This window comes from Tripterygium wilfordii, chromosome 5, assembly GCF_013401445.1.
Source record: "Tripterygium wilfordii isolate XIE 37 chromosome 5, ASM1340144v1, whole genome shotgun sequence".
Classification (NCBI taxonomy): domain Eukaryota; kingdom Viridiplantae; phylum Streptophyta; class Magnoliopsida; order Celastrales; family Celastraceae; genus Tripterygium; species Tripterygium wilfordii.
Genome location: NC_052236.1, coordinates 9,711,912 through 9,768,445, shown reverse-complemented (window position 1 = coordinate 9,768,445; position 56,534 = coordinate 9,711,912). Strand labels below are relative to the sequence as shown.

At 37.2% G+C, this 56,534-nt stretch overlaps 7 protein-coding genes and 1 long non-coding RNA gene across 11 annotated transcripts; 3 read left to right on the top strand and 5 right to left on the bottom strand.

Annotated features, from left to right (window-relative positions):
* The first annotated feature begins 6,252 nt into the window (after window positions 1–6,252).
* On the top strand, window positions 6,253–9,520 carry LOC119998921 (probable 2-oxoglutarate-dependent dioxygenase At5g05600). The gene is made up of 3 exons (XM_038846395.1): window positions 6,253–7,055; window positions 7,898–8,231; window positions 8,947–9,520. The coding sequence occupies exons 1-3, from the start codon at window positions 6,541–6,543 to the stop codon at window positions 9,193–9,195; spliced, it is 1,098 nt and encodes a 365-aa protein (XP_038702323.1). The 5' UTR covers window positions 6,253–6,540; the 3' UTR covers window positions 9,196–9,520.
* Window positions 9,521–11,113: 1,593 nt separating this feature from the next.
* Window positions 11,114–13,171, bottom strand: LOC119998923 (myb family transcription factor PHL7-like). Its single transcript, XM_038846397.1, has 6 exons — window positions 12,582–13,171; window positions 12,373–12,449; window positions 12,040–12,079; window positions 11,899–11,956; window positions 11,749–11,818; window positions 11,114–11,603 (listed from the first exon to the last, which is right to left on the bottom strand). Exons 1-6 carry the CDS (start codon window positions 12,694–12,696, stop codon window positions 11,367–11,369), a joined length of 597 nt encoding a protein of 198 aa, XP_038702325.1. The 5' UTR covers window positions 12,697–13,171; the 3' UTR covers window positions 11,114–11,366.
* A 164-nt stretch (window positions 13,172–13,335) lies between these two features.
* LOC119998922 (PHD finger protein ALFIN-LIKE 1-like) lies at window positions 13,336–16,400 on the bottom strand. Its single transcript, XM_038846396.1, has 5 exons — window positions 16,158–16,400; window positions 16,022–16,054; window positions 15,311–15,533; window positions 14,509–14,629; window positions 13,336–13,919 (listed from the first exon to the last, which is right to left on the bottom strand). The coding sequence occupies exons 1-5, from the start codon at window positions 16,240–16,242 to the stop codon at window positions 13,674–13,676; spliced, it is 708 nt and encodes a 235-aa protein (XP_038702324.1). The 5' UTR covers window positions 16,243–16,400; the 3' UTR covers window positions 13,336–13,673.
* A 547-nt stretch (window positions 16,401–16,947) lies between these two features.
* LOC119998849 (rhodanese-like domain-containing protein 10) lies at window positions 16,948–18,207 on the top strand. The gene is made up of 2 exons (XM_038846310.1): window positions 16,948–17,454; window positions 17,899–18,207. The coding sequence occupies exons 1-2, from the start codon at window positions 16,997–16,999 to the stop codon at window positions 18,098–18,100; spliced, it is 660 nt and encodes a 219-aa protein (XP_038702238.1). The 5' UTR covers window positions 16,948–16,996; the 3' UTR covers window positions 18,101–18,207.
* Window positions 18,208–18,444: 237 nt separating this feature from the next.
* On the bottom strand, window positions 18,445–21,080 carry LOC119998848 (pyridoxal 5'-phosphate synthase subunit PDX1.3). Of its 2 annotated transcripts, none has more exons than XM_038846309.1 (2): window positions 20,036–21,080; window positions 18,445–18,848 (listed from the first exon to the last, which is right to left on the bottom strand). In XM_038846309.1, the coding sequence occupies exon 1, from the start codon at window positions 20,990–20,992 to the stop codon at window positions 20,063–20,065; it is 930 nt and encodes a 309-aa protein (XP_038702237.1). In that variant the 5' UTR covers window positions 20,993–21,080; the 3' UTR covers window positions 18,445–18,848; window positions 20,036–20,062. The 2 variants fall into 2 exon arrangements, with proteins under 2 accessions (XP_038702237.1, XP_038702236.1); XM_038846308.1 differs by having other exon boundaries at window positions 20,041–21,077.
* A 1,258-nt stretch (window positions 21,081–22,338) lies between these two features.
* On the bottom strand, window positions 22,339–38,457 carry LOC119998236 (E3 ubiquitin-protein ligase APD2). 3 transcript variants are annotated; one of them, XM_038845505.1, is made up of 12 exons: window positions 38,297–38,358; window positions 37,923–38,206; window positions 37,348–37,454; window positions 37,138–37,263; window positions 36,930–37,023; window positions 25,603–25,677; window positions 25,444–25,526; window positions 25,198–25,344; window positions 24,836–24,908; window positions 24,390–24,747; window positions 22,883–22,969; window positions 22,339–22,713 (listed from the first exon to the last, which is right to left on the bottom strand). In XM_038845505.1, exons 1-11 carry the CDS (start codon window positions 38,353–38,355, stop codon window positions 22,894–22,896), a joined length of 1,482 nt encoding a protein of 493 aa, XP_038701433.1. In that variant the 5' UTR covers window positions 38,356–38,358; the 3' UTR covers window positions 22,339–22,713; window positions 22,883–22,893. The 3 variants fall into 3 exon arrangements, with proteins under 3 accessions (XP_038701433.1, XP_038701434.1, XP_038701432.1); XM_038845506.1 differs by having other exon boundaries at window positions 22,339–22,969; window positions 38,328–38,457; XM_038845504.1 differs by having other exon boundaries at window positions 22,339–22,969.
* A 7,018-nt stretch (window positions 38,458–45,475) lies between these two features.
* LOC119998440 lies at window positions 45,476–47,664 on the bottom strand. The gene is made up of 3 exons (XR_005468246.1): window positions 47,602–47,664; window positions 45,963–46,038; window positions 45,476–45,675 (listed from the first exon to the last, which is right to left on the bottom strand). It is a non-coding gene; the product is annotated as an uncharacterized LOC119998440 (long non-coding RNA).
* Window positions 47,665–51,922: 4,258 nt separating this feature from the next.
* On the top strand, window positions 51,923–55,955 carry LOC119998439 (vacuolar cation/proton exchanger 3-like). The gene is made up of 11 exons (XM_038845772.1): window positions 51,923–52,334; window positions 52,676–52,743; window positions 52,871–52,899; window positions 53,671–53,867; window positions 53,964–54,305; window positions 54,431–54,547; window positions 54,843–54,896; window positions 54,997–55,113; window positions 55,249–55,339; window positions 55,434–55,500; window positions 55,597–55,955. Exons 1-10 carry the CDS (start codon window positions 52,059–52,061, stop codon window positions 55,493–55,495), a joined length of 1,353 nt encoding a protein of 450 aa, XP_038701700.1. The 5' UTR covers window positions 51,923–52,058; the 3' UTR covers window positions 55,496–55,500; window positions 55,597–55,955.
* The last annotated feature ends 579 nt before the right edge of the window (window positions 55,956–56,534 follow it).

The window sequence follows — 56,534 nt, the reverse complement described above, 5'->3', positions numbered from 1 at the left end:
CCCTTCTCTAATAAAGCTTCGACTTGCCGTCGTAGTTCTTCGTGCTCTTTTGGGCTCATACGATAATGTGGACGATTCGGCAATGTGGAGCCCGGTATTAAATCAATTTGATGCTGGACATCCCTCAAAGGGGGCAGTTCATTGGGAAGGTCTTCGGGGAAGACATCTTTAAATTCAGCCACTAATTCACGTGCACTCTCTGGTATGCCACTTCCATGCATTGTCTCTTTACCCAATAACACAAACAACACTCCCGAAGTTTTAAATTCATCAACAAAGTCACACCTGGTTAATAAAGTAGCATTTAAATCCACCGTAGATGAAGGTTTCAATGTCTTCTTGGGGAACAAGACTATCGTGATATTCTTGAAGATGAAACTGTATGTATTTTGTTTACCATCATGCTTTACACTTCGGTCAAACTGCCAGGGCCGTCCCAGAAGAAGGTGACATGCATCCATATCCACTACGTCACACCAAATCTCATCTACATATCGCGTACCCATAGAAAAAAGGCACTAAACAACGCCGTGAAACTCCGACAGCAGCCCCTTTTTTTAACCAAGATAGTTTATATGGCGTAGGGTGCTTCTCTGTAACCAACCCTATTTTCTTCACAACCTCCTCCGCAACAACATTCTCGAAACTACCGGAATCAATAATGAGTTGGCAAACTTTTCCTCCAATCGTACACGTTGAATTAAAGATGTTATTTCTCAACCAATCACTCTCTGTTTCTTCACATGGTGCCAGGAATATTCGTCTCATCATTAACAGGGGACCATCATCTCCATGGATGTGTTCTTCATCACATTCTTCCTCCTCATCAAAAACAGGCGCTTGATCAAGGTTTACCCCCGCACCTATTGGTGCTTCTTCTGTCTCCACAAACAATCCCTTGCCATATTTTTCACCCTTTCGACAGTCCACCATACGATGCCCGGACTCCCCACACTTGAAACAACGTACTCCAGAACTTGATCCACGGTTTGGTTGGGTATTTGCACTTCCCCGTTGCTGTACAGGCTGCACTCCTGAACTCGGGGATGATGCTGTTGATGGTCCGCCCATACGTCGACCCATGTTTCCACCCTCTAAGCTCCATGAGCGTCTATTCATTGATCTTTCAAGGTGTAATGCCTTCTGATGTGCCTCTGAAATCGTCATAATGTCTATGAAATTTAAGGATTCTTGAAATGGCTGCCGCATACCTCCTATATATCGTGACACCAACATGTCCTCAGACTCATTCAAATCCAGCCATGTAACCAACCTATAAAATTCAGTAGTGTAGTCATCGATAGTCCGTGGACCTTGTTTGAGATTCTGTAATTGTTGATAGAGTGTTCTCACATAATTGTATGGCAAGAAAGCACTCCTCATGTGTTTAACCAATTTTGTCCAACTCGCAAGTTTGGGTTTCCCTAGACGTAATCTGCTTTGTTTTAACTGCTGCCACCATGCTGCAGCTCGTCCTCGGAATCGGGCTGCAACTAAAGGAACCCGATGTTGATCCGGCACATCTTTAAATTCTAGAATTTCTTCCACGACAGCAAGCCAGTCTAACAACTCTTCAGGCTGTAGACATCCCTGAAACTCTGGAATATCTAACTTGAATCCTGCTTCCCACCGGTTACCATCACGTTGTTCACGCCGCCTATTTCTGTCTTCTCTCCCAACGAATGGGTTCACCATACTCTCAGCATCACTATCATCCTCATCGGTAGTGGCAACATGCAAATCCTGAGTTCTTCTTCGCCTACGGTCAACAGACAGATTAGCGATTTGTTCGGTAATCGTATCCAGTCGCTCATCCAGCAGGTCCCATCGTTCTTCTATTCTTCTTACCCGATTATCTAGTTGTTCTTCTTGTGCTGTTTCATCGCGTGCATAAATCTCTTCCAACGCTGCTCTCCTTCCACGGCCTCGTCCCCGAACCATGGCTCTGATACCAACTGATGCAGCGTGAGATTATGGAACGCAGAAAATCGAACACACAACAAGGAATCAACTCTTCTATAATCCTAACTTATGCAACAAAGTCAGAATTATAGGTAAATCAGCTCACGCGCTTAGGCGGCCGTTATTTCATATATCAAACTCAATAATAATCTTCAATGACTCAAGTAAACTATAAGTAAGTCTGCGCCAGAACCCTAAGGGCACCCACAAAAGACATAAATGCCAAGTCTTTCAAAAGGAAAGAAAGTAATTTAAGTAATAGAATAATTAAGTAGTAGAAAAGCAAAACACTTCTTGTCAAACACCACGTCCAGGGTCCCTTGCCACGCCGCTTCGTATGCTCAAACTCCTCCGTATAAGACAACGCCATATCATCAATATCATCCATACTATAAAGCCCATGACACACTACATCTCTGCCACCACCTGCATCACATTGTTACTAATTATCGACCCTTTATTTAGTCGTGTTTTTATGGCACTTTCTTAAATGTCGTTTCTGATAAATGTCGACACTTTATTATGGATTTTTAAAATGCTAGTAAATAAGCTTATATTGTTGTAGTGGTGGTGGTGCGGGCATGCTGTAATATTTTTAAATTTTTTTTTATTTTCCACGCAATTGTCAGAATTCGTCAATCCACATGACTTAATCATTGACTTATCTATGTCATGTAACAAGTTGCTCGAGTTATTAAATTAGAATAAATTTGAACTTTTAGTTATCAAATTGAAACGTTTGAATATTTGATAACCGAGTTAAAGCGTGTCAACACCTTCGATTACCAAGACTTACTTCTAACCCTGATATTCAACGTGTATTCATCCGTTTATCCACTTTTAATCATTCTCTACGTATAGCGACGGATCAATAAAAGTAGCCAACACCGGAGTGCACATAGAAGACCGTATTGATACTAGATTCTGTGTCCGCAACTGCACGAGCCTCTTGTCTTGTTAGGCGCTGCAGCTTATGTTCATATCATTTTCAATCACATTATCATGAATCACTACACCGCACCAACATGCATGGGGAATAATTGTCGTGTTATCCATCCTTATCTTCAAGAATTAGAATCGAAGTGCTCGCACCATTATTCTTAGAAAACATATGTCCAAATTGCAGAATTTGATTGGCTAACTGCACATATCAGCATCAGCATGTAGTTAAGCCTTGAAGATTTGGCAGCTCTGCATATTAGAATTTTTAACCCAAAACACATCAACAATATTGTCCGCTTCCCGTGGATACGTAATGTCCGCATGTAAGACTTTGCCATCTCAAGATGTCACCCACCTAATAATGCTCGCTCAGAAACACGCTTAACTGCAGAGTTACTATGAGATGTTTTCTTTTAAAAAAAACGCGTTGTTGATGATTAGGAACTGAAATAATCTATATATGTTAACACTGCAATAAAATATACATACAGACACGTTTTCCTACCAAACTCTTTGTTATTTAGTGCAATTAGCACTAGATGAAAAATGCTTTCTCTGAGTAAGCATCGACGATGATGATTGCGATGGTGATTGGCTAATGCCCACCATGATCGTCAATTTCTTTCCAATTTTAGGTAATTTTTATCTCTCAAAAACAAGTGTAAGTATGGTGCTAGGTTTAGTTGATGTGAGATGATATATATTACTTTCTTTAATGGCGACATTGTAGTTCGACGGCTGTCTTGTTTCTTGTGGAATCATTATGGTTTAGGAATTGTGATGAATCGACATCTGGTCAGTGTCCAATGTGTTCCAGCTTTACTCTTTTCTTAAAAAAAAACTTTTAATTAGCTAGCTGGTCAATACTCAAATTAAAAGCTAGCACTTAAGAAGATATAGCACTGCAAAGTGTAGGTGGAAGTTACTTGTAAAACTTGTGCACATGATGCACCCCACCATTTCACTTTTGATCGGAAAAGTATTACACACGAGGCCAATTCATTTTCTCAAACGAAAGATGTGAAGGATATATCTCAGTGTCATTGTCCCAGAATCTCAGTTATCACAAATGTTGAGATTGAAGCATACGATTTATGTAAAATTGTGAGTCCTACATGATTCATATGAAATTATGTGCATCCATCTCAAAAGGGTGTTCGCGCGCTTTGTTAAAGGAGAACAAGTATCGCAAATGATGTCGTGGCGCTTTATCGTAAACATCGCATAAGTCCTCAATTTACGACGCTTTTGGGAATCGCTGCAAAACAGTTAGTAAGCGCCGCAACGTACTACACACGAACTCTATGGCGAGAATTTTTTAATTTTTATTTACGACGCTTTCTAAGAAAGCGCCACGAATATAACGCATTCACGGCATTCTATGGTAGAGTCATTATCGCTAACAAAATTTACGACGGTTAGATAATGAAGTACCGTTACATTATGCAAGCCGACCCTTGTTTAAAAGTGTCAAAAATAATTGTCGTGGTTGGTAGCAGTTTTTTTAGTGTAAATTTCTTCTGAAATACCACAAATAAATAAATAAAAATCCAAGAAGAAATTAAAGTATACATCCTCGCTCTTAATTTGGGCAAGATTAAAGTAGAAAATTTGAATCTTTTATTATAAAATTAAATCTTCACCACTAAGCTAGCCAAAACCTCTCTTGATTAAAATCAAATGTTTTTTTTTTTTAAAAACTCAAAACTCTTTATAGTTACAGAATTACACTGTTTGATATGCTAAGACCATTAGGTGGAATCATGCATGATTTGATTTGAATGACAGAAATGGTAACCAGGCCACGCAGAAATATCCCAAACCCATATAGGACCAACCAATCCATCTACTTCTTTTGTTTTGGTTAATTTTCTTAAAAAAAGGTTTTATTTGATTGTTCCATTAGCTTAAATGGAAAGCGTGTAGCTTAGGTGATTTGTTAATGGACATAAAATAGTAAGGCAATTCCAACATTCCTCCAACATCCTTTTGATCTGTTCTGGCAATCATGCACATTCTTTGGTGACAAGAGGGGTCCAGTCTAGTGGTATTACTACTAGAAATGAAGATTTGTCTTCTCTATGGATATATTATTGTCCGATTTACTTCTCAAATTTAAACGAATTCAAGTTTGATCAATTAAGTACGTCCAAAATCCAATCCGGGTTAGGGTCCAGACATGTAAATATTTCGTAAATACGTGTTATTGTCTTACCATGAATCAATTTTTTGCCACCCTTACAAATCATTAGATTCAAATTGTAGTCTACAATCTTAAACGAATTACGGAGTCCCCGAAATCGAAGGGGTTTACCCATCATCAAATAAGTGCTTCAATCTTCATTCTTTAATCTTAGATTACATTTTCTTAGATATAAACCACCAAGCATGTGATGCATGATATAGCTTCTATGGTTCATAGCTATTTTGGATTGTGGATGAGCACCCGTCAAGGTCTGATTTTTAGCTATTTTGGATTGTGGATCCAAAGTCTCCTTGAAGTCATCAAGAACCTCAAGTTCTTAGATCACAGGTCAGTAGTTTAAATTGTTTTTGTGATGTACATATATAGCTTCTATGGAGCTGAGTAGTGTACAGATAACCATGTGGATTTAGTTTAGGATTGAAATAAAAGGCATTCTGAGGTAGAATTTTTGTTCACAAATAAAATATGTAAGCTATTTTATTGAAGATCTCGTTGGCGTAATGTTTAATTTCAATATATTTTGTTTGGTTTTGAGTCATTTTTTTAGATCTATAAAAATAATAGTTGGATAAATATATGATATGATATTTATAAAGCCAAAGAATGAACAAAAATAAAAAAAAATTCAATAATAGTGGTTAGAAATGCCTATTTTACAGTTTAGGAATATTTTCACCCGCACTTTTGAAAATTGCATGTAAAGAAATCACAACAACTGCGGTCAAAAAACTGCGAGTAAAGGTCTTCCGATGCTCGCTTAGCTCTTGGTTTTGCAACCGCATATAAAGCGTACACGGGTCGAGTAACCTTCTAATTAGAGAATACCAAAATCGTTTCCATTTAAGGTACCATATACCAAAACTGTTTATAAAACCATTTAAATTTCTAAAACCGGAATCATTCCATAATTGTTTATCATCATGTACTCGTTTACCATTTAACTTTTAATATTTTAAAATTCTTTCATAAATGATCGTATAACCCTTTTCAAACCCACAAATCGAACCCATAAAATATATTACTACTAGTGTAAAATAAATACATTTATTAAGTGGTTTGGATATCCTACACCCGGCATAAAAAACTAAAATTGATCAGAAACCATGATGAGTTTGAAACTCAAAACCAAAACCTTTTCTAAACTCTATAGGATCGATTTTCGAGTTTTAAATGGATCGGGTATCCTATAGATAGTGTTCAGATTATTTTTTTATCATCTCTAGTAAAGTCTATTACCGCGGTTTTTTTATACTTATACTAGTGCGGTTATAACAGCTAACGGGTGTAAGTACACTTTGTTGTAATTGTACGATAAAAGGTGCCCCAAATTTACTCAATTCCTTCATGGCGCCGAAATAAACTCCTGTCAATCCTTATATATACCGAAGCACAGGACCAGAACAAACACATTCAAACACACACATTCGATCATGACTTGTCTACAGAGTGGTTGGCCTGAACCAGTGGTTCGAGTCCAGTCCTTGGCGGAGGGTGGCATCACTGCAATTCCTGAACGCTACATCAAGCCTGCCAACGACAGACCAATACTCATCAACCACAACGACAACAACCTCAACCTCAACAACAACAACATTCCTGTCATTGATCTCCAACACGTGTACTCCAACAATAAGGTACTGAGAGACGAGACACTGATACGCGTATCCGACGCGTGCCGCAACTGGGGATTCTTTCAGGTGGTGAATCATGGAGTGAGTCATGAGTTGATGAGTCGCATGCGAGAGGTTTGGCGTGGGTTTTTCAATTTGCCGCTCGAGATGAAGCAAGAGCTTGCTAACAACCCTAGCACGTACGAAGGGTATGGGAGTCGATTGGGTGTGGAGAAGGGCGCCATTCTTGACTGGAGCGACTATTTCTTTCTTAATTACTTGCCTCTTCATCTTAGAAACCCGAACAAGTGGCCTACGCTGCCGACTTCTTGTAGGTACGCATGATCTAATCAATTAGGCACGTTTTGTTAAAGAAATAAGTAGCTCATTGTCTGATAGTTTGACCACGAAAAAACCCTATTGACAATACATCCTGACATTAAGTATAAAGAAATGCAGTTATGATAGGGACTCCCGTAACTGATATCCCAGTTAGGACATACCCTTACTCATTAGCTAGGGCTTTGTGCACTAGGGTGGTCTTGTGCACCACATTTTTTATTTTTTTTTTACACCTAACACTCATTAGTCCAGCAACGTAACCCAAAAATCAGTCAAAAAAAACCTAACCAGTTCTTTCCTGCCTTTTCTTTCTCTCAAGCCTCAACACTCACGCACACGACACGAGTATCATCTCACTTTGTAGGAAGTTTTCTTTTTTCAATAGGACACCACTTTATGATACCGCTTTGGACACCAAAATAGCTAGGAACGACCTTGATCCCAGTTATCCAGTTATATGCACAAGATTTCATGTACATCATGTGAGAGATATGAAGCCCCACGAATTCACTTGAATCATATGCATACAACTCAGTAGTATAACTAGAATACCCAATTGATAGGATGTTTGTCGTTTTCAAAAACAATGTCACAAATGGTCAATATATATGAGTACCAAAGGCTTTTGAAGTTTCTAGGAAAGTCTCCTTATGATGCCAAATTTGATTTGAGGCTTTAATCAACTTATCACTCACAATGTTTATTGTGAGTTAATTAACATAGGCCTTCTAGACAGATGTACGTAGACCCTATCCCTGCATAATTTCTAAACCATTTTTGTGTCGAATCTATCTTTTAAAATTGATGAGAGAGTAACTGAAACGTTTGTACGCAGGGATTTGGTAGCTGAATACGGCAATGAGGTGGTTAAACTATGTGGGAGACTAATGAAGATACTATCCTTAAACCTTGGACTGGGAGAGGATCAACTTCAAAATGCTTTTGGAGGTGAAAATATTGGGGCAACTATGAGGGCTAATTTCTACCCAAAGTGTCCACAACCAGACCTTACACTTGGTCTCTCTTCTCACTCTGACCCTGGTGGCATCACACTTCTCTTGCCGGACGAAAACGTCGCCGGTCTCCAAGTCCGTCGAGCCGATGGTTCTTGGGTTACTGTTAAGCCTGTTCCTAATGCCTTCATTGTCAACATTGGAGACCAAATTCAGGTATAACTTCCGTCATAATCTCCATATTTTGATCGATCTATTAATTATCATTTTCTTGCTTAATTACGTGAAGCATGCCACTTGTTCCGGACCCACCTGACCTAGGGTAACGCGGATTTTGATGACTGAAAGAGTTATCAATTTTCAGCTCAATCACTCAATGTTCACACATTCTAATTGGGAACCCAAAGTTGAAAACTATTCCAATATACACAAACGGACATATTTCTCACTATTCGGACGAGTTCTTTATATTGATTTTTTATGCCACATCAGTGCCCGAATTTTAAAAATCATGTTCGAGTGTACATATTAAAACAATTTTCAACTTTGGGTTCCTAAGTTAAAACATCTGACGAGGTTGCAGTATTAGTGGATGATGAGGTTGCATTAGTGGTGGTTGTTGTATAAGTGGAGGTAATTTGTTTTGGAGGGGCAGGGTGAGAACCATCGACAAATTTGTATACTATATATATAGATACAGATGTGTGATTGACCTACGTGTGAACTATTACTCTATTAGCACTAATGGCTAAGATTACATACTAATACAAAGCACTAATCTTGGGTTAGTTGAGAAGATTGTGGAGATGATGATGGAATGTCAACCATATCATTAAGTGGCCGTGGAGGAGATTGTGGCAAGATTGGTGTCTTCATGATTGCATGATTAACATTTCTATGACGCATTACCTTTCTTTTGTGTTTGTTTTAGGTGCTAAGCAACGCAATCTTCAAGAGTGTGGAACATCGGGTTATTGTTAATTCAAGTAAAGAGCGTGTCTCTCTGGCTTTCTTCTACAATCCCAAGAGCGATATCCTAATCGAACCTATCAAGGATCTTGTAACAGAAGACCGGCCGGCGCTATATCAGCCGATGACTTATGATCAATACAGACTTTACATTAGGATTAAAGGTCCTTCTGGCAAGAAACAAGTTGAATCACTCATGTCCTCTACATAGTTTTCCATGGTATAAGCTAGCTAGCTAGCTAGCTTGGCTATCTAAATAAGACCATTTGGGATTCTTCATCTTCTAATGATGATTCTTCATGTTCTGTTTTAGCAGGAAAAAAAGTTAAAAGAATTTTCTTCTTCAGCCATTGCCCTTCGAAGAAATTGCCTATGTCAATTCAGGAAATTAATTATAAGACAAAGTGATTCTTGTGGGGGAACCCAAACATGCTTTTTTTTTCCTCCATGACCATGTGAGGTTGTAATGGTTTGCTTGGGTTGCTTCAAGAATCAAATTGAATGATATATTCACGTGTTGATGCTTTTTTCACCAATTCAACTACTGTATATGTGTTGATTGTCTTTATGATTTTATGATTAATACTGTCAACTTTCACTCACTTAGCGTAACAACGAGTCATTGTCTAAACAATGGGTTATTGGTTGAGACAATCAATGAGATCGTGGTAACTCTTAACGCAAATGGGAGGTCGTGAATTCAAGTCACATGAATGTTTTCATTGTCGTAATTTGTGAGATAGACATTTGCTCAGCTCAACGTGTGTGAAAGTCAGCATGCTTTATCTTTCTGCATTGGGTCTCGGCTCATGTCTCAACTGGTTCATGGGAGTTACAACCCTGTGGGATCTTCCATGTAGCCAGGAGTTTACCACGCAGTTGGATAAGTTTGACATTATAAAAATAAAAAAAAGAGTTATTGCCAGAGCCATCGGAACGACTTGAAACCATGTCAGAGTTAATCAGATGGTATTGGTTGATGCCCCAAAATGTCTGTAATTGTCGTTGGAAACCAAGATTTGGAGCTTGGTGCTTGATGCGGACAAAGACTATTGTACGGACAAACGCAACGAGCCTCCTTTTCGTGGGCCTCATCTGGGATGGCCCATTCTGTTTGCTTTGGCAGCCCGTCTCCTGTAATGAGCCTTTTTTCTAACCTTCATTGGGCTTTTCTTTCCAAGGCTCCTACTGGCTACTGGATAGCCTCCTTATCTGGGCCCGAGACAGTCTCATCATTCCAATTTTGATCATCTATCTGGCCCAGACTCTCACTTACCATCTCTGAGCAGTTCGGTTCACGTTAGGATTCTTTGTTTATTATCTTTGTTATTTTGAAACGTTCCATATTTCAGTGACCAAAATGAAATTTTCTTATCCTGTTTGGGTTGTAGTTTCAAAAAAATGAAAGATCCGTGTGCCGAGTGTGTGTGTGATGTGTGTTGACACCGTGTCTACCACAGCCTCCTTTGCAGTTGATAAGTTCCTTCTACCATTTGACTTTTTGCTTGTGATGAAATACTCATGGGTGTCAAGTGTGTAGTGTTGTCTTATCCTGTTTGGGTTGTAGTTTCAAAAAAAAAAAAAAGTTCAATTAACCTCACAACTTTCATTTAGATATTAAATTGATTTTAGGGAGATAAAAAAAGGTTTTATATGTACAAATTATTGTGCAAAATCACCAACCCAAGTTAAGCACCAAATCGATTGAGAAACAAACAACCAAGCTAACTAATGCAAAGAATAACAAACAGTAACATAAAAGAAACGAGATTTACGTGGTTTGGTGTAAGCCTACAGAACTTCAGCTCCTCTGATTGACACAGAACCAAGGCTGTCTGGACAGCTCCTGAGGCCTGTCCAGACAGAATATATTAGATAACAGTGCCTGCTACATAGTTGAGCCAAAAAAATCACACATTGTTATGACTAATAAACATCTCACATCACTTGGATAACTCAAAGCGATGTGGATTTATAAGAAAACCCAAGTTCCTACCATTTAATGATGCTTTTTCTTGAGCTTAAGTACCATTAAGTGAGACGACCAATAAGAACAAAGTCGTGCAAGTCTAATGTATCTATGAAAACCGATAAATCCAAAAGGGACAATATCATTGATGTGAGTAGGCTAGAATTTTAAACACAAATGGACATCAAAATAATCCAAAAGAAATCTCTTACAATATGGAATTGTTTTTATTATGCATAATCACACCCACATTCTTTGTTGCAAAATTTAGAAAAAGCTAGGCACAAAAGGAGAAGGGAAGGATGCAATGTTCCATGGAAAGCTGATATGATCATGAGCAGCATATGAAACTTTTGCCTCCTTTTGATTATGGTCAAGCCTTGAGCTTTGAGGGAAAACATGGTTTCCGATCCTCATCCTTGTAAAGAGCCTGAAATTCTTCTTTCATGTCGTATTTCATTTTTAACAATCTCTGAATCACATTCGAATTCCTTTCCATTGGAATCTGAATACTCGCAGAGGGCAGGAAGTGATGCTGGAGAGAGAGGCTTGATGGATTTTGCAATAGATGCCCGGTTCCGATGCTCCTCTGCAACTCTGTCGAAAAAACGCTCTTGGGCTTCAAGTTTAAGCTTCAAGCTTCTTTGAACCTTCAGTGTTGGAAGCATAAAAATACGTCAATAATGGCAGATACTGATCCAAGCGAAAAGGCCAAAAAAATAGGTAAGAATAATTGAAGTTTAATAAACATATACTCCGCTTTTGAATGCAGAATCATATGACAAAGTTGGCTACCTCAGTATGGTCATTCAATCGCCTCTGTACTTCCATTTGCAATAGTAAAGCTTCTTTTTGTTCAGTGAAACTGCAGAGTTTCACAACGTTTATATTCTTATAATGGCTGTGAAGAGTACTAAAGTCATTGTAGGAGATGCTATAACTTACCACGTTGCGCCGAAATTTGGAAATAATTCTGAAATATGTCTCCTCTCAAACTTGCTTCCTGGTCACAGAGAAATATTTAATTTTCATGCTTGTAATTGTAGGCAGAGAGGAAATACTGAAATGAATGTCCTCTAAACTTACTAGGGCCTGATTCTGGGATCAATTTCATGATCCTATATTTCTGAAATAGAAAAAAAAAATCATAAACTATAAACAAGTATGTTTCTATTTTAGAACAAATATTAAAACACTACACAAACCAGATGGATAACATGACGCTAAACATCCGAAAAAGTAAAAATGTAATCAGATGATGTAATATAATTGTCCAGTTGTTCAAACAACTTCCATGATCCAAACCGACTTTCAATGCTTTTTGTTGATTTAAACTTTGAAGTTCTGTGTGTTGGTAACTGCCTATAGAAGAATCCAATTATCAAATGATAGAGATGGAGATAAATAAGAGGTACCTACCTGTAAGTGGCTTTTAACATGGTAGATGGTTAGTCCAGGAATGGCCATAGCCTTCCATATGCCCTTTGGTGTTGCCACTGCCAAGAGAATGCACGCAAAAAAGAACAGAAGCCGTAAAAAGGTTCATCATTCTAATATGATAAAACCAGAACAAGGAAATTTTAATCAGTCGTAATTTTCATACATAAATATTCAGAATTTAGGCTTACTCTCAGGGCCGCCAAGTCTGTTAACTGCCTCTTCAAACCGATCATGGAGCTCTTCCGTCCAACGTAACCGTTCCTTGCGAGAGCCATCGGAGCAACTTGAAGTCATAGTGAACATGCTGTCTCAGAACCCTGGGCAATGGCATGACAATGGCCGCTTTGTGGGGAAGGATTATAAGGATAAGGGACTAAGCCAAATACAGCTATGCAGTGAAAAGGCAGTATGGCGATATGCACCAAGAAACATTGATAGAGAGGTACCGGATGCCTCAAAGTGTCTACACTCTACAATAATGGTTGTAAACCAAGACTTAGTAAAGTCCAATTAAATTCCAAGTCAAAACAAATTCTCTGATCCTACTCGGCTGGTGAATTTCAAGCTTAGCACTTGATGTGTCCAAAGAACGTATCATTAGGCAAACCAGGTCAACCCTTCTGAACTGAGCCATGAAGGGTTATGGTAACAACTTTGAAACAGAGGATAGAAACCGTTGAGGCAATGTGAGACTGCCTCTGATCCCAACTTAACCAGAATGAACATATCATGTTCAAGGGGATTCTTGATCAGCGGGGTTTGGACATAAATAACACTAGCCAGCTGACAAGTAGAGTTGGCTGGGCTTTACAATCAAACATAGGATGAAAAATAGGATTGCAGTACATCTTGCATAAATGGTACTTTATAGGTCTATTTTTGTAATAAATGCACAATAAAGATTAAGAGAAGGAGCTAAAGAAATCAATACATATTCAGAACAATTCAAAAGGGAGTCAAGATCATTAAGAAAACTAGTGGAAAAAACATCATCCTTCAGTTAAATTACTATGGAAGTTATAAGATAACTGTAATTGTACAGATATACTTCTTCTATGTGATAAAAGTAAGATACTCTAACTCTCTAAGACAAGTTGACATACACTCATACAGGCAACGATGTTGCAGGGAATCAGGCGAATTTCAACCTCTCAGATGCAATCCCTTATAAGTGAACGACATAACAGATGAGTTATATAAAACTGTGATGTTGCAATTTCACGTTTGCAGCAACAGAAGAAATGCTCTCCGTTCTCTTCAGTTATGTCTGATAGCCAGCACTACCTGCCCTTCTTCACGCAAGACGGGCATTTGTATTGCTTAATACTCTCAGCCTTAGCAGGTGTTATCTTCACACACTTTCCATGGTACCATCTTTCACAGATGTCACAGCCAATCCAAAACTCGTCTGCATTGTAGTTTCCACCACAGCTCCCGCAGAAGGTTTCACTTTGCTCATCTTCATCATCCTCGTAAATCTCATCTGTTAGCCTAGGGTTGGTTTTCACTTGGCCTTCACTTGACCTCTGCATAGAATAAATCAATAAAAAATCCAGTCAATGGCTCAGGAAATAGGTATGCTTAAGAGAGTAATATACAGCTGATCAAAAGATAGATTGTGAAATCTTCCTTCACTGAGAAAATCCAATGTTCCAAGACTACAGTTAATATTCTAAGCCCCAATAATTGTACAATGCAACCTCATTAGAATTGTAACACTAGCCAAAATTTTCATGCAAGATGCAACTCACTTAACTATTATCCGTTGACAGACTTTTCTTTCTCTTCCTGATTTTAGTAGATGACGAAAACTTCTAGATTGAGGTTTTTCTTTAGGAAAAAGGAGATTGAGTTCAAACCCTAAAGGGGTAGTTGCATATAGAACTAGTTCAATATAAAGTATAAACTTGGTTGTGTCATTTTACCGTATGAGATCTTAAAACCGACCAATCGAATCCAGACCATTAATATATGCTTGACTGCAATTATCATCTTGTATGAAACTGTGAAACAGAATCCAGACAACTAATTATCTTACTGTCTTAAACCTATCCAGTGTCAAAGCTTATATAGTTCCCAAATATTACGCTGAGAAAAGAGTTTGTTTGATCAAACCTTCAAGCTACCCTTAGATTTGCTTCCACTGCCCATGCTTGGTTTATCCTTTATAGGCTTCCTTTCCGTTACAACTTCAAAGACAGTAGGTTGATCATTGATCAAACTAAATAGTCGTTTCCTGTAAAGCCAAATAACAAGAAGAATTTACAAAGCATGCTATAACTGACACAACACTCTGTATTAAACATTTTAAAGAAATTTAGAAAGCTGAAATAAATGATATGAATATGAGCGAGTAGCGAAAATTCTTCTGTAAAAAAAAATAGTTGGCCTATTAAACTGTTGTCAGAGAAGGTGAAGATCTAAAAGAAGGAAACTTCTATTTTCCTATAGTGAACTGACATATAACATGACCTGAATTTCAAGAAAAGATCGTCCTTTTTATGGGAGGCCCATAAAACTGAAATTCTATTGTATGTGGCATTCAGACGTGATACATGAATTTGATTCATTAAAGAATCTGGAACACCAAAATTCAGGCCATAAAAACAATTTATTGATTTAACTAAATGCCATCATTTCAAAATATTTAAAGGACAGAATTTGTTGGCAATTGAAAGCCTCATTTCCTTTTTCAGGACTCAGTTAAAAAAAGATCAATGAAATCACATGAAGCACTTCAATTTTCAAAGAAATTCTCAGCTATGCTAAAAAAAGATCAATGAAATCACATGAGGCAGTTCAATTTCCAAAGAATTCTCAGCTATGTATCCCCAAAAATGGATGGAGGACATTTGCCTTCCATTGCCACCCATGATTCCCCACATGCATTCAGAAAATCAAAAGAGCTCGAATATACCTTTCATTGCGGTTAAGACGAGCACCAAAGTAGAAAGCAACAGAAAGCAACCAAGAATCGCTATGTACAGCAACCAATGAAAGCCAGTCTTTGCGTTGCATGCCATCTCTAGCAAAATTAATCCCAAGTGCGGGTTCAGGAAGCTCTGGAGGAACTTCTTCTGCCGGCAGAGTTACCTCCCAGGTTTCATTTGGATGTCCATACAGACAAAGATTCTCCTTGTCTATACACAAATGGAAATGATACTAGAATCAACCAATCAACGCAAAACCCAAAGCAGTATGTCTATGTGGTACTTGAGAAAACAGGGGAATAGCAGATGAATGAAAAAAACTAAGATCTCCACTTCACAAAAACCAGCTTAATTCACCCACTTAAGTTTTCTCGAAGTCACTTAATTAAAGTCTTAGTGAGATCACTGCAAATTGGATTTGATAAGCTAATCATTTTCTATAAATTTCATCTCGAACTCTAGATTCAACTTTGAACTAGAGAAACAATACCACTGAAATTTACAAATATACATACATATAGTGCGCCAATTCTAATTATGAGACAACAATATTACGCTAAATGCACATATTCAAATTACTTTCCACCCCTCACCGGAATCTGAACCTCGGAAGCCAAGAAATTTCCCATGCAAACCTAACCCTATAAATAAACAAATAAAAAGAAATTTCGATCTACAATTACATGATCACGGATTACCTGGATCGCAGAGTCTGTAAAATTCATCGACATCTGACAGAATTACGACAACAACAACAACGTCTAGGTTATATATCAAAATAACACAGTAATTGAGACTGAGAGACAAATTAGAGTCATAGAAAGAGGCGTTTACCGTGTGTTAAAGCACGAACAACACCAGCTCTTCTGCCATTATAATCTTTGAAGATCTCCTCGACGGTTCGAGGACTTGAGCCCATGTCAACAGCAGCAACTTAGTGGATATCCGTAAAGGGATTTAGAATTACCAGATATACGACTATATTTCCTGGTGAATTACGAACTGTGGAGGAAAAACGGTGAGACCATGATGATGGATCGAGGAGAAACAGTACACAAGTAAACGTGATAACCGAAACAGACGACGGAGCATAGATCAATATATGGAAGGGTTCGGGGATCCTGACCCGGATCCATACATGTTTATTCGATATCCACACCCGTACTCTTACGGGTAGGTGTTTTCCGTACCCTAATTTTGGCAAAATTTTTCCCAATCAATAGTGATAGGAATAGGAACTAGGAAGCCTAAGTTTACCTAGCCAAATATATCCTAGTCTATGTGACAACTTGACTCGAGTAAAATTCGAAATAGTCCGCACAGCATCAAAGCGGGAGGTATTGGGTCACGTGAGGAGTATCTTAAAGAGGGACGGAAAATTATGGGCGTCTATGGTTGGTTTTTGTCGATTTTATAATTTAAATTTAACCGATCGTTTGGTGGATTATTGATGATTTGATTAGTTTTTTTTTATTTTTCGATTGATTCTCACTGATATATGTTGGAGAATAACCGACTAAACGATTGGTTTGACAATCAGTTCGGTTTCTCACTTTTTTTTGGATAGCCCTATGAAAAAACAGGCAAACAGCAGTGGACCCGTGGCTCCTGTGTGGCGTATAGACGAGACGGAGAAGTTAAAAGATAAGAGCCAAGTGAAGAAGAGATCAGAAATGGCGATTCAACTGAACCAGCTCTACATACCCACTTTGAAGTATGGAAAACAACCACCTAAGCTTCATATCTCCACCGCACGCGGTTCAAATACATTCATAGTCAATGCAGCGTCCACCAGTGCTCGGCAGCTAATCCAATCGGGCGTCGTCAGGCCCATACTGCCAAAGGACGCAGCCAAGGCAGTGAACTCCGAAGGATTCTCAGTCTTGGACATCAGACCAGTGTGGGAGAGAGAGAAGGCAAGCGTGACTGGGTCACTGCACGTCCCACTTTTCATTGAGGACCCTGATACCAGTCCGATAACACTATTGAAGAAGTGGGTTCATTTCGGCTACATTGGGCTATGGACAGGCCAAAAGTTTACAATGTTGAATCCCAATTTTCTAGCAGATGTTGAGGCAGCTTCTCCTGGTAGGGAGAACAAGTTGATTGTAGCTTGTGGAGAAGGGCTGAGGTGAGAATCTCATCTTCTTATGAGTGGTTTTGTTTTCCTCATGAAATCGAAAATGATAAAGATGATAACCATTGGTACCTCAATTATTCCAGTTACTGAGTTGGATGCACAAGATTTCACGTACATCATGTGGAGCCTAGAAATTCACTTAAATCTTGTGCGTTCAAGTCAACAGTTGAGAAAACCAAGATACTAGCCTTGGGAGGATCCCTATCATAGCAATGAAAAGGATAAAGATCTCAGCCGTTGGTATCCTAATTATCCCAACTGTTAAATTGAACGCACATGATCCAAGTAAATTCTTGGACTCCACATGATGAACATAAAATTATGTGCGTACAACTCAATAACTGAGAAAATTGAAATACTAACTACTTGGAGGATCTCTATTGTAACCCTTATAAAATGGTAGCACAAACCTTAATGTTTCTTTGATTCAATAAGGTCAATGATGGCCGTTTCCAAGTTACATGAAGAAGGATACAAGAATTTGGGATGGTTGGCAGGAGGATTCAGTCGCGCTGCAGAAGACGACTTCCCGGTTGAAGGGACAGAGAAATTGCAGTATGCAACGGTAGGGGGTGCGTCATACTACTTTCTTCAATTGCTCATACTATTACAAGCTGTGGGCAGTAAGAGCCCCTGATTAACTACTAAGTTTATGTCTCTTTTTGATATGCCCCTTGAGCCAGAGCATTCGCAAAAAGTGCTAAACTTTTTCACTTGCAATTCAATCCGACCATGCCCCATAAATGCCATCACTGCCAAGTCTAGATATTCACATACAAAAGGGTATAAAAGTACTGGAGTATAAGCTATCAGTCGCATACAAAAGGCTAAGTAGCATGGCTGCAACTGCAGACAGCTTAAATATGAAGTCTTGCAGAAACCCATTGCAAAAACAAACCGAAAAATAATGCCAAGACAAAGGCGAAGGGACTGAGGCAAGTAATCACATTGAAGGGAAGGGGGCACCAACAAGGACCAAGGTAAAGAGAGAGAAGTTCACATTTCACTGAATTTTTCACCAACACAACAATTGGCATCAGAAAAGCCAAAACCATGTAATCCCATGGGCCTAAACGCCATACGGTTTTCCTATTACATCCGCAATCTGATGTAACTGTTGCTAGAATTCGTCACAAGATCAAATTACAACTGGGACAACTAAACAACCATGCAAATGCAATGATGATTATCACCCAAAAAGATAAAAGATGAAGTCAAGAAGCCAACAGGAGGCAACAACTTATTTAGAAAAGGGTCTAACACCAAAAGTATAATTGACAGCCCCTTCCCCGCAGAACAGGGCAATCCGGTTTTACATCTTAAAGTCCGCCCAAACATTTGAAAATGATGCACAACGCAACAGCTGAAGTGATGTCCTGCACCACCTGCAGAGCATTCAAGAAATATCAAGCCACAAACTTAAATCTATTGTGCGATGAATGGACTCAAAAGCTTAAAACACAAGCAATCTAATATCATATAGTAAATGGAACTCCCTGACATAAGCTATTCTCCAATCCCTAAAATGCCTTAAAGTATACCCATGGCTTAAACTGTATTTAAATCCTCTAGTCATTAGAGATTAGATGCTAATTTTACTCCCTTGCTTCATCCAAATAAATTAGATGCTATTTTAAGCACCAAATTAAGCCCATAAGTTCAGAAAATCTCCCAAGTAAATGCGTATAATCACAATAAATCCACGTAATCACCTTGCTTAGATCTTCTAGCTGAGCATTAGGTAGAAAGCTAACTGAAGTTTCATATATTTAGAAGCCTTGGATGATTAAGTAGGTTCTCCATTGAAAATTCTTGTACTTTTCTTATAAATCAGAGTTATAGACCTAAGCAAATGAATTCTGTCTTGATTAAGAATCAATGACCATGTGATGTGATTAATGCTGAGAGATTCATGCAACTTCAGTCGACAATGACATTAATCCACCAACTTGGTCCATGAGATTCTATTTAATTACATCCCTTAGGTTGTAGTAGGTAATGACTAATAAAACAAAATATAAGGACTAGAGAACCACATTAGCACAAACGACAAGTAGACAAAAATCCATTCTTTGCACTTAGTATTAGGTTGTGAATAAAAATAAATAGTAGTTAAAGAAGAGAATCCAACTAATTCAACACTAATTATATTTTTTTCCCTAAAGCCAGAAAACATTCAACTAGTTGAAAGCTCCTATTTTTTTTTTCTTTACTAATAGAATGGAACACACAGCCATGAAATTGCACTCATAAACCAGTAATCAACTTTTGGCCATTGAAATAACTTTGAACACTATTAACAAACAAGCAAATGCACTTTAACAAATCAGTAATCATCCTCAACTTAACCATGAAGTGTCAAAAAAAGTCCAGGTAACCCAATAACCAACAACATAACCAGTAACATTTCTTCAATGGCATTCACAAAAGCACCTAACAAGCTATCACAACACTACAAAACCTTCGAGGCCACCATAGTTTGTAACATATATCTACCAAACTAACACTTTGAAAAAAAATTTAAAAACAGAGCAGAATGAATTCATGATTGCCAATGGTGAGAACTTCGAACCTCACCTACAAGCGAGAACATTTTCGACTACTCTGACCGGTTAGCAAACCTCTCCACTTTCTCATCCTTCAAATTGAGACCAACCATGGCCTCCCCAAGCCCACAACTGACTTCGGCCAACACCTCAGGGTCACTATAATGAGTGACTGCCTGTACTATTGCCCGAGCCCTTTTTGCCGGGTCACCACTCTTAAACACCCCAGAGCCCACAAAAACCCCGTCACAGCCCATCTGCATCATGAGCGCTGCGTCAGCTGGCGTCGCTACTCCTCCTGCTGCGAACTGCACCACCGGGAGCCTCCCCAACTGCTTCGTCTGCATCACCAGATCATATGGAGCCGCAATCTTCTTCGAGAAAGTAAACACCTCGTCGTCATCCATGTTCCTCAAAACCCGAATATCTCCCATCACGGACCTCACATGCCTAACCGCTTCGATTATGTTACCAGTTCCGGCCTCTCCTTTGGTTCTGATCATTGCAGCTCCCTCGCGAATCCTCCGCAACGCCTCACCCAAATTGCGGCAACCGCAAACGAAAGGGATTCGGAAGTTATGCTTGTTGATGTGGTTATCTTCATCGGCGAGAGTGAGGACTTCGCTCTCGTCGACGTAGTCGACACCTATAGCTTCAAGGATTTGGGCCTCGACAAAGTGGCCGATACGGGCCTTGGCCATGACAGGGATTGTGACGGCCTGTTTGATTTCCTTGATAAGCTGTGGGTCACTCATGCGGGCCACACCGCCTTGAGCCCGGATGTCAGCAGGGACACGCTCAAGCGCCATGACGGCGCAAGCACCGGCCTCCTCCGCGATACGGGCCTGCTCTGCGTTAACGACGTCCATTATAACGCCGCCACGGAGCATTTGAGCCAGGCCAACTTTCACGGTGAAGGGAGATTTCTTGGACTCTGTCATTGACCCATTTCCGTACACCGCCACCACGCCGGTTCCAGCCATGGAGAGTTAGTTGCGTACAAGTATCTTCGCTAAGAGAGAGGCGGCGGGGTTTGGAGGTAAAAGATGGAGAAGTGCACACTGCGATACGGGTGGTGGATGTTGTTTAAGTAGAGAGAGAGAGAGCGAGCGAGGAGAGTTTAATTTGAGTGGTTCTTGATTTACAGTTACGAGAGCGTGGTGTCCGTCCGATGGAGATGATTATGTTGAGATTAGACTAATCAGATAAGATCATTCCAATCAGACGGAGGGCTGTGATTATTAAGATGGTTATGAACTTATGGTTCATTGAGTGACCACTGACCACGAGAACGAGATTCAGTTACGTGGAGAGTCAGCATTCAACCGCGACCGTAACTACTGTTTGGGTTAGGGGTGGAAAAAAAAATCGATTTCAAATCGAACAAGAACATGTATACAAAATATTTACATGTTCGAACTTTAATTTGAATTGAATTTCGAACGTAATCAATGACCCAGATTCAAATTGATTTAAATCGGAAAATAATATAATTCAGGTTAGAATCTTAACATATAAATCGGATAAAGTTTATATGTTTGAACCCGGATACATTTTAAACCAATCAAAAAGGCGCTGGCTGCCTTGGACTAGGGCTCAATTACTATCAAAGATTCAAAATGCAATTCGTTATCTTCCTAGAAAAAGCATGTTAATGGTTTGGTATACCGGAATCCATGGTCGTGGGCCCATGAGGGTATGTTTCACATTTCATATGGTCTAAATTTGGATTGTCAAATCCATATGTACACAGAAAAATCAGATATGCACATCGATCCACGTGTACAAATATTTAGCACATGATGACAAGGTTAATCGGACTAAAGCTCATAACATGATATGACCACAAGAATATTGTTCTTTTAAATTCATACGATTTGATTAAAAAGAATTTATCACTAGTCTATCATGCAAGGTTTTATTTTTTTTAAATCGCTGTTGAGTGAAATTGTTTAATTTCATGTCAAGATTTCGATGGTGCAACAAGTGGTAATAATTTAAGAGGGGTGGCAGTGAGGTGCACCGTTCGTTTCCAATCTATGCAACTCAATTTTCTTTCGGCCTCACATGAGTCAGTGGACGAAGAAATCGTCCTCAACTTGTTTTCTTCTTTCTCATATCCTTTATAAAAAAAATTCGAACCGTCAGTCGTATTGCCGGGTCCCTTCAGAAAAGAACAAATCAATCTTTGCCTCAATCCTCCCTTTCCACTATAATGTTTTAATTAATATAACATCCAAACTCTAGCCGACCCTAAACTTTTGATAGAAATGAATAGAGAAAACAAATATGTATGATGGATTCCCGATGATATTCTCATAGACTCATGTAGTTCACCCCAAACTTTTAGGATAAATACTCGATTGATTATGATAACATCTAAACAAAAGTGAATAACATTCAACTTAGAGCAGGGCATTGCTTAACACTACTTGCTTATACTTTCACTTCCAGAGAAAATCAGTGAAAAAAAAAAAACAAGAACATGTAGGAAAAAAGAATGCTAACTCTATCTCCGAGCCATCATCCAAGAAGTCCAAAAAGTTATTTGGGTGTGGGGTACATCAGCAGTACTTAGCGGCCCCGGAAGCTGATTCTAGGAGGGTTAACAAAGACAAATTGACAACATCTCTTCAGGTAGTTTCCCTTTAATGGGACCTATAAGCATGTAGTCTGTAAAATACATAGAATCGTGGAATGCCTCCTGGAAAAGGAAAAAAAAACAAGGGCAGCTAATTCCACTTTAGAAGATTCTTGATTCAAATATAGCCAATCTGTTCCTCCCATCAATGCTAACCAGGTATGAAGAAAACAGCATAGAGACTTCAAAATCGCAACTCACTGAACCAGGTCTGAATAATTGTAACAAATACCTGGGAGTTGATTAAACTGTGAAAATCTTCCTCACTTTCTTAATGTTCCTGCGACAAATGGGACAAGTTCCAGCAGCTTCTGCTATCCTGCAAATATAAATATACAACAATGTCAACTGGATTGAATTTGAATTTGTATTTGCTTCATGTAGCCACAAGAAAGTATATACTAACTTCGGAGCAAATGTACATGTAAGATGTCGAGAATAACTTTTTAGCACTTCATGCCTGAAATAAATTTCTTACCAAAGGGGTATGACGAAAGGATATTAGAGAAATATGGTTGATAAAATATATACCCTTCAAGTTCTCTGTCTTTCCCAAAAACTAGATGATTCTCAACTTATGCTAGTAGCAAGTAAGGCATCAACGCATTTTACAAAAGTAGAAGTGCTAATTTTATGCCATTAACTATAAATTTACCATAACATCATTTTAAGGTTTCCCCAACCACAAAACAGCCAACAGAAAGTTCAGGATCTGTCGCCATATCTTGGCACGGACTATTCATAATAATGTTCTTAAAACAACACGGTAGTCGTGACCTCAACCTCTGATCTTCCCATGGATACTATTTCAAGATAGGACTTGCCCGAAGATAATAAAACTCTTAAGAGTAACAATGATCGGAGATTTCTTTAATTATTGAACACATCAGGCAGGTCGGACGTAGTAAACCATTTCATCTAAGTCCAAGTGAAAGTCTGGAAGATGAGAAATTAAAATTTCAAACAAAAACTATATTATCAACAATGCAGAGTGGATTGAAAAAACTATAATCGTATCAATTTTTCAGAACATATTCATCACATCGTTATCTATGCACAGCACCAAGTGGCTCAAATGGAGGTTCACTGAATAAATCTCGAAGTGGCATTACAGAATGCAAGCCCCAGACCCAGAGCCTCTATGCTCTCACAAAAGCACCCCAAAAACATGAAGAGAGAAAAGAAAGAAAAAGATCCTACTTCCTAGCGACCATTTACAGACGTTTTACTTACCAAAAATATGTTGGCCAAAAAAACTGATCTATCCAACTTCCATAACTCCTTAAAGAAAAATAAAACATTAGCAGTGCATTTGGTTTGGGAAAAGTTTTCAAATTTTCATTTTCAGTTTTCCCTCAATAAAACATATATTCAACATTTCTAAGAAAAGATGAGGCTCTCCTTCATGAGAGGAAACTATAAGAGTGAACCAAACAGGTTTCCACATCCCATTTCGGTTCTCTGCAAAAATGAAAAAGCAAAAAAAAAAAAATATATATATATATATATATATATATACCAAACACCCCTATTCTGCCTCACTCCACATATCATGTGAACCTGTTAATTATTCTACAAACCCATTACATGATCTGTAATAGACTAATAGCGTTAAAGGAATAAATTGGCGCAGAATCACTATAATTTCCACTATAAAAATGCATAGACACGTTACAGGGCTAAAGGTAAAGCAATTCTCAACCAACAATGGCGTAAAGCAGATAGTCGACTGAGCTTACCTTGCTCCACATGCAAAGCAAGCCACACAGTGCCCACATGGAAGGAAGAAGCAATCTCTTGGAGCATCAAAGCAAATTGCACAAAGACGCCGAGTATTATTTCCATTTTCACCATCTCTTGATGATTCGCCTTCAAGAGTACCTTGTGCAAGAAAGTCTCCAAGATCCTCTTCATCATTTGAACCCGAATCATAGAATGATCCCCAACTTGAGAGATCATCATCTTTATGAGAAAGCAAAGGGGCTCTTTCAGATCCAGTTAAATGATATCTATCTCCATCTCCATCTCCATCTCCACGGGTACATTCAAACTTGTTCAAGCAGTTGAAGGCCACCAACATGAGCACAGTTAGTCCACCTACAACCAGAAGATGAGTGAAGGTACAACTTATAGGCTGAGGTCACCAATTCCAACAAGGTGAGCAAGAAACTGGAACAATGCTCACCTGTGCCAATAATATATGAGAACCACCTTGGACCATAAGAGACCTTGACATTCCACTCATCACTAGTTGAACCCTGAAGAAACCAAAAATCCACAGACAAGCTTGAATCCTTATTTTTAGGGTTTGTTTCAAAGAAAGCTTCTTTCTTAATGAAGAGGATTTTTTTTTTATCTTTTTTTAAAAATATTTTTTTTGGTCTTGGATGCAAAACCACATGTTGACATTTCAGTTTGCCCAGGGAAAAAAATCATTATCCCACTGAAAGTCCAACAAATCTCTATTTTAGTTGCACGAGGATGCTAATAAGAAATTAAGAACCATGCAGACAGATGACAACTGACAGGATAAAGTAAACAAGTTACCTTTCCCCCACCAGGGGAGTTTAAGACAATAGCATTTCCTTGGGAAAATAAAACACTTAAGCTACATACTCCGTGTCGGAACATACACTTAGAATAAGCTTCACTCGTGTTGTACAAGAGAGCCAGAACACTGAGGTTCATCTGCACCTGTTTAATGTAAACATACACCCATGTCATAAAATTAATTTCTAGTTTAGAAATGGGGCCAAGAAAAAAAAAATAGGTTGTATTATCTATGTTTGTTACCTCCACCACCTCTGAGTTCAGGTTACCTAATGCTACATAGTAACTTGAAGATCTCCAAATGTTCTGCTTGATGATACCACTTCCTGTAAAAAAAGAAGTCACCAACATTAGAACTAAACTAAATGACACACCATACAAACTTTTGAGTTTTCTCCTTACCATGAATGACATTCCATGATAAAGTGCTGTTGGGATATGTTGGGTCCTCAAGCCACTGAGCAAGGCCTTCGTTCCCTGTGATGCACAAACTTTATTTAGGACATCATAGCAGTGAAATCTATAGTCAATCAGTTGGTACTTGGTAAGAATGATAAGTGCCAAAAATATACACTTTTAATAATGAATTATTAAGGCATTTGTCACATAATTAGGGCTTAAAGTGATTATTACACCACTAAAATGCAAATATCATTTTCACTCACTTTGTATTTATTTTTATATTTTCAGGCCCAATTCATACCAATCAATGTTCAACATTTGCTAGCTCATTTCATGAAGAGCCCATATGCTTTTGTCCACTACCATCTTGATCAAATTCTTGATTATCATTTGAAAGCCACCACATGATTTGTCAAAATCATTTGACATCATTCCATGCATCACCATCATTATAGTACAAATTGGACATTCAATGATGGAGACTCCACTTAAATGCAATGATGGAGATTCCACTTAAATGCAATGATGGTGACTCCACTTATTTTGTCATGGTTGGTCATTCAATGGATGGATAGCTCCTAAATTCCTATAAATAGAGAGCTAGGGGAAGAAAAGAGAACAACATTAAAGGAGGAGAGAAGGAGGCAAGAGAAGAAGAAGAATTAGAGAGTGAGTTCTTGAGTTTTATTTTCTCTTTTACAACAATTCTCTCACATATTCTTTCTAGAATTTTGTGAGATTAATTGTTGGTTGTGTAAACCTAGTATGAGGAACTAATCTTCTTACTAGGGTGATGATGGATCCACTCTATTGTGTCTAAATAAATTTGGTTTGATTAATTATTAGTTTATTTATGTTATGTCAAGTGTTAATTAGCTATTCTTTATTGATAATCAAATCTTGATGCTTAGCTACCATCTAGGTTTGATTACCATGATGCAAATTGAGGCAAATGCCCATGTCCAATTTGAGACAAGCTTCTTGCAATTAATACCGAAGTTACCTAGACATAAATGCCATATGCTAGGATCTTTGTGATCACTACATAAGTTACCATAAATCCTAATGCATTCTTGATTGTCTTAGCCAATCCAAATGCCCATGGTTGGTTGCAATTAAGAATAGGCGTGGTAAGTCAGATGCCCATGACTATTACATAAATTAGGGGACTTGATTTTTGACATGCATGAATGAAATGATAATTGTCGGCTAAATAATTTAAATACAATAGAGTTGGTGAAATTGGATCCCTAGTTTTGTTTATTTGTGTTAATCCTTATTTATTTTGTTTCCATTGATAATTACAAAGAGTTGGAATTGCAGATATTTTATATTCAGTCCATGTGGGTACGACACTCGTATTTGCCACTTCTATACTACAATTGATTCGTGCACTTGCGAGTATAATTTGGGTTTGGAATCGCTATACTTTTAGCGGGTCATAAACCCTACATCAAGTTTTTGGCGCCGTTGCCGGGGACTGATTTAATATATTGTTATCTAACTCTTGTATATATGTATATATGTATATTAGTATAATACACCTCCTTAATGGAAGGTTTTTCAGTTTTATATTTGTGGATGGCTTAACCGCCCCATCTAACTATATATTATTGGCTGGTTCTACTGCTACCGCCCATATCTGTTTATAATAACTGTCACTAACACTTACTAACTTATTAACATTTAAATTTCTGCCACTAACAGTAACATTTATTTATTTATTTATACAGTATTATTTATATTTGTGGTTGGCTTTACACTGCCCCACCTGTATATATATATAGATATGCTTATATGGTCGGTTGAGCCGCCTAAGATAACCTTTTAGTTCTGTTAGTATTTATGGTTGGCCTCTATGCCCCATTTTATTTATTTATTTATTTTTATTTTTTTATATATTAATTTTTTTATTTTGTGTATATCCACTCTTTTAATTTTGTTAAAAAAAAAATAAAAAAATAAAATAAAATAAAATAAAAAAGGGGTTATTATCATTGACATTTTCTTTTATGCAAGGACGTCGATCTCAAAATCCAAATCTTCTTAAATTCAATCCAGAGATTGAACGAACTCTTGCACAACTGAGAAGAGAAGTAAGAGGAAATATGGCAGAAGGGAATCCTGAGAATGCTCTTGCTAGAATTGCAAATCCACCAGTCGATGCACCTGCTCGGAGGCCAATGAAGAATTCATTCATACCTCAGAATATGGAGCAGCCATCCAGCATAGCATTTCAACCCAATGTCCAAGGCAATGCCACATTCTCTCCAGTTCTACTCAATGCAGTCCCACATTTCCGAGGCACAACATTTGATGACCCTTACCTACATATCAGAGAATTCTTTGAACTCTGTAAGACACAATCTGTTCAGGGCTTGACGTCAGAAGAAGTACGACTCATGTTGTTTCCATTTTCTCTCAAAGACAATGCGAAACTGTGGTTCAACTCTTTGACCCCAGGATCGATCACTACATGGGAACAAATGGCAACAAAATTCTTGAAGAAATTTTTTCCAGCCCAGAAGACGAAGCAATTAAGAAGGGAAATTCAAACATGGCAGCAAAAAGATGGGGACTTATTTTATGAAGCTTGGGATAACTTTAAACAGCTACTGCTAAAATGTCCACATCACAACTTGTCACAAGATGATCAAGTTCAAGCTTTTTATGAAGGACTCGACGCAACAAACACAAGCATCGTAGACTCAGCTTGTGGAGGCATATTAATGGAGAAAAGCAGCGAAGAGGCTTTTGACTTATTTGAAACTTTAAGTGAAAATTCTCAACAATTTTCATCTAGAGTAAAGCAAGGGGTAAAACTTCCAAAAGGTGTATATGAAGTCCACACCAGAGTAGAAAACCAACCTCAGTTGCAAGCCATGGAGAAGAAGATTGACATGTTAATGGAAGCAATTTCATCTTCCCAACAAGCAACCCAAGTTGAGATGTGTGCTATTTGTTCTCAATCTAACCACACCACGGAAACATGTCCTATGTCTTCGAACTCTGAACAAGAACATACCAATTATGTGGGACAAGGTGGCTTCCATCCCAACAACAATCCATTTTCAAATACATACAATCCAGGATGGAGAAATCACCCAAATTTCAGTTGGGGAGGACAAGGCCAGCATAAGCAATACAATCAGAAGATGACACAACAAGTCCCTATTGAACCAAAGAAGCTTTCTTTGGAGGAGCAAATGGCTCTTCTAGCTCTCAACACCAACAATTTTATTCAGAAAACGACGGAGCAAAACAACAGGTACGACCAACAATTCAGCAACATACATGGATCTATTCAGAAACTTGAAGTTCAAGTTGGTCAAATTGCTGAGCGACTAAGTGAAAGGGAGCTGGGCAGATTGCCGAGTCAACCAGAAGTAAATCCAAAAGGCAAGGAACAAATCAATGCTATTACCACCAGACGCGGAACAACTGTGGGATTTTTAGAGAATGATGGTGAAAAGGCCAAAAAGCCTAATGATGAAATTCAGCCCAAGCCAACTGACTTATCAAAGCATCAGATGAATGAGTCTCATGTGCCTTTCCCTAGCCGGTTGGTGAATGAGAAGAAGACTGACCAGATGCGGCGAATGATGGATATATTCAGAAAAGTTGAGATCAACATTCCGCTTCTTGACGCTATTCAACAAATTCCTCCCTATGCAAAATTTCTCAAAGATGTCTGCACCAGAAAGAAGAAACTGGCACCATATGAGAAGATTATGTTGTCTGAACAATGCAGTGCCGTTCTAAACAAGAAGCTACCACCAAAGCTAAAGGATCCAGGGAGTTTCACTATCCCTTGTACTGTTGGGCAAGTCTCTTTCGAGAAAGCTTTTCTAGACTTGGGTGCTAGCATCAATCTGATGCCATATTCAGTTTTTGTGCAACTCGGTCTCGAAAAGGAATTACAACCAACTTCAATTACTTTGCAATTGGCAGATCGATCAATAAAATTTCCACGCGGTATCATAGAAGATGTTCTTGTCAAAGTTGATACATTTCTGCTTCCAGCAGATTTTATTATCCTTGATATGGAGGAAGACAGAAACATACCAATTATTCTGGGGAGGCCTTTCTTGGCCACTGCAGGAACTATTGTGGATGTACAAAAGGGTTGTTTGTCCATGACTGTACAAGGACAAACGGTGGAATTTAATCTATTTGAAGCTACTAGACACCCTTCTGATACAAGGGAGTGTTTTAGCATTGAAGCTTTTGATGGCTCAATTTATGATTCATTTTTGGAGCATCAATCTATTGACCATTTGGCAACTTGTCTTGCGTTTCCTGAACTGCAATTTGAAGACGATGGTGAAGTTGCAGAATTTTGTGCATATTTGCAGGCACAACAACCAGTGAATCATAGGTGGATTCGTACATTTGAAGCTCTCGGTCCTTTACTTCCGAAAGTGGTTCGTTCTATTGAATCTCCACCAAAGCTAGAGTTGAAGCAACTTCCAGATCATTTGAAATATGCTTATCTTGGTGCTAAAGAGGCATTACCTGTCATTGTCGCTGCTAACCTTACTGATTCAGAGGAAGAAAGTCTCTTGAGGGTGCTACGACAATACAAAAGTGTCATTGGATGGTCCATTGCTGACATCAAAGGCATAAGTCCCACTATGTGTATGCACCGAATTTTACTGGAAGAAGATTCAAAATCCTCGCGTGAAGCACAAAGACGCCTCAATCCATCAATGAAGGAGGTAGTTCGATCTGAAATATTGAAGTTGTTGGATGTAGGAGTCATCTATCCTATTTCTGATAGCCAATGGGTCAGTCCTGTTCAAGTGGTTCCCAAGAAATCTGGAATCACGGTAATTACTAATGAGAACAATGAGCTCATTCCAACAAGAAAGCAGACAGGGTGGCGTGTTTGTATTGATTATCGAAAGCTGAATTCTGCCACAAGAAAGGATCACTTTCCTTTACCATTTCTTGATCAGGTGCTAGAAAGACTGGCGGGCCATTCCCATTATTGTTTTCTTGATGGCTACTCTGGCTATAATCAAATTGTGATCGCACCAGAGGATCAAGAGAAAACAACTTTCACATGTCCTTTTGGGACATTTGCATATAGAAGAATGCCATTTGGGCTTTGCAATGCACCAGCTACTTTTCAACGGTGCATGACAAGTATATTCTCTGACATGGTGGGCCACATCATTGAAGTCTTTATGGATGATTTCTCTGTGTTCGGATCATCTTTTGATACCTGCCTGTGCAATCTTGCCTTGGTTCTGGAGAGATGCCAGAAGACTAATCTGGTGCTTAATTGGGAGAAATGTCATTTTATGGTTCAAGAAGGCATTGTTCTTGGTCATCTTATTTCCGAGAAGGGGATTGCCGTTGACAAAGCAAAAATTGAAGTTATTTCTAGATTGCCACCTCCCATTTCTGTAAAAGGTGTGCGATCTTTTCTCGGACATGCGGGGTTCTATCGCCGGTTCATCAAAGATTTTTCGAAGATTTCTAGGCCATTGTGCAATTTGCTTTCCAAGGATGCCACTTTTCATTTTAATGATGAGTGTTTGCAAGCATTCAGCAAATTGAAGCAATTACTTACATCTGCACCTATCATGATAGCACCAGATTGGAGTTTACCATTTGAGCTCATGTGTGATGCCAGTGACTATGCAATTGGAGCCGTCTAAGGGCAAAGAGTTGACAAGCTACCACATGTCATTTACTATGCAAGTCGTACTCTCAATGACGCCCAACTTAATTACTCAACAACGGAAAAAGAACTGTTGGCTGTAGTTTTTGCATTGGAGAAATTTCGATCATACCTGATTGGATCAAAGGTGATTGTCTATAGTGATCATGCGGCTCTCAAATATTTGTTGTCTAAGAAAGATTCAAAACCGAGATTGATTCGCTGGGTGTTATTACTCCAAGAATTTGATTTAGAGATAAGAGATAAAAAAGGAGCAGAAAATGTTGTAGCAGATCATCTTTCTCGTATTGTTCAAGCAAACGATGGTGAGAAGACGAAGCTTCCATTGAATGAAACGTTTCCTGATAAACAGCTTTTCTCTGTACAAATTGAGATGCCTTGGTATGCTGATATTGCCAATTACCTTGCAAAAGGTGTTATTCCCAAAAATTGGACTCACCAACAACGGAAGAAATTTTTCTCCACAGCCAAGCATTATTTCTGGGATGAGCCTTACTTATACAAACATTGTGCTGATCAAATCATTCGAAGATGTGTGCCACAGGAAGAACAACAGAGTATTTTACAATTCTGCCATACATTCGCTTGTGGTGGTCATTTTGGTACTCAGAGAACTTCTGCAAAGATTTTACAATCAGGGTTCTATTGGCCAACTCTTCACAAGGATGCCCACATTTTCTGCTCTACCTGTGAAAATTGTCAGAAACTTGGCAACATTTCTCGCAGGAATGAAATGCCACTCAACAATATTTTGGTGGTTGAAATCTTTGATGTTTGGGGAATAGATTTCATGGGACCATTTCCCAAGTCTCATGGGAATGAATATATACTGGTGGCAGTAGACTACGTGTCCAAATGGGTTGAAGCTATTGCAAGCCCAACCAATAGAAGTGAGGTGGTAATTCGGTTACTTCAGGGTGTAATATTTTCAAGATATGGCACTCCACGTGCTATAATCAGTGATGAAGGGAAGCATTTTCTGAACAAGAGTGTGTCTACACTACTTGCCAGGTACAATATCACACATAAGATTGCCACTGCTTATCATCCTCAAACTAGTGGACAAGCTGAGATTTCTAACCGAGAAATTAAACGCATTTTGGAGAAGACTGTGAATATCAAAAGAACTGACTGGAGTATAAAATTGAATGATGCTCTTTGGGCATATCGCACTGCATATAAAACTCCAATTGGCATGTCTCCATATCGTTTGATTTTTGGCAAGGCTTGTCATCTTCCCGTGGAGCTCGAGCATAAAGCATTCTGGGCAATAAAAAGGTTGAATTTTGATTATGATGCAGCTGGTGAGAAGAGGAAACTGCAGCTCAATGAACTTGATGAGCTACGTGACGAGGCATACGAAAATGCGAGGATTTACAAGGAAAAGACAAAAAGATACCATGATCAACACATTGCAATGAAAGAATTTTCTCCTGGTCAAAAGGTACTTTTGTTTAACTCTCGTCTCAAACTTTTTCCAGGGAAGTTACGTTCAAGATGGTATGGTCCATTTCAAGTTGTTCGAGTATATTCCCATGGAGCTGTTGACATTAAAAATTTGGAGACGGGAAACGAGTTCAAGGTTAATGGCCAGCGCCTCAAACCTTATTTGGAAGCTAATCTTGACAGAACTGTCTCCAGCATTACTCTCCAAGATACAGGTAATTGAGTGTTGGGAACACTCTGTCTTGCCCAGACAATAAATACAGCGCTTATGGGAGGCAACCCATACTTCTTTTTCATCTATTTATTTTTATGTAATATTATCTAAAAAAAAAAAAAAGTCTTCCTCTAGCGTGGAAATGAGCAGCAATAGCCCGGCTAGAGATGGGGCTATAAACATTAGAGGATGGACAACACAGGCTGGAGCACATGTTGGCTGCACTCATGGATATGATACGAAAGTAAAAACATGGCAATGCAACGGCCAGAAATATTTTTTGTCAGGTTGTATTTCTCTGAACCATAGCTTTCCATATATATTTTTCATATTTTATATATATATATATATATATATTTTTTTTTCTTCTTTTCCCATTGAGGACAATGCAAGATTTTAAGTGGGGGAGGAACTGGTTTGATAAAAAAAAATGAAAAAAAAAAAAAAAAAAATTGTAGCTAGAGGAGGCAAGTGCTGTGCTACCTTAGGTGCAAGCTTGAAACACTTGTAGTTGATCTCTTGGAGGGATGCCAACTCAACCAGCTAAGTAATTAGTAGTTTGTCCAGGAAACAACCACCGATAAGGTATTTGGGAGTCCTAAGCATGGACTGGACGAAATGTCCATAATTGTAGAGCCCCAAAGTGGAGATACAAAGGACTGTTGACCTTGGCGTGGGTTCCATTGAGCCGACCAGAAACTCTTAGAGAATGACAACCTATTGTAAGGCCTTGTTAGCCTTTTGCCCTTGCTACGGGGTACATCTCTTTAGTTAGGTTGATAGTAACCTAGCATCCAGTCTCAAGGATCCTGGTGTTGAGACAAATTCCGTTTGTTTGCGGTGCTTTGGGAATATTGAGTCTTAGAACCGTTTGTTTGTTAAATATCTATTCTATTTAATGATTGCTAAAAAAAATAATAAAATAAAAATTTTTGATTTGGAAGTCATATTTGTATCATATTTCTGAATTGGTCTGATTATTTCTGAAGTGTGGATAACAATTTGAGTTGAAAACCCATAATCACTTGTCGATTTTTCTGACTTTAGTTTTGTCTCACCTATTTTATTTAATAATTGGATCAATTGCACAGAATTACATATTTGTGGGGTATGATATTTAAGATTAATTATGAACATTGTGATTTTCTTGAGTTGATTTGGAATTCTTTGAATATTAATATCTTGGGATACATGTATATATTCATATTAAAAAAAAAAAGAAAAAAAAAGAAAAAAAAAAGAAAAAAAACAATTATAAATAAATGGGAGTGTTTATAAGTTTCTCTGCTGAGTAACCGGGCCTCTTGCCTCAGTAAGCAGTGAGTGTTCGCGTAAAAAGGTAGAAAAATCAAGACATCAACCCATGTGATAAGCGAAGTTTTGAAGCCTTTTTGACTCGAGTTATTAAACCCGTTGGGGTGTCTTTACACCTAATGCCCTGAGCCAACTGGATTGGGAGTCATTGGTTGAACGCTTGTTACAAGGGTCATTTAGAAAGCTTAATGAGACTGAGCATTGCACAAGTCACATAAAAATATTATATATAAAAATAAAAAAAAATCAATAAATAAAATCCCTTGATATTAATTATTCATTGAGTCTGATGATTCTTGTGATATTGCAGTGTTTGTGTTAATATTATATTAAAGCCACATATTTACGTTTAATTCGCTACGCACTACACATCACGCTAAGATAGAATGGGTGATATGAGATTTAGTCAGAATTATTTGTTTAAGTGATAGTGGTTGGTGGATTCTTAAATATATTCATACTAAAGCGATAATTAGATTCTTCATATATGTGATATGAATTTTCCGAACGCTTAAATTGCTAGGGGCTAGCAATAAGCTGGTTGGGGGTTGTGATAAGTGCCAAAAATATACACTTTTAATAATGAATTATTAAGGCATTTGTCACATAATTAGGGCTTAAAGTGATTATTACACCACTAAAATGCAAATATCATTTTCACTCACTTTGTATTTATTTTTATATTTTCAGGCCCAATTCATACCAATCAATGTTCAACATTTGCTAGCTCATTTCATGAAGAGCCCATATGCTTTTGTCCACTACCATCTTGATCAAATTCTTGATTATCATTTGAAAGCCACCACATGATTTGTCAAAATCATTTGACATCATTCCATGCATCACCATCATTATAGTACAAATTGGACATTCAATGATGGAGACTCCACTTAAATGCAATGATGGAGACTCCACTTAAATGCAATGATGGAGATTCCACTTAAATGCAATGATGGTGACTCCACTTATTTTGTCATGGTTGGTCATTCAATGGATGGATAGCTCCTAAATTCCTATAAATAGAGAGCTAGGGGAAGAAAAGAGAACAACATTAAAGGAGGAGAGAAGGAGGCAAGAGAAGAAGAAGAATTAGAGAGTGAGTTCTTGAGTTTTATTTTCTCTTTTACAACAATTCTCTCACATATTCTTTCTAGAATTTTGTGAGATTAATTGTTGGTTGTGTAAACCTAGTATGAGGAACTAATCTTCTTACTAGGGTGATGATGGATCCACTCTATTGTGTCTAAATAAATTTGGTTTGATTAATTATTAGTTTATTTATGTTATGTCAAGTGTTAATTAGCTATTCTTTATTGATAATCAAATCTTGATGTTTAGCTACCATCTAGGTTTGATTACCATGATGCAAATTGAGGCAAATGCCCATGTCCAATTTGAGACAAGCTTCTTGCAATTAATACCGAAGTTACCTAGACATAAATGCCATATGCTAGGATCTTTGTGATCACTACATAAGTTACCATAAATCCTAATGCATTCTTGATTGTCTTAGCCAATCCAAATGCCCATGGTTGGTTGCAATTAAGAATAGGCGTGGTAAGTCAGATGCCCATGACTATTACATAAATTAGGGGACTTGATTTTTGACATGCATGAATGAAATGATAATTGTCGGCTAAATAATTTAAATACAATAGAGTTGGTGAAATTGGATCCCTAGTTTTGTTTATTTGTGTTAATCCTTATTTATTTTGTTTCCATTGATAATTACAAAGAGTTGGAATTGCAGATATTTTATATTCAGTCCCTGTGGGTACGACACTCGTATTTGCCACTTCTATACTACAATTGATTCGTGCACTTGCGAGTATAATTTGGGTTTGGAATCGCTATACTTTTAGCGGGTCATAAACCCTACATCAAAGAACCCAAGAGAAATCACCAGTAAATTCCCTATTACGAGCACATAAATATTCCATAAAAGCATAAGAAGAAAAGGGAGATAGAGAAACGTCAGAGGGTCTCAGTGCATAAATATTATACCAAAATTGCTATCAACCAGAGCAGATACTTGGGGGACAGAGTCTTTCTTAAATCTCCCCCACTCTTCTCAACTAAAGAAAATTAGGATATATTGCAGGTTTTTGTTGAGCTGATCAAGTTTCATTATGAACTTCTGCTAAAACTACATCCTTAAGACAAATGCCTTCTTGCCCTGGGTAAAGTACACCTTCATTAGGCATAAGAATGTGCAGAACCTAATTTCCACTGCATCAGAAGTCTATTACACATAGGTGTATACTCAAAGTTGAGCAACTATTTACTTTATAACATACCACAAGTGAAGGGTATGCAATAGGATGACAAAAAAGAAGGCGGCTTTATCAAGAAGGTTGCTATTCACCATCAACGATAAAAATCAGCACAAGTCATGTTGGTGTACAGTATGTTTCTGAATTTCACAGAAGGATGCTACTTGACTGACTAAATGACAATTCTTAGGATGCTGCCTTTACTCACAGTAATCATGTTTAATACGCATTGATAATTTGACAGTTCCAACTCCATGATACTTGGAGATAAAGAATTTCGAAAAGTTTGTAGCACTCTCATACAAACCCAAATATATAAAACTTCTTATCGAGAAAAACGACAAAGGCATATTTCACTAGTGAAAATTGATATAGAAGCCTGTAGCCGTACCTTGGGCAATAATGAGGTAAATAAAGGAGCTATCAGATTTGACAGAGTATGAAATATTTATTTGAGACCCTTCATTCAGAAAATATATTAACTCCTGAAAAGAGAAAATCATGAACTCAAGTTCATCAATTACATGAAACCCAAGCTCAAGAACAAACTCAGAAGGCAATGATCACAGGTTAAGAATATGTCGATGAATCAAACTTGCCTTATGAGAATCTGCGGGAACAGAGGCATTTGTAGTTTCCGACCACATGGATACAACATCAAGAGGTGGAGATCTATACAGTCCATACAATATTAACCCAGGCTTTGTCTCACCCAACTCTTCGACCTAATAAAAGCAGACGTAAGGATAACAAACCAAGTCAAAAACAACTGTGAATGATAAAGCTACAAAAAGTGGAAAACAAATTACCTTTATTGACTGCACAAATATGGGGCTAGGTCTGATAAGAATTGAAGAATTTGGACCAAACCGCAAGCTCATAGAACCATAAACCCCCAAAATCACAGTCATTGACACTGTCGCACACCATTCAAATGACATTTCAAGGTCATGAAGCACATTCAGTAAAAGTTTGGTACTATCTTCTATCAACCTAAAATAACAGTCGAATCCTTCCTGTTCAAATAAACTTTTCAATCTAATAAGGTACTTTTAACTACTTAAACTAACAATAGCTTTACAATTTTGACCGAGTACAAAAAGGGGTAACCAACTACACGTTATTCAGTTATTGTATATTGTAACTGAAATTAAACATTTCAACGCAATTGCTTGGTCGTAACGACACAATTCATCAAGCTCCCAACATTATAAGATTCTTAATCAGAATCTACAGGAATACTAGAAAATGTATCCAAATCGCAAGTGCTAACAAATTTATATCCAAGAGAATTATTTGCATTTACGGATTATTGAAGCCAAAATATAGAATACATTGACTACACAGCTACAAAAAAATACAATGAGAGAATTAATTCACTAACCGAAGAACCAGAAGGTAAGAACCACAGCAATGCAAGACCAAGTATCGTCCATAATCACATTCGACCTGTCATCAAATGTCCAAAAACTCCCTCTATGGATACCGCCGATATGTTGTTGCTGCTCCATCTCTGGTTCTCGAAATTGATTTTGTTGATCACTATCGTGATTCTGGCCATCCTCTTCTTCCCGAACCTGCGAAGAGGGAGGAGCATTCGAAGAAGACGTTGCAGCAACTGAAGACGACGGAGGAGATGTCGAACTCTGATAAGCTGCCTCCGCCATTCTAGAACGAGAGCGAGTTTGAAGAGGAAAAAAAGAGTGAAAAGATCAGTGTGACGAAAACAAATCACAAAAACGTAACCCTAATCCTGACCTCCTTAAGTGGAAAGAAACTGGTAACGCACCTTCAATTCTGCAAGGAGATAACTCCATGGAGAGGAACCGAGAAGGGTGAGTAGCAAGGGGAACTCACCAATCAGTCTCAGAGACTGGCAGTTGAGACTTGAGAGGAGCGACAGTTTTTCTGGGTTAATTATACTGGGGTTGGGTGGAAAATTCCATGCCGGTACTTGGACACCTAAGTCCATTCAAAAAATATATAACACATAAGTATAAATGAAAATGTCAATTATATCATTTCTCTCATTATATATCAGTTCATGTTAAGGTTTCAAACATGAAAGAAAAAGTTTCAAATCTAGACAATTCTGACAACGGTTCGCTACATCACCATCGTTGTTAGACTTCCCTCATTGAGATGTACAATACCCAACTAGATTCCGTCCAAAATGGCCATCGAAAAAGGAGACCCAAAGTTGACCCGTTTTGCTCGCGTAATGTTTCAAATAATAACATTGAAACTGTGGAGTAAATAACTAAACACTCTAAACAGCTCTAGAAGATTGGCAGCTCCTAGACAAAAGAATCTTATCCGGAAGCAGTTTATCTGACAGTTCAGTTACCGACAGTTACCACGAGCAGTTACAAGGAGAGGTTACCAGAGGCAGTTAAATTGCCTTAAGAACTGCCATAACCGCATCAACTCACAAATCATAAGCCTATAAATACATATCATTCTACATTTGTAAGGATCATCGACATTCAACTCTAATAAAAGATTAGATTCCGTGGACATAGGCAAGTTGATGAACCACGTAAACTTTGTTGTTATTCTCTTGAATCTTTCTACTTTAAACATATTTTATACCTCGGTGCAAATTTAGCATCGATAGAAACAGTAACATACGATCTCATATATGTAGTAACATTGAAACAGTAACATACGATCTCAGATATAAACTCAGATCACGATCTCATATCTCATATTACATCTTAGATCTGACAAGATGAAGACGAAAACTTATAAAAATAAGAAGAAGAATGAGAATAAAATAATAATAAGAAGAATAAGAAAATGAAAGAAGATGATTGTGGAGGTGCAATGGTGGTGGAAGAGCTACGGTGGCGGTGGTGGAGATGGAGGTGAACGGTGACAGTGGTAAGATGGAGGTAAACGTGGAAATAATGGAGATGGAGAGTATGTGCCTTAGATCTAGGTCTTTTTTATATCCATGCATATTAAAGAAGAATGACAAATATCAGATTAAGTAATTTTTAATTTTTAAAATAGAAACTTATGTGAAAAAAAATGTACTTATATGACAAAATGTTTTTTCATTGACTTATGTGAAAAAGATGTAATTATATGTCATTTTTCATAAATGTTGTCCATGGCCCATTACATGTCTCCTTAGAGTAATTTCAATGCTGTAAATTTATTAATTTATTTTTTGTTGTAATAAAGGTGAAGCCCACTATTGATTTTTGATATATTTGTGAGGATGATATAAGTGGATATATGTGTTTTAGTTAACATCGAGGCATCTCATATACCCTTTCTCGATGTTGTTCACAATAAAATTGGGACCGCAAATTATTACCATTGAGGACACTTTATTCCCATATTCTTATTAAAAGACACAACAAAATGTATTCATGCCCCTTAAAATGGAGCCATTGTGTGGTTGGTCTTATGCTTTAAAGATGGCCAACAAAGTCCCACCCTGTCATCAAGTAGTACTATCAATCTATCATCACTCGTTTAGTTTACATCTGTTTGTGGGTGGGGTGGCGGGTGACCCAACTCAAAGGCTCAAACATGCACTTTTTTGTATTGGGCTGCTTCTTTTTTATGGGCCGGCCTCTAAGACCCATAGGTCAAGCTAGCTACTGTCATAGGGCAAGAACCAAGAAGGCAAGAAGTTGTAGGCTGGCGGCATTCCCCCTCGCCCTAAATCTTTTGAAGTCCCAAATTCCTAACTTTAGCATTTGGGAGTTGATCCACCTTTAGGTCTGCTTGAATTGAAAAAATGAATAGTTAAGTATAGTTAAGCGAGGCAGAGTTAAGTGAGGGAGAGTTATGGGAGGATAACTAACTCTATTCACCCTTAGACTTAACGATAATTAAAGAAAAGTTAAAGAGATGTGAGTTACATTAATACCTTTATTAAAATTAAAATGAATGAAAAATTTTATAGATGATATAAGAAATAAATTACAATTTTTTTTCTCACCTCCGAAACTCTCTTAGCCATTTTCGCAATTCAAAGTTGGAAAGTCAGCTTCTTCCTCTATCGTTTTAGGGGAGCTCGGGGTCTCAAATTTTCCTTATTAAATATAAGGGGTGCTTTGAAAATCTTCACGTTAAGAAGATCTGGGCGGAAGAAGGAATCCTCAAAATATTGAGTTGGAGAGTTAAGTGAGAGGAATTTCTCCTCTCTTTCATAGCACTTAACTCTCTCTTATATAATCTAAGCAAATGTGAAGCTACTCATCTTTTCTTAACCCTCCTCACTTAATTTTGCAAAATATCAATTCAAGCAAGTTCTTAGAGTTATTTCTTGTTTTTCCTCTTTCGTATTACTAACACCTCTGAGGCATTCATACGGGCATGGGAATACAACAATTTCTTTGAATTATTAATTTATGTATATATAGATTAATACATGCATATCATATGGGAGGTGTGATTAGGACTTGAATACAACCGAAGACATGAAGGAATGTTAATCTTAGATTAATGTGATGAGTCATTAGTGGATCTTATAACAGAATGTGGATGAACCCCCAGCTCAAAACAAATTATTGCCAAAAGTGATTGCACACGTCATTGTACCAATTACTGTGTTAGTGGACAGTCAAATGTTCCAACGAGTTAATTGAATTTTACATCACTAAAAGATCATCATTGTTTCAACTCAGTCACCCATTTTCAAATTTGTTTTAATTTCATCACCCTGAGCAGATTTCCATAAATTTGAGCAGTCAACCTTGTCTACATGGTATTTTGACTGTTAAGTGTCTAACAGAATGGATGGCATGTCTAATGGTGCTTACGTGTAATATTTGAAAGAATAAAAAAAAATCAAAATTAAAAACCAAAACCAAGAAAACCCTAACCCGACTCTCATATCCCTCACGCACAATTTGCACTGCGACACTCCTCTTCTTAGCCCACCAAAATCTCCCTTTCACGAATCACCCAACTCTCCTCTTCTTAGCCCATCAACCTTGCGAAATTCATCTCCCTTGATCGAATCAACTCACTAGGACGAAAGCTATTGCATACGAAGCAAGGGTGTTGGACGAAAGCTCTTGCATACGCAACAATCATAGCTTTTAGCTACTGGTAAGTGATGATTCTGATGTTCTCTTTTATTATTGTCTAAATTTACTTTAATTTTTACGTTTATTTGAGTTTATAAGAATTTTGGGTATGGGGATGGTAGTGATGGAGATAAAAGTGGACATGGAGGGAATGGGGATGGTAGTGGAGATGATTTCAGTGGTAGTGATGGCAGTGATGAACTTTATGATAGTGGAGATGATGGTGGTAGTGGTGCTTACGTTTCAAGATGAAGTTTGTTACGTTTTTGTACAGATCTGATGTATGTAGGGATTTTTTTTTACTTTCCAGGTGGCATTTGGCATTCCAACTCATTGTTGACTTAACGGTCAAAACGCCATGTAGGTAAGGCTAACAGCCCAGATTTGTGAAAATCTATTCCGAGTGACGAAATTAAAACAAATTTGAAAATGGGTGACTGAATTAAAATAATCTGACATTGGATGACTGAGTTGAAACAATGATGATCTTTCGGTGATGTAAAGTTTAACTCATGTTCCAATAGACATTAACTGTGGCACAGAATTAATAGATGACAATGACTTAGTTTAAATACATTCAATAATAATAATTATTATAATAATAACATCCAACAACTAAGATATTTATTTTTTGAAAAGAAAAGGATTTCGTTGAAGCAAACCAAGTTTACATTCAGAGAAATAGACAAGATTTAATAGAGCTTGGAATATCATCCAAGAGAATATAGGGAGTGGCTGAGTCTGAAAGCCAACCCATAGAGGCGATGGCATCCGCTACTTTGTTTTGGTCCCGGGAACATGCATGATCCTTTGCTCCATAGACTGTAATTGGTCTCGAACTCGAATCTCCTCCAATATAAAGCCATGAGGAGTAAGGGGAATAACATCTTCATTAAGGCATGCCACAATTTCGGATGCCTCACCTTCCAGATGGAAAGGAACACAGGTTATGGTACTTAACCGAGAGAATCCCAAATCGAAAGGCTAGAGCCTCTATCATCGTCAGAACCCTAGCCGTCGGTATATTTCTAGTCTTAATAGATTGTGGATGAAGACAGCAGGAGCTGGTATGCTTCATTTACGTCTCCTTATGTGGATCACAAATTCATAACTCTTCTAAAAAAGTAAACCTTTCCTCAAGAAAATAAAAGAAACCTATTTCTTATAAATCTTTCCATCCAAAGTTGTCAAAATCGGGATCTTGCATAAAATCGGTGGAAGTCATGCAAAATCGAATCGTAAAATCGTAAGATTTTATAAAATTTTAAAAATAAATGTAAATAATATAATTACTTATTTCTAAGTAAATAATTAACATGATATAATATACTATAGTTTATAGGTAATAAAAAATTTAAAAATATGATTATTATTTATTTATAGACATGTTAATATTTCACAAAATTGTAATTTTTTAAGACCTCCAGAGAACTATGAAAAGCAAGCACAATAATTGTGTAAGATTATATCATGTTAATAGATTAAAACCAATTTTTCAACAAAAACTAGGATTAGAAACATAAACACATTATTAGTATACCACAAACCATAAGTCCATAAGTCCATAAGTCTATTAAGGTTAAGATCGGTAAAATCGATAAGATCGTAAAATTGGTAAGATCGATAAATCTTATCAATTTTGGGATTTTATATTGATTTGAATCATTTTGATTACCTAAAATCGTACGATCTTAAGATCAAAATCAGGATTTTGACAACCATGGTTCCATCTGTAACACATGCCAAATTCACTCTAAAACTAATCCATCAAGCAAACAAGTCAGCCACCGAACAGCAGGTCTGAGCTATCCCCTTAGATTCTCGGAGTTCTAACCTTCTCTTTATCGATTAGATTAGAAAATAACTGCCCTTGGCCAAAGACAGCTAGATCAGAGGAAGAATCCCCCCAACGCAAAGGAAAATAAAGAGGAGAAGCTATATCGAAAAGAACATCACTGACGCAATTTTTTATTATTTTAATATGATAGGATTTTTATGTTATAATAATTGTAACATGAATTTAGTTTAAATCAATAAATGACAATTGTAGAAATAAATATAGGGGTGCACTTTTACTTTATATATATATATATATATGTTAAGAAGAATTGATATACGGATGAGAATGGAAGACATATATATTCCAGAGTGCACAAAAATCGAAAAACGAAAGCAACCTCCAACAACATATTAGCCGTGCATTTTTGCGCTGGCGACGAGCTCTCCTTTCTCTTTCAAAAATCTCTACATCACTGCATGCTTCGTAAGTCGTCCTAACTGCAGTGCATGGATCAGCACTAATTTCCCTTAACAAATTTTCCTAAAATACAAATAAAATCTCATTATTCCATATCTTACAAATTCTCTATCCAACTAACATTGCATCAAATTACTTATCATAGTCTTTCCTTCATTAAAACAATATTTCTTTGTCTTTCCATTGGAGGCACTTTATTTTCATGTTCCATCAAAAGATACAACAAAATATATCTATACCCCTTAAAATGGAGTCATTGTGATTGTTCTTATACTTTAAAGATGGCCAACGAACTGAACAAAGTCCGACCCAGCCATCAAGTAGTACTATCAATCTATCATCACTCTTTTAGTTTACATCTGTTTGTGGGTGGGGTGACGGGTGACCCAACTCAAAGGCTCAAACATGCACTTTTTTGTATTGGCCTGCTTCTTTTTTTATTGGCCGGCCTCTAAGACCCACAAGTCAAGCTTGCTACTGTCATAGGGCAAGAACCAAGAAGGCAAGAAGTTGTAGGCTGGCGGCATTCCCCCTCGCCCTAAATCTTTTGAAGTCCCAAACTCCTAACTTTAGCATTCGAGAGTTGATACACCTTTAGGTCTGCTTGAATTGAAAAAATGAATAGTTAAGTATAGTTAAGCGAGATAGAGTTAAGTGAGGGAGACTTATAGGAGGATAACTAACTTTATTCACCCTTAGACTTAACGAGAATTAAAGATAAGTTAAAGAGATATGAGTTACATTAATATCTTTATTAAAGTTAAAATAAATGAAAATTTTTGTGGATAATATGAGAAATAAATTACAAATTTTTTTCTCACCTCAAAAACCCTCTTAGGCATTTTCACAGTTAAAAGTTGGCATTCCAACCGATTGTTGATTTAACGGTCAAAATGTCATGTAGGCAAGGTTGATAGCCCAGATTTGTGGAAATCTGTCTAGGGTGATGCAATTGAAACAAATTTGAAAATGAGTGACTGAGTTGAAACAATCTAACATTGGGTGATTGAGTTGAAACAATGGTGATCTTTCTGATGTAAAGTTCAATTAACTCATGTTCCAACAGACACTTACTACGGCACAGAATTAATAGATGACAATGACTTAGTTTAGATACATTCAATAATAATAATAATAATAAAAAGCACTCAACAACTAAGCTTTTATTTATTTTTTTTATTTTTTTGAAAAGAAAAGGATTTCGTTGAAGATTTAATAGAGCTTGGAAAATCATCCAAGAGAATATAGGGAGTGGTTGAGTCTGAAAGCCGACCCATATAGGCAATGGCATCCGCTACTTTGTTTTGGTCCCGGGAGCATGCATGATCTTATGTTCCATAGATTGTAATGGGTCTCGAACTCAAATATCCTCCAACATAAAGCCATGAGGAGTAAGGGGAATGACATCTTCATTAAGGCATGCCACAATTTCGGATTATTATTATTTTAATATGATAGGATTTTTATGTTATAATAATTGTAACATGAATTTAGTTTAAATCAATAAATGATAATTGTAGAAATAAATATAGGGGTGCACTTTTACTTTAAACAAATATAAAAATAAAAATAAATCTGTTAAGAAGAATTTATATACGGATGAGAATGGAAGACATATATATTCCAGAGTGCACAAAAGGAGAAAAACGAAAGCAACCTCCAACAACATATTAGCCGTACCAAACCACGTTGACGTGACCCATTTTTGCTTTTGTATTTGCGTTGGCGACGAGCTCTCCTTTCTCTTTCAAAAATCTCTACATCACCGCATGCTTCGTAAGTCGTAACTGCAGTGCATGGATCAGCACTAATTTCCTCAACAGATTTTCCTAAAATACAAATAAAATCACATTATTTCCTATCTTACAAATCCTCTATCCAACTAATATTTAACAGATTACTTATCATATTCTTTCCTTCATTAAAATAATATTTCTTTATCTTTCCATTATTATTCAAAATAATAATGGAAACCATTATTATACTGTTCTTCAAACCTGTGCTAATTAAATAACATTATATGCTAATGGCTGGTTATTAGGGCGCCACAAACCATGTAGATAATCGGATTTAATAGTGACAGTTTATAGTTAATTAAATAAAGATAGAAATGGACCTGCAGATAGGGTCTGGTCTGGTCCCAATTGAAATGCTGCAGTTTTTTGGAATAGACAGAGGAAACTTCGCGGAAACTGCAGATTGGGGCATACAATCATACTTAACTGATTGTTGTGTGTCCATAAATATGATTTATTTGATAAGTTATTGGTGCATAAAGATCGACCGCTCTCTTTAATTAACAATATTTTGTCCGTTTAGGGTCCTTATGGATTTGTCTCCCTAAGTGCAGTTCATACTGAGCTCAAGAGGCCCGGTCCAACAACGATTCTCTTGAGGCTCATACCTCAGGAAAACCAAAAACCGGTTGTTAGTTAGTTAGGGAGTTGGGACTCCTTTATATTTAATACTTTTTTTCTTAAAAGAAAATACCATTAACAAATATGTTTTTCATTGAAATCAAATTTTGGATACACATATGTCTAATCCACTCGATTATCAATCGAGCCATCTCTCATTGGTTTTATATCTAGTACTTTACTTCCACATCTAAGCGACGTGGGTTGTAACAGTTTTTTAACATAAGTGGCTATGAGAGTAGAGAAACCGATTTTGGATAGACACCAGAGAGAGAGAGAGACAGTATGGCCGGCCACAATATATACAAACTACAATGACGAAAACAATAGACACCAGAGAGAGGGACAGTATGGCCAGCCACAATATATACAAACTACAATGACGAAAACAATATTGATAGAAAGGCAAAATAGTTGCTGCAAGTATTTGTCATATTGTTCAATAATATCATGATCTCAAATCCATCAGAAAATGACTCCAAAGGACTGTTTGTACATGTCATAGGAAGTTTCCCGGAAAGTTCCTACCTAGGATTCCATAACTCATGCAATTGTACGTCAAGTGTTTGCTTCCAAGATGGGGTATTGGGGACTAGTATGTATCAAATGGAAGAGATATTATTTGCAGTTTTTGACGAGATTAGTACGGCAATATGTATTGGCTATTGCTTATAAAAAAAAAACAAATACTATTATCTATTTTCTTGCGTGATCCTGCATCCTTGTGCATGTGCATGTGCATGTGCATGTGCATGTGCGTAGATATTAAAACCTAAAGCAATTAGGCTGCTTGCTCTTTATAAAATGTTGGGATAATTTTTCTTCATTAATTTTTTGGAGTGCAAAAGTAGGCTTTTAATTATTATGAGGAAAAAGCGTAGCTTTAAAAAGTTTAAGGCTCTATTTTGATCGAATTTATTAGATGTCAAAATAAACTAGTTTATAGCTTGTGAAAAATAAGTAATTAAGGTATGAAATAGGATGTCCGATATTTAGTGAAACTTACAGCTTACGCTAGTTTATAAGATGTGAAAAATTATAAATTTTCTTTATAAATGCAGTTAAAATTAATATTAAAAGTTTATGTAGTATATATACAAAATTCTCTTGATAAAAGAAAAGAAAAAATGAAAAAAATATACATAAACTTTAAAATAAGCTTCGAAGTTATTTTTTGGAGCTTATTAGAGCTTATAAACTATCTTATCTGAAGTGTTTGGTATAATTTATTTTGAAACATATAAGCTCTGTCAAATAGGTACCAAATGAGAGAAACTCACATTAAAACGTATGTACAAACAATAGTAATACTACAAATGATATCAAAACCTTACATACCTTAGAAAATGAGGGAGAATCAGAGAAACTTCAACAACAATATGCTAAATGTGAAAGTTTTTAAGTTACAAGACAGAACTAGCTAGTAATTTGTGCTACCAAATTTATAGGCTCTTTGAGCTCTTGATGAACAGTCAAATATGACAGGAAACTTCTTGCTACCTTCCATAAAGTGTCTTTTTGTTGATTGAAAAAGTTACCATATATATAAACACTAATCTTTAACATACTTGTCCTCTTATAATTTATGTTTTTTTTAAAAAAAATTTACAACGCTGTAGTTACTAAAAAATCGTATGACCCCACTGAGCCACTTAATGACGAACCTAAGTCCAAAATTCCCATTTCATGGGCCCAACTGACACACTTTTGCCCATGATGAGGCCCATATGAAACGTTCGAGACTCTGTCCATTGACAACATCGTCAAGCGACAACAAACAGAGACCCTGACACCATATCTGACAATAGTGACTAACATCCCGTCTTATATCTGCCTTACTGTATTCACGACATTATTACTTAACAGGAACTTCCTCTCACCTAGCTATGGCGCCACCACAATGATGGCGCCGAGACGCCCAGGCGTCAATCCGGCTCATGATCATTCCCTTCCAGGGAGCATGGTCCAATCCAGTTCACACCAACATCCTTGGACCTGACAGGTACGTATCTCCATGTATAATCTCTTACCATATGATATCAGTTCATTTATGGTTGCCTATTGCTACTCGCCATCCTATGACCAACACATGTCAAACTCCCATCATATGTCCTTACATTTTCACCTTGTTTTTCGTCTACCAACCTTGACACGTCCATTATGCTTGACTTTTATACGTTTATACCCTGGGTTTTACCAAAAAGGACACAAGTTGGTCACACGACTTCCGAGACAAAACCTCACTCTCATATAAATACCCTTCTCCTACCTTGGGAGAAGGGATTCGGACATTGAGAACCAAAAATCGAGACTATCCGACCCCTGACTAAATATTCAGTCATAAACACTCCAGTCATCGCCGGTCTTCCATCTCCGATCACCATTGACTTGATTGTCGAAGCCTCTACAACCGGCACCCCCAGTCCGGTCCAAGAGCTTTCACGGTTGCTTTTATTGTGATGTTTGCAGGATTCAAAGGTACAGACGAGCCCCCACGTAATCAAAGTTGACTCTTCAACGATTGTAAAATCTGCACCTACAAACGCCTAATGGTGTTCATGGAACGATGCCATATGAGGACTTGCCTCGTCAGTTTTGTCCATATATTTTTGCCATCCATGAACATATAAAAACCTGTAATTAATTAACTATTTAACTCCCATAACTGTCTTTGTTAATGTGTTTTTTCTATGGTTAGATGTAAATATGTAATAGGAAATTTTATTTTGAAAGGGGAGAGGGAGATTTGAATCTTAATGACTCGGGTGTAATACGAGGAGAAGTTTCTACAAAGTTTTCTGTGATGAACTGATGGTACGGACATTTGTACGTGCAAGTCGATGTACCTAAACATTGCTAATCATTCATTTTCGTTTAGTCTGAGCCTCTATGGCGTATGCAGGAAAAAAAAAAAACAGAGTAAGGAAAATGACGTGTCTAAATTAAGATCATTGTCGTCAATAACCTATCACGTATTGATACAGCATGAAAATGCTATAATCTGGATGAAGACATGCTAGCTACCATTCTTTTAACCAGAATTGACTAAATTCCTCTCAAAATCATGTTAAATCATGATTTTTTTTAAACAAGTAACATATTAGGGTTTATGAGTTAAGATTTAGTATTTAGGGTTTAGCTTTTAAGATTTAGGGTTTAGGAGAATGTTCAACTCTCACGTCCAACAATTTCGACATTATTTACGTATATGGAGGATTTTGTGGAGTTAACTCGACTTTGTGAGCTTCGGCCTCGTTCTTCTCTCACGGGCTTCGGTCGAATCTTACCTGTCATCATTGTGGAGCGAGATGGGTTGGCTACTCGAGTTTAGAATTGACCCAGTTGTCCGGTAGACTGTGGGCGTGTAGGGGTCGAGAATTCCTAACTACCAAATTTTTTTTAAGTTTTAAGATTTTTTTTCAAAATATACTATATTATAAAATTATGAACAACCAAAATACTCAATAACATATTTTAAACCATGATTTAACATAGTTTTAGGAGGAATTGTAACCAATCCTAATTAAAAGAATTGCAACCCCATCGATGCGCCTACCGATCAGTTTTTGATTTCATGTGTCGAAAACAATCATGAACATTTTTTTTAATGTAGGGGGGAAGGAAATGGGAACACTCGAACTCGAGACCTCTGTTAAATACCACACAAATGAGCGACATCTAAGCTATTCGTGGTTCTCAAAAACAATCGTGAACATTGATTATTAGTCGCTTAGTAAATTAAATTTGGCTTTAGCTTAAACAAATATTTGGCTTTGTTTTCATTAGTACCGAACCACCGGTATAAGGTTAGTTCTGTTTGTTAGTAATTAAAACAAAACTCGTACCTTTGAAAGTACATTGTTTGTCTTTAATAAAATAAAAAACAAGAGTCTTGCACTTAAAACGTGCACGTTAAGTACAAAACTAAATTATAATATTTATGATTAGGATGAATCACGTTTTCCAATCAGAAAAAAATTCATCACAATAAATGCCAAAAGTGAACTCAAAATATAAAAAATAAAGTACTTGGTTTTGGACAATAATGTTTTTTTCCTAATTTAGTAATTAGAAAAGCATCTTAGTTATTTAAGGAAAGACATAATCGGTAGTTTACCTTTTTTTTTTTAAAATAACAGAGAGAATTATGTTTATAGTTAAAATGGAACTTTGAGCACACATATATCTAACTCAATCGATTGCCAATCAAGCCAACTCTCATTGGTAATAGATAATTTACGTTATAACTTATATAAAAACCACAAAAATGATAACAATTCTAGCAATTCGAATCTGAGTTATCTTTGTTGTTCCTGAGTTAGACGCATAAAATCCAAGGGAATTTGTGGCTCTACACAGTGACGGACCTAGGAATTGAAATCATTGGGGGCACAAAAGTGTTGCTAGGGTTCGGGGGAACGCCCCCAATTTTTTTTTGGTTCTATATGTAATCGATTTACGATTATTGATCGCAAACACAAAAACACATTAATAATAATTTAAAACAATAAGAAAATACATTGTAATTGACGCAACTTCAAAGTTTGAATCGTTCTGAGTCTTCGAAGTCTAGTGGAGTGGGGTAGTGGGCTTAGGGCTCTTATCCACAATGAGAATGGTATTGAGAGATTGAAAGGATTTGAGGGGCTTGGATGTAGGTGGACTTGATAAATGACAAAATAACTTAGGGCCTAAGATTTATAAGGTTGGATTGGGTCAAAGCTAGTTTAGTGAGCTGAGTGAAAATTGATGGACTGGTGGCCTCAAATTTTTTGATTGGAGACATTAGGCTTAATTTACCATGAATTTATTGTATATTTAGTATAAAATTTATTTTTTCACCCCAATCCCACAAGCTTTAGTCTGCCACTAGCTCTACATATTTCACTTGAAAGCCCCAATAATAACGGTATATTATAGGAGCCCAAACTATGTAATTAAATAAATGCAAAATAAATCAAATCCTTACGTACAACTCAACACCTGAGATAACTTCGATTTATAATTGAAAAATACCATGCATGTAATTAATAGGGTGTCGGGGCTCTGCTGTATTATGAGTGTCTAAACATTTTTCTTTTATTTTTAAAAAATTATATTTGTATTTTGATCGGCTTTATGAATCTAATGACATTTTTTTTGTTTAAAACAAAAATCAAATTCAGTATGAAAAATGTATATAATGTTTTCGATTCAGATCCAACGGTTCAGGATTGTCATGCACTTTTCATGTTAAATTTGATTTTTGTTTCAAACAAAAAATATGAAAAATGTATATAATGTTTTCTATTTATATCCAATGGTTCAGGATTATCATGTATTTTTTATATTGAATTTGATTTTTATTTTAAACAAAAAAATATACCGTTGAATTTGTAACACCAATCATAATATCAATATAATTTTTCAGATTTTTTTTAAAAATTTTAAGTTACCTTATGGAACTGCAGCAGCCCACTGTCATCCGCATGTAATATGCATTGCCACAAAAAATAAGTATGGGCCACGTGGCACTACCAACCATCTTTTATTAAATAAATAAATATAAGGAATTGTAGGAAATTTCCTGGAAGGTGCCTCCAATATGTCTGATTACCACATCCATCACTCACTTGCCATAGATATTATCGAATTGCTTCTCCTATTTATAACACTCTGTGTCACACTCTCACATCTCACAGAGAGAGACAGAGAAAGTAGCGAAAAGAAAACAGTAATCTCGCTTGCTCGCTTTCTGGAAGTTTTCTTCTCCTCAAGCATTTCTTTGATTTTGTGCATCCACACAGAAACCAAAGATGGCTTCCCAAGATCACCAAGCGTGGCTGCTGGAGCAAGGCAACATCAAGGTTCTGAGTCGAGAACATCGACATGGTCATGGACGAACTGCGCACAACATGTCATCGTCTTCTTTGCGCAAAAAGTCTAACCCCAGACTTTTGTCCAAGATTCAGCCTGGTGTTGTTAGATCCATTCTCACCAATTTTCAAGAGGTCTTTTTGGGGACTAAGCTTTCTGTTCTTTTTCCTGCTGTGCTTCTTGCCATTATTGCTCAACTCTATCATTTTGGCAGAGTAAGTCCCTTCATTCTCATGTTTTTTTTTTCCTTTTCAGGAAATATATATATATATATATATATATATATATGTATGTATGTATGTATTCATTTTGGCCCATTTTGTGAAACGAAAATGATAAACATTCCAGCAGTTTCTCAATATTGGTTTAAAACATTCCGACAATATCCAAGTTATCCCAATTGTAGAGTTGCATTCACTAGATTCAAGTGAATTTGGGAGCTCCACGTATCCCACATGATTCATATGGAATTTTGTGCATACAATTCAACAAGTTGGGATAACTGATAGTTTTGGCAGAAATTCAGTAATGTAACTTGTTATGTTGATGCATGCAGCCATGGGTTTTTGCTTTGAGCTTGCTTGGACTTACTCCACTAGCAGAGCGTGTCAGCTTTTTGACTGAGTAAGTAGATAATTAGAATTGTTTTCAGTCTTTTTATCATGAATTTTTAGTTTCATTATTTAATTAAAACAATCATTAATTATTTATTTATTCTTTTTTTTTCCTTCTATTTCCTATAAACGTGCAGACAAATTGCTTACTTCACTGGTCCAACTGGTAAGCCTTGTCAATAATAAATTATTCATGCTTAATAATGATGATGGGAAGCAGTAATTTATTTACAATTAATTAAGGGAATCCAATTCCAAGCCATCTAAAGTGCATCATTTCCTGTTGATGATTAGAAATTTAAAAAGTCTAATGATAGAAATTGACAATCAACTGATTGAATCATTGTGGGTCTGGTTCTTTCTTGTTTTTTTTTCCTTCCGACTTTAGATGCTTCCTTTGATTTCTTCAAAATGGATTTGTTTGCAATGTCTCTATCTCACTTTTGACAATACAACCAGATTTATTTAAGGCTAAATATAATTTTCCTCCCCTCAACTATACACGTGGTTTCATTTTCGTCCTTGAATATTTTCTTCTCCCAATTTCATACTTCAACTATGAGAAAGTGCCTATTTCGTCCTTCAAGTCGGGAAAAAAATAGTTTAAGGGCGAAAATGAAATCACGTGTATAAATGAGGGACGAAAAGTTTTGTGTCTATCTAACGTGTATTCCACTATGTACACATCATGCCAAGTGTAATGCCACACAAGATTTTTTTCGACATCGGAACTTTTTGAGGGACGAACGGAGGTTGTTTTCCATAAGTTGGTGTATGAAATTAGGAGGAAAAATAGTTTGGGGACGAAAATGAAACCACGTGTATAGTTGTGGGACAAAAATTTATATTAACCATTTATTTAAAGTAATGCAATAACTCAAATATCTTGAGCTAATTTTGTTTATAATGTCATGGTTTTGTTTGATTGATTTTGCAGTGGGAGGGCTTCTGAATGCAACATGCGGCAATGCGACCGAGCTGATTATAGCGATTTTCGCTTTAAGCCAAAACAAAGTAGCTCTTGTGAAGTACTCTCTGTTAGGTTCTATACTCTCAAACCTTCTTTTGGTTCTTGGGAGCTCGCTCTTTTGTGGTGGCATTGCCAATCTTAGACTGGAACAAAAATATGACAGAGTAAGTTTTATATTATTTCAGATACCCGGTAACAGACAGTGATTGAATTTGTTTTTATGAAATGGTCAGAATCTGAAATTTTTGTTTCATTAACAGAGACAAGCCGACGTAAACTCGATGCTTCTGCTGCTGGGATTGTTATGCCATATGCTGCCATTGCTGTTCAGATATGCAGCGGGTTCGACTGCTCTTGCAGCTGTTCCAACGCTTAATTTGTCGAGAGCAAGTAGCATTGTAATGCTAATTGCGTATATTGGATACATAGTCTTCCAACTGTTCACACACAGGCAGTTATTTGAGGCTGAAGAGGATCCCGAGGGGGATGATGTGAGCTCAGAAGAAACGGCGGTGATCGGACTGTGGAGTGGAATTGCTTGGCTGGTTGGGATGACTGTTGTTATAGCTTTGTTGTCAGGATATGTTGTGGGCACGATTGAGGTATATGAATATAGTTAATCTAATACACGAAGAAAAAAAATAAAGTAATTGAGTGACTAATAGTCTATTTTGCTTGGAGTAATATGTCGTAAATTATTTTCTACGTTGTTTTCTCCTGATATCAGGCTGCTTCGGAATCTTGGGGAATTTCAGTGAGCTTCATTAGCATTATCTTGCTACCCATTGTTGGAAATGCAGCTGAACATGCAGGAGCTATTATTTTCGCTTTCAAGAACAAGTTGGTAAGTAATATATATAGATACATATATTATATATAGATGGCTCTCACATACGGACGTTCGCAATCCTGTGGTGGTAATAACTTGACTATCTAAGTGTGGGCCCCCACCCCAGGTGTGTTGATACCGATCATGTGGACGTGAAAGGAGTCTGTAAACAAGTTTGTTTATGGACGCCCGTGCGTCCGTATGAGAGATGTGCTCTATATCACATATTCCACATGAAACAGGAAAAAAAATGAGAAAAAAAACCAAAGGACAAGGTTGCTAATAACACATTTTTTGGGCATAAATGCAGGATATAACTCTAGGTGTTGCTCTGGGATCTGCAACTCAAATTTCGATGTTCGTGGTAAGGCTTTGTAACAAAAACAAAAGCTAAATATATGCGCGCACATACTCAAATTTGAAAGCTTTGTATTGAATCTGGGTTTGGAAATGCGACTCTGCAGGTTCCTTTCTGTGTTATCATGGCTTGGATAATGGGCATGAAAATGGATCTTAATTTCAACCTTCTTGAGACGGGCTCTCTTGCCGTTGCGATAATTGTGACAGCTTTCAGTCTACAAGTAAGACTACTAGACTACACATGACAGCCAAAATGCAACTGTTTTTTTATTTTCTGCATACACAGTCTCTCTCGGGTCTCGGCTTCGATTCATGAGTTATAGGGAACTTAATATATATTTGCTGAAAATGTACAGGACGGGACTTCTCATTACATGAAAGGATTGGTTATGTTGTTGTGCTACATTGTAATTGGATCATGCTTTTGGGTAACCAACATCCCCCTCAGTAAGCACTCACCACACTTGTTCTTCTGAGTTTTCTTTTTTCTTATAATCTAATAAGATGTCTCTGAGTTTAGTTTTCTTGACAAATTATACAGATCAAGGGAATGTGGTTAATTTGGGACTTCAATCGTCAACCGGAGCGGTCTTACAAGCTTAATATATGTAAGTTTATTTACAGATAATCAGCAGTGTGTTGTGCATAATCAAATACACAAATTTCTTGATGCTAAATATGGTGAAGCTGTGTTGGAATTGCAGGATCGACATGGCCGGGCGTTTTTGGTCACACCGTGAATGATATCCCAGCTTGAACTTCAACAGATCATGTTAATGGAGACTGCGATGGATTTTGTATTCTTTCATTTCATTTTGAACCTTGATCACCTGAGAGAAAAGCCAACATTTGATAGATCTGCAATTGGAGATGGAAGACAGCCTTCGGTTGGTTTTTTGGGTTGGTGTTTGGGAGGTTTTGGTGCCAATGGAGTGGATGCTTCATTACTGTTTGTAGCACAATAATAAAATACAATAAATGAGAATTCCTTTTTTTTTTTAGAAACGTTGAGGGGATTTCAACCATAGTCATGAGAGTGATATATATCATCTTTAACACTGTAGTATCTTTATCACTAAAATTATAGTGGCTCAGGTGTTACGGAATTCTTGTTGGCAGTCGAATGTGGGCTGCTTTTATTTATTGGGTTTTTTTGGAAAAGCAGTATTTTTTAAAACACACGTTTGAAAAGTAACCCACTTTTGTCAAAACCTGAAATCGAACACGTTTTTGAATTTTTTTAACTCAAATACCCTTATCACATACCACAATACACAGAAATATCATTCACCTCCCACAGTACACTTGGATACCTAAAACCCATCTGAAAAACCCAAAATCCAACTTATGAAAACTCCATTCCTCACATTTGAAGGTGTTTCTTTGCTGCACCAAGTTTGTAGGTGTTTCTTCACGAGGTCTGGTCGAGCTACCTTTCCTTGGGCATTCTTTGGCATTGTGGGCATTCTCATCTCTGTCGTCATTCTTCCTCTATATCGGCATTATAACCCGAAGTGAGTGAGTGCTTATTAAATTCGCATTGCAGATGGGTTTGGTTTAGGACACACTTATCGTGCGTTGAATATTAGACACAACATATTCAGTTGCTTCAGTTAATGTTATTGTTATTGTATTTGTTGAT

Excerpts from the sequence above, each read along its gene's own strand:
- LOC119998848 (XM_038846309.1), bottom strand. The coding sequence starts at position 20,992 with ATGGCTGGAACCGGCGTGGTGGCGGTGTACGGAAATGGGTCAATGACA.
- LOC119998921 (XM_038846395.1), top strand. The coding sequence starts at position 6,541 with ATGACTTGTCTACAGAGTGGTTGGCCTGAACCAGTGGTTCGAGTCCAG. Across the intron at positions 7,056-7,897 it reads ACGCTGCCGACTTCTTGTAG|GGATTTGGTAGCTGAATACG; the intron begins GTACGCATGATC and ends GTTTGTACGCAG. Across the intron at positions 8,232-8,946 it reads ACATTGGAGACCAAATTCAG|GTGCTAAGCAACGCAATCTT; the intron begins GTATAACTTCCG and ends TGTTTGTTTTAG.
- LOC119998849 (XM_038846310.1), top strand. The coding sequence starts at position 16,997 with ATGGCGATTCAACTGAACCAGCTCTACATACCCACTTTGAAGTATGGA. Across the intron at positions 17,455-17,898 it reads GCTTGTGGAGAAGGGCTGAG|GTCAATGATGGCCGTTTCCA; the intron begins GTGAGAATCTCA and ends TGATTCAATAAG.
- LOC119998923 (XM_038846397.1), bottom strand. The coding sequence starts at position 12,696 with ATGTTCACTATGACTTCAAGTTGCTCCGATGGCTCTCGCAAGGAACGG. Across the intron at positions 12,080-12,372 it reads ATGTTAAAAGCCACTTACAG|AAATATAGGATCATGAAATT; the intron begins GTAGGTACCTCT and ends TTTCTATTTCAG. Across the intron at positions 11,819-11,898 it reads CCAAATTTCGGCGCAACGTG|TTTCACTGAACAAAAAGAAG; the intron begins GTAAGTTATAGC and ends GAAACTCTGCAG.
- LOC119998439 (XM_038845772.1), top strand. The coding sequence starts at position 52,059 with ATGGCTTCCCAAGATCACCAAGCGTGGCTGCTGGAGCAAGGCAACATC. Across the intron at positions 54,306-54,430 it reads ATGTTGTGGGCACGATTGAG|GCTGCTTCGGAATCTTGGGG; the intron begins GTATATGAATAT and ends TCCTGATATCAG. Across the intron at positions 55,114-55,248 it reads TGACAGCTTTCAGTCTACAA|GACGGGACTTCTCATTACAT; the intron begins GTAAGACTACTA and ends GAAAATGTACAG.
- LOC119998922 (XM_038846396.1), bottom strand. The coding sequence starts at position 16,242 with ATGGGCTCAAGTCCTCGAACCGTCGAGGAGATCTTCAAAGATTATAAT. Across the intron at positions 16,055-16,157 it reads TGTTCGTGCTTTAACACACG|ATGTCGATGAATTTTACAGA; the intron begins GTAAACGCCTCT and ends TAATTCTGTCAG. Across the intron at positions 14,630-15,310 it reads CGTCTTAACCGCAATGAAAG|GAAACGACTATTTAGTTTGA; the intron begins GTATATTCGAGC and ends TTGGCTTTACAG.
- LOC119998236 (XM_038845504.1), bottom strand. The coding sequence starts at position 38,355 with ATGGAGTTATCTCCTTGCAGAATTGAAGGTGCGTTACCAGTTTCTTTC. Across the intron at positions 37,264-37,347 it reads TATTTGTGCAGTCAATAAAG|GTCGAAGAGTTGGGTGAGAC; the intron begins GTAATTTGTTTT and ends TGCTTTTATTAG. Across the intron at positions 25,678-36,929 it reads TTACCTCATTATTGCCCAAG|GGAACGAAGGCCTTGCTCAG; the intron begins GTACGGCTACAG and ends TGTGCATCACAG.